This window comes from Vulpes vulpes, chromosome 10 (assembly GCF_048418805.1).
Source record: "Vulpes vulpes isolate BD-2025 chromosome 10, VulVul3, whole genome shotgun sequence".
Lineage (NCBI taxonomy): Eukaryota > Metazoa > Chordata > Mammalia > Carnivora > Canidae > Vulpes > Vulpes vulpes.
The window spans coordinates 79,074,871-79,146,959 of NC_132789.1; positions in this window are offsets into that span (position 1 = coordinate 79,074,871).

The following is a 72,089-nucleotide window of genomic DNA, read 5'->3' on the forward strand; positions in this document are numbered from 1 at the left end:
GTTTACAGCAGATGTCATTGGCAGAGGACCCAAGTGATTTTTGGATCTGTCTTCCCACAGGGAGTCTCAGTCAGACAATTAAACTACTATGAAGAAGTCCTGTAGTTTCATAAAGAAAATTCAGTTAGAGGGAATATTAGAAAGCTACATGACTAAGTAATCTACTTGCTCCAAATAGTTTTATCAATCATAAAGCTGGCCTTGTGACCTCCACCTCTCTGACTGCTCATCTATCTCACATGATTCAAAACTTGTGTGAGAAAGAGAATGGTATAATGATATGATTTCTTAAAATGTAAAATTACTTTTAATATAGTATCTCTATTGCCTGCTAGATGGAAAGATTCATGAAAAGCATAGATCCTACATCTATTTGTTTTAACATTGTCTTCCCAATGTCCATCGTGGTGTGTAGCATACAGTAGGCAGTCAATGAATATTTGTAGAATGAATAAATAAATGAATATGTCTTTTGATTATTGCTGTCCCTGTTTGAGTTTGACCAGGCAGCTCTAACAAAGATACTGTAGACTGGGCAGCTTAAATAATAAATGCCTATTTTCTCACAGTACTAGAACCTGAGAAGTCCAAGGTCAAGGCACCGGTGGTTTTGGTGTCTATTGAGAGTGCTCCATCTGGGTTTCAGATAGCCACCTTCTTGCTGGGTCCTCATTTGGCAGAAAAAGGGAGAGCTCTGGTTTCTTTCTCTTCTTATGGGAGCACTAATCCTATCATGGGGGCTCCATCCTCATGACTTTTTCTAAATCTGATTATCTCCCAAAGGCTCCATATCCAAATATCATCACACTAGAGACAGGGGTTTCGACATATGAATTTCGGAGGGGTATAAACACAAAGTTCATAGCAATCAGGTCATAGAACTGGTGCTTAGTAAACAATACTGATTTGAACTGAAGCTTGTACTTAAAGGATGGTGGTCATGGCAGGAAGCACGTTTTGGTTCATTCTTCTTGGTACTTTAACCCAGTCCTCTGTTTCTGAGTAAGTACCAACATCCTCTTAAGCCCGCCTGAGATTTTTCCCTGTTGCTTCCCTTCCCCAGCTCAGCTCTGTTCCTGATGGGAACCACAGGCAGATGGGAACCAGTTGGTTGCCTGTTTGCATGTCTCATCTTAAGTATTATGCAAGAAAAATTATATTTTATTGAAAAAGACAAAATTTGGGGTGAAAGAAGAAATGAAGATATCTAATAATAATAGTAATAAGATTCAGAATCTGCTCCACTTCCTTTGTAGCACAAAGAGCCTTATTTATTAATTGTTCTGTCATTCCCTTGCACAATTGATTCTGTCCAGGCACTGGCCCATCTCCCATGTCCGTGGGCTCTCTTTGGGCCATACCTCCTGCTGGGTGACTCCAGTTAGACTCTGAGTTAGAAGTGGAACATTTTCTTAATTTCCACCACACAGAGGAATGATACTACAGTTGACCATCTGTGAATCTTAAGTGTAGGCTTCATGCAAGTACCCACAGCTCTTTCCCACACATAAATCTCTGTGTGAACATAGGTCAACTGATACATGCCTTCATATGTGACTGTGAGGCCAAGCACATGTTGTCCTTTTGAGCATAAATCCAAGACTCCCTTCCTAATGGGAAAGAGGCCACTGTTTGCGAAGGCTTCAACAGCTCACAGTAATCTTGCTTGTCTGCTTTTTCCTCCTGCTTTTCCAGCTTGGGTGACTAGAAGTTCATTGGGTCAGCTGGAATCTCAGATTCTCAGAGTCAGAAGGCATGGCCTTCTCAACAACCCGGAGCTAATGTTCCTCCTCAATATGTGTGGTCTGACCTATGTTTTCCCTTCTCCCTAGGGAAGGAGATGACAATGCCTTTGAAATCATTCACTACGCTACATCTCCAGACAGCTTCAGTCAAGTTAAGAGGAGGTTGTATGACAATATGTGTAGACAATCAGATAGATAGAATAGATGGATGACAGATATATGATTATAGATAATGGATGATAGATAGATAGATAGATAGATAGATAGATAGATAGATAGATAATAGGTAGAGCAACTAAGGATGAAGGATAATGAGTGCCTCAAGATACTAAAGAGCTCTTCAAAAAACTTGATTCCACTCTAAGGAACTGTGTTTCTATAACCTGTTTTGCTTTACACTATCTAGAAAGACAAGTAGATACAAAGGATTTCTAGAAGGAAAACAATCCTACTATTACTCAAACACAAAAATGCAGATGCAGAGAATTCAGGGAATGGGGAACACCATTGTTTCCTTCCACTCCATTCACTGAGTTATTGATGGTCAATTGGAACTCTTCTTCCTCTGGTCTTTCTCCCACTACTACTCCATGGTTTTTCCATCCTCTTACACATTTCTGTAGCATCCCAACTCCACCCTGGATTAAATAGATCCTTACAATCCTCCACATGAGTAGGCTTGTTTGGGCTTTCAGAGGTTTCTAAGAGGGGCATTGTTGAAGCGAACTCCTCTTAAAGATATTTAGTTCGTAAGTCAATCGGAGAAGGACAAACATTATATGTTCTCATTCATTTGGGGAATATAAATAATAATGAAAGGGAATAGAAGGGAAGGGAGAAGAAATGTGTGGGAAATATCAGAAAGGGAGACAGAACATAAAGACTCCTAACTCTGGGAAACGAACTAGGGGTGGTGGAAGGGGAGGAGGGCGGGGGGTGGGGTGAATGGGTGACAGGCACTGAGGGGGGCACTTGATGGAATGAGCACTGGGTGTTATTCTGTATGTTGGAAATTGAACACCAAAAAAAATAAATGTATTATAAAAAAAGATATTTAGTTCATTGTATATAATTTAAGATGAACTGAAAAAACCCTACCAAGAATAATTGGAGCAGATAAATCAAATAGGTTACATTGAATTTGCCATATAATTAAGCAGATGTAATGATAAAAGCTATTAATCTAGAAGAGAAGATATCCTGTTTTTATGAAGAGCATCAATTACTCAACTGCAGTCATAGTTAGTCTTGAAAGTTGCTTACTTCTATTGCCTTACTCTTTTCCCTCTCCTCTTCATCATCAATCTATACTTTATCTCCTGGGGGAAAAAATCACCACTTTCACCTTTGCTTTACTTCTTAGAGAAAGTTTTATGTATGAATCCTCCACTTGTGCAACCTGGAGACATGGGGTTTCTGATTCAGGTCAGTGTTACTGGAGCCAAAAAGACTATGAAAGACAAGATGTAAGAATGAAGGCAGTGAGAATCAAAGACAGTGAGGTGACACCTTGGCTTGGATCAGAGGATGCCTGTTGGAGGGCGGGGGGTATAAGATGGATAGCTAAGATGGGGCCAGACTGTGGAGGGCCAAGGAATCTTGACTTAGTTCTGTTGCCCACTGGAAAAGCAGCCATACATTTCAACAGCAGACATTCCTCTTCAGCATCCCTGCCGCTATCTTGTCTCAACTTCAGCTCCTGGTTCAACTCCCTCTCTCCTTAGGTGGGGAGCTCAGCTGTTCTGGACAACAGAATGGGAAGTCACTGAGACACCCTGGAGATTTGCTTTTGTGGTTCTGATACAGAGCATTAGACCTAATTTAATTTGAAAGTAATATAGTAAGATGAAAGGAAATCCCACTTGAGCTCCTCATTTTAAAAAGAGTTCAAATAAAAAGATGATGTGAGCCTGAGACCTAAACCTCAAAGAAGGCCCTCTGGTCAATGGAGGCAAAGAGGGCCAGATGTTTTTCCCATCTGTGTCTCGTCCCTTCTGGCATGGGGGCTAGCTGAGGGAAGACACACAGCAGAAGAACATGCCAATTTGCTGATGCTGCCCTCTTATTTATTTAGCTCATGGAAATTTCATAGCATCTAAGGTCTAACTTTCCCTCTGTATTTGAGGGGAAAACTACCTATAGCTTTCTTGAACTTATTTTGTGGAAGGAACTTTGTTACTGTGCAGAATTTCACCCAAGATTAATTGAACTTGACATCCTGAATGTCTTTTGCATGATGTACTAAGGTAGTGTTTTTGAAAAATGTCAGTATCTGATCCTTGGTGTGTGGTTTTTAGATGTCCAAAGTATACCCACTTCTCAAATTCCCTTTAAGAAGCTGGAATGTGATGCATTTCTGGGTTTTCTTTATTTCAGATGAATCTCCACCTTGTTATAGTAGAGCTAAATTTACTCCAAATCAACAATTCATCACAGTAAAAAGAAAATACTAAATGATATCCAGAGTGGCTGACCTCGGTTCAACACAAACTATTCTCTGTGGGAAATTGGGATCACAGGCCAGCTTTACATTAAATGGAAAGTGTACGCTACCATCTTGTGGACAAAATGTTAATAACGCTGAAACTTTCTTCCTTTGAAATATAGTTAATACCTAGCTGGCCCTGGCCTACATGCCACATGCCATCATGATGGCCATCCTATGCAATTTGGAATTTTGGACCTAAATGATCTTTGTCAACATATCAGGGGTAGTACATGATGAAATGAGAGTACTGAGAAAATTGTGGAAAACACAATTACCAGAGAGAACTAGGTCTTCCATATAATTGTTGCCTTTCACTCTTTATCTTATTTTCATTTTCCTAACTATGAAATGATTCTGTTCATCTTGTATAGGGCATTGGATTTGGGTGGTGTTGACAGGGTTAGCTTAACACAGTGTCCTATGGAGTTGAATGTGTTAACAGCAACAGAAATTAGTTTTTCAATCAGTTATTTTCTAATGAAGGTAAAAATTAGCTATTCTTCTCTTGAATTATTCACACACTCACACACACACATATACACAAATCTCCCCCTCATCATGATACTGAAGGAATGACATTCTAGAATGTGAAAGGGTGATTGCTGTCATCACAGCTGAAGGAAAGAAGAAATCATAGAATCACAGCATCTTAAGATGGACTAAGGACCTTCACGTTTATCAAACCCAATAACTCTTGTAATGCTTGAATCACTTGTACAGTATCCAGCCACTCTTTGAGCATTTCCTCCCAGAATATAAGAAAGTACTGGCTTTTGGATCCACGTGAAAGACAGGGAAACAGGATATTTCTAGTACAAATTTCCATTGGTGCATTTTGTTGTTGTTAGTACAGAAAGAGAAATTAGCAACATTAGGCTAGTTTTTGGAGAATCTCTATGGAAGATTCTGTGAACGCCAGTCTTCCTCCCTTGAGGTAAAGGTCCTGGCCTGATTACAATATGCTGAATGCCTCCCATGCCCACTGTATCTCAGAAAATCTTCTAAAGTTAGAACCTTCTGGTAGTAAAAGAGAAGCGAGATACCTACCACAAGGTGAGGATCTGTTTTAGTCCATCGATTCTCCCTTTAAGCCATCATGTGTAAGTTAGGGACATAGTGTAAGAATGTTTGTGTGTGTGTGTGTGTGTGTCTATGTGTGTGCTCCATGGATTCATCCTCATAGGGAAATCATGACTCCTCTCATCCCCAGGTGGATCCCAGAGGCCAGGTACCACTGAAGTAGACTGTATCATCTTCATTTCTGTTCTGAGTAAAAAATATATAAGTCGTCTTTCATAGTTTTCTTAGCTATACAAAAAGGAGAATTTTACATCTTGTCTGTCTCCCATTGAGACACCTCAAAGACTATTACATGGCCATCCCTCATTATTTCACTAAGCTCAGTATTTATATTTCTGACATTGCCTACACAGTATAAAGCAGAACCAATTTTGAAAGAAATATGTCCACCCTCACTTCATGCATACTGTTGAAGCCCTGAGTTTCCAAAATAGAATTGCTGTCAAACCACAACACGGTAGTTTAGACAGTGATGACTGTAACAGCGACAAAGACAGACCAATGCTTGGACAGGAGTTTGTTCTCAGCTGGGCTACAGGGAGGGCAGGTGAGAAATAGAAATGTTACTTACCACACTTGAGCAACTGTTGGCCTTCCAGACCAATTCCACTTGTCTCTGTGTTTTGATTTGCTTGGCCTCCCTCCTTTAGAGATCTTTAGGTTGTTGTTGCTGTAGTTGGTTTTCATTATACCTTGTGGCCAAAGGTATAAAGGCAGCTTCTGAGGAAAGACCCTTAAGTGAGAAGGTCTGAGGAAGCTTTGAAAGAAAAGCTGGTTATCAACCGTGCCTTGATAAATTGTGCTTTTAGACGACTAGTGCTAAAGCATCTTAAAAATCAATAAGAAAATTACCCACATTTGATAAGAAGAAGAAACTTTCCCCACTGCGCTGTTTTTCACAATTGGACATGGTATTTTCAGTTGTTCTCTCTCTGTGTGGGTGTGTATTCTTTAATTGAAATATAATGGACAAAGGAAGAAAGACTATCCACTGGAAGAAAGACAGTCTCTTCAATAAATGGTGCTGGGAAAATTGGTCATCCACATGCAGAAGAATGAAACTAGACCACTCTCTTGCACCATACACAAAGATAAACTCAAAATGGATGAAAGATCTAAATGTGAGACAAGATTCCATCAAAATCCTAGAGGAGAACACAGGCAACACCCATTTTGAACTCAGCCACAGTAACTTCTTGCAAGATACATCCATGAAGGCAAAAGAAACAAAAGCAAAAATGAACTATTGGGACTTCATCAAGATAAGAAGCTTTTGCACAGCAAAGGATACAGTCAACAAAACTAAAAGACAACCTACAGAATGGGAGAAGATATTTGCAAATGACGTATCAGATAAAGGGCAGGTTTCCAAGATCTATAAAAAACGTATTAAACTCAACACCAAAGAAACAAACAATCCAATCATGAAACGGGCAAAAGACATGAAGATAAATCTCACAGAGGAAGACATAGACATGGCCAACACGCACATGAGAAAATGCTCTGCATCACTTGCTATCAGGGAAATACAAATCAAAAGCACAATGAGATACCACCTCACACCAATGAGAATGGGGAACATTAACAAGGCAGGAAACCACAAATGTTGGAGAGGATGCGGAGAAAAGGGAACGCTCCTGCACTGTTGGTGGGAATGTAAACTGGTGCAGCCACTCTGAAAAACTGTGTGGAGGTTCCTCAAAGAGTTAAAAATAGACCTGCCCTACTACCCAGCAATTGCACTGCTGAGGATTTACCCCAAAGATACTGATGCAATGAAACGCCGGGACACCTGCACCCTGATGTTTATAGCAGCAATGTCCACAATAGCCAAACTGTGGACATTGTTTCGATGGACACTGTGGCTCAGTGTCCATCGAAAGATGAATGGATAAAGAAGATGTGGTTTATGCATACAATGGAATATTCCTCAGCCATTAGAAACGACAATTACCCACCATTTGCTTCAACGTGGATGGAACTGGAGGGTATTATGCTGAGTGAAGTAAGTCAATCGGAGAAGGACAAACATTATATGTTCTCATTCATTTGGGGAATATAAATAATAGTGAAAGGGAATAGAAGGGAAGGGAGAAGAAATGGGTAGGAAGTATCAGAAAGGAAGACAGAACATGAAGATTCCTAACTCTGGGAAACGAACTAGGGGTGGTGGAAGGGGAGGAGGGAGGGGGTGGGGGTGAATGGGTGGCGGGCACTGAGGGGGGCACTTGACGGGATGAGCACTGGGTGTTATTCTGTATGTTGGCAAATGGAATACCAATAAAAAATAAATTTATTATTAAAAAAATAAATAGTACATTATGTTTAAAAAACAAACAAAAAAGAAATATAATGGACATATAACATTATAGTAGCTTTTAGTGTACAGTGTAATGATTCAATATTTGTATATATTGCAAAATAAGAACGTGATAAATCTAGTTTAAAAATCTTTTTTCTTGTGGTGATAACTTCTACTCTCTTAGCAACTTTCAAATATGCAATGCAGTATTATTAACTATGGTCACCATACTGCACATGACATCCCCAGGACTTATTTATTTTATAAGTAGCCATCTGTTTTTATGTGAATGATTAATTTTTTGGATGAAAATACTAACATTTTATCATAACATTTTCAAGGTTCTCCTGTAATTAAGAAGATTTTGCTGCATCTTAAATATAGATCTAGGGTAATTTAAATTTATTCTCATCACCAGACAATCTTATCTCCAAATTAGTAGAGGAACTCAATAGGAAAACAAGGCTCAATGTCCAGACTGCTTCTGCATGGTCAAGTTTTTATATACTTCTTAGTTCCATATTTGACAACTTTGTATAATAGACATGATACTGTGAGAGTTACAAAAATTCCAAAAAGCTCAAGAATAGAGTGAATGATATTATTTCTTGAATGCCTATGAAATTACAGTTAATCTGCCAAGACTTCTTGATATACAGTAGCCTGATCATCACCATCCCAAGCTTGGTGTGCATAAGTGGTTCATCCAAGTCACAAAGTCAGAAGTACTAGATTAGGACTCAAAGCCTATACCCCATTATGCCACATGTGTGATTATCATATAGAGATTGAAGTGTGGCCTGCATGAGTCCTGATAGAATAAGAGTAAATTTGATAAAGCAAAACATTCAACTAGAAAGTATCCAGTTAATATTTTGGCTCTATAGGGCTGAAATCTGGGAGAGAAGTCAAAGCTGTCGGTATAGATAGATATTATGGTCACCCACATAGATGGCAGATCTAAAGCTATGAGAAGAGGTGAGATCATCAAGGGGTGGCATAGGAAGAACAAAGCACAAACCCTGAACCCTGAAGAATGTCCACAGGTAAGTGGGTAGATAAAGAGAGGAGCCTCTGATCCACAACCAGTTCAAAAGTCAAAAGGCAGGTATCATTACCTCTCCCCCTTTACAAATCAAGAACCTGTAATACAGAGAGAAAAGTGACCTGCTCAAAGTTACACACCATGTAAGTGTCCTACCTAGGCCAGAAACGAGGGTCCCTGTCCCCCAGACCATTGCTTTTTGCCCCACAACTTTAATGTGGATGCCTTCTGTCTTTCTTAGGCCAATAATTTTCTCCCCAGCAGGTGAGAACAAATAAATAAATCCCTAGGAGAGCACTCCAACGAAGTCAGGGCTTCTGTCTCTATTGATCTGACAGCTTTCTGGTCTTTAAATGAAAAGATCTCAATTTAAGGTTTGGTGTACATGGAGGGCACGAGGGCAGACAGTGGGGGAGAAGCAGGAGTCAGTATTTCTCATTTAATTAACTGTATTCAACAGAGCTAATGCCATAGAAAATTACTAAAGGCCATAACACATCCTTCAAGGAATACTTGGGGCCCATTTTTTTAGCCCATTAATGATCAGAAGAACAGCCTCAAAATCCCTGGTCTGTGAGCCAAAAAGAAAAATGTGTATAATTGGAAAAAGGTTGAAAACAATCCTGGATAATAAATTACACTCACTCAGTTCCTTTGTCCTTCCAACTCTACAGCTAGCCTCACATTTCATAACGGAACCATGGAGAAGAGGCAAATGCTGAGGGGAAGCCTGTACTCATTAGGCACTAGGGGGAGGCCTCCAAGATTAGTGAAATCAGTTGTTTACTTAGATTCCACTAACTTGCAGGGTGCATCATGCCAAAAGGAGGCTATGGCTGCCTGATTCCCTCATGGTCTAGAGCAGGGCCCCACAGCTTAGTCATTATCTATAGGAGAGTTGGCAGGAATTGCTTAACAAAATCTCTTCTAATTAGGTGTTCTGATAATCTTCTAAATTCCCTCCTGCAAACGCCAGCTACCTACCTCATTTCCTTGGACTGCCTGGAGTTACAATCTTCTCCGTCGTTTAATGGATTTCTCTCCCTGGGAGAAAGCTCTTCAGCAAAAGGGAGATGACATGGAGCTCTCCTGCTTACTGAGTGCATTTCTTCAACATGTAGATGCATAAACATGTGTGCACACACATGTGCACACACATTAGTGTCTCATGTGAATTGAAACCAGCTGGAATAGGAGTGCCTGGGTGGCTCAGTCAGTTAAGCAACTGCCTTCGGGCAGGTCATGATATCAGGGTCCTGGGATGGAGCCCTGTATGGGGGGGGAGTCCCTGCTCAGTGGGGAGTCTGCTTCTCTCTCTCTTCCCTGCTTGTGCTCTCTCTCACTATCTCTCTCTCTCAAATAAATAAATAAAATCTTAAAAAAAAAAAAAGAAAAGAAATCATCTGGAATATATTCATCAGGGAGTTCCAAGCCTCAGTCAGTCTGTAGAACTTGAAATGGATTCTCCTACTTGTTTGCTATGAAGAGTCTTCTGATTGTTTCTTATGCCACTATCAGGGATACATAAATATGATCATCCAATTCTCACACTTAAAGATGTCATGAGAGTCATATTTTTTTTTTGAGAGTCATATTTTTAAGCCCAAAACTCCTGGGAGTGGGGAACTCCTGGGGGAGGCAGAGAAACCTAAATAGCTTGACCTCCTTGCTCAGAAGTTCCCACCACTGTCACCTACCTGTGCCATCACTGACCCACCCCATCTGGCACATAAGATAGTTTTGCCTGACATTTCCCGTATGGAAACATATCCAACAGAGCTGCCAAGCCCATATATGTGTGTTGTAAAGAAAGGGCTGAGAAAAGAACTTTCTCCCAAGAAATATTCCCTAGTAATGGCCCTTTTCAACATTGTTAAGATGCCATATTCACCTCATATTTATTATGGCCCATTATGAAAGTAAAGTCTGTCTGCTGACCTCTCTACTGGAGTATTCAGAAGTCAGACGACGAGGCAGTGTGAGAATGATGTATTCAAAGAGTCCCAGAGTCTCTCTCCACCTGAAATCATTAAAGCCCTGCTAGGAAAGTAAGCTCTGCAAAAGCAAGAACCTTGCCTGTTGTTTATTATTATTGTATTTGTATGTTGCATGGCCTAGGAGATGCTTATTGAGCAAACAGATGAAGGAAACCAGACATGCTGCCATTTTGAGATTTATTTCTTTGGGTCTTCAGAGCATTGAGGCAATTATCTCTGAGAAATGGGTAATGTTTTCAGCCTTCCCAACTCATGACCCTGTGACTTTACAAACTGATTTCATTCTTCTGACCCACAGAAGCGTTTAACAGTGCATCAATTTTTTTTTAAGAATAAAGGCAATTTATGTTTACATGGGAATGTAGTATGTACTTCATAGACATTATCTTTATTCTTCACGATAAGACTGAGAAAAATAACATCCTGACTTGACAGGTAAGAGACCAGGAGCTCAGAGAAATTAAACAACTTGTCTAAGGTAGCCTAATCAGTGAGTGGTAGATTTGAATCCAGATTTATGTGAGGTGAAGCTTATAAGACACCAGGAGAAGGTCTCAGAGGAGAGTAGAATAAACTGTTTACTTGGACTTACCCAATTTAAATGTTATATAAGAGTGAGGATCCCTGTTTCCATTTTCAAAATAGATTTTATTTCCTCTACAAAAGGTGGCCGTGAGCCAGCAAAATTCTCATGAGAGAGTGTATGGAGAATGCAGAGTCCTGGACTTCATAATCCTACTGAATCAGAGTCTGCTTTTTAACAAGACCCCCAGGTGATGTGTCTAAATGCCAAAAGTTTAAAAATGCTAGTCGGCTCTCAACACACACTGCAGCAAGTTTTGAGAGAAGAATGGAGTGGAGAGAAAAATTTGGGATGCAGTCAGCACTCAGAAACGAAAGGCCTGCTCCTCCAGCCATCATATCACTGGGAACAGCAGGGAGCAGGTTGAGGGTGCGGTGAGGTGTACTGGATCTCTGGTTGGAGAGAACAGCACTCCCCACTTAGCACCACAAGCCCTTGCTTCAATCAGAAGAGGCATCTCACTGCAAGCATAGTTTTTGTGATTAAGTATCTATTAGTTTGGCCAGTTTGTTCTGGCTTACTGGGGACTTTCCTGCAAGTCCTACATCCTGGGAAACTCTTCCCTTGCAAGAAAACTGTAACAGTTGGTCACTTTAGTCTCTTCCTAAAGGAGCAAATGGTAAAGTTGCTTGAGGCTTAGACCCTGAAGATGCACATTACCACTTACCATACCACTGTTGTTGTCTTGCAATCTACTCCTTACTTGCAGAATGGAGATTGTACCAACCTTCTATGGCAGTTGCAGGACTAAATTAGAAGCTACAGGTATTACAATCATCAAGACAGGGACATTTGCAGTCCATTCTATGAGCCTTGAATGAGTGTTTGTGAACACACAATTTGAACGAAGATATAATCATGTATCCAAAGTATTGCTGGTATTATGAGTATGTGTTATTTCCCAAGTACCACTCCGTCCAGTTCTACCCAATCTGAACAACTCTGGATAAATCATAGTCTCTTCTTTGAATTCCCTCAACTTACCCAGCCATAGTGGGTCCTCTCACTTTTGAAGAATCTTGAGTCACTTGAAGAAAATCATTCAGTGTCATCAATGATAAGAGTATGTGCTCCTGAGTCAGAGGGGCAAGTCTTGGCTCTACCAATTAATATTCAGGTGACTTTGTAGAAATTACTTAACCTCCTGGAACTTATCTGTTTCATTTATAAAATGGGTATAGTTTGAATAGTACCTATCTCCATCATAGTTGGGTGTAAGGAAACAGACAATCTTATATCTATGCCTGGCACAAACCAAGTGCCTAGATATGTTAGTTGATCTGTTCTGAAATGCATATAGTGCTTACCTTCTTAGAATCCTAATTATTATAGGACCTCCAGGTCGGAGAAGCATCCTTTTGTAAGAACAATTTTTCATCTTTAAACTTCGTATGTGTTTGCCTTGCCACCTTCTCCTAGATTATAAACTCCTTAAAGTTAATAATAATAATTTTATCTAGACCACCTCCTCTAAGACCAGCAGTAAGAGCAGCATTTCAAGCCCTCATGATTGTGCCAGGCACTGTGAAAAGCAAATTGCCATTACTGAGTGAGCACTTACTATGAAGCAGTTACTTTATTTAGGTTGGTTCATTAATCCTCGTAATATCTCCATGTGGTAGGGATCATTATCCCCATCTTACCTATCTCCCACCTCCCCAAGCAAATAGACATGCTCATAATTCTGGCTTCTGGCCCAACCTTTCAAAGTCTCCTTTCTTCAACTCCAAAGGCATGGAGTTTGTTTTCTCCTAATTACCCTGGTCATTAGTTTTGGATTTATCTTCAAATCAGGATCCTGGATGGCCTTTGAAAAATCTGAGGAGAAGGTCATCAACAAGGGATGACATTTTTGAAAACCTCAAGTTAAAATTCCCCCAGAGTCTTGTTTTCTCCTACTTGAAGATAGTGTGATGTGAGCTTGAGCAAGAAGTTGGAAGAGTTCTGAAATGATGCAAGTGCAAGTGTTAATCTCCAAACAATCCAGAGCAAATAACTTAGTTTAATAAGTTAGTAGATATCTAATGAGGTATTGATATGCAAACAGATGTAGTGAAAGAAAATGAATTACAATAATGGGCCAGTTGCTCATATGTCATTTACCCTACTTTCAGATCTGCTCCTGCATGTTGGTTTTAGAAGTAGGACCCATCAGCTGACAGTCTGTAGGCCTAATATGGCCCACAGCTAACTTTGCACAGTATTTATTTATTTATTTATTGTGAATTATTTTTTTGATAATAAATTTATTTTTTTATTGGTGTTCAATTTGCCAACATACAGAATAACACCCAGTGCTCATCCTGTCAAGTTCCCCCCCTCAGTGCCCGTCACCCATTCACCCCCACCCCCCACCCTCCTCCCCTTCCACCACCCCTAGTTTATTTCCCAGAGTTAGGAGTCTTTATGTTCTGTCTCCCTTTCTGATATTTCCCACACATTTCTTCTCCCTTCCCTTATTTATTTATTTATTTATTTATTTATTTATTTATTGCACAGTGTTTTAAAACTCAGGGACTTCAGGGTACCTGGGTGGCTCAGGGGGTGAGCATCTGCTTTTGGCTCAGGGCATGATCCTGGGGTCCTGGGATTGAGTCCCACATCGGGCCCTGTGCGGGGAGCCCGCCCCTCCTTCTGCCTATGTCTCTCATGAATAAATAAATAAAATCTTTAAAAAATAATTAAAACTCAGAGATTTCATACTAAAATCTATACTTACATCTTCTCTTAAAAACAGAAAGATCTGGCAGGATTTCTGTATGTTAACAATGGCTAGAACCATCATTTCCCATCATTTTATACCAGACTGTTTTACTCATTTATATTCTTTGTCTGACCCCTGTAGTAGTTTGTGTTTTCTACCCTGTTATGCAAGGCTCTGCCTTCGTAGACAAGTCCAGTGAAAGTGAGTTGTAACTGCCCACAATCTCTGTTAATGGGGTAGGCTTAGGCAGCCATATTTTCTACATTACCTCGCACCAGTTGTCCACATTTCAGCTGTGACTGACTCCATCAGGGAGGGCAAATGATTCAGAAGTGGCCCATCCCGAAGCTTGCCAGGGACTTCTGGCCTGGCAAAGAAAAGTGAGCAAGGGTAATCACATTCTTCACTCAGAATGTTGGAATTAGAAAGCTGAGTAACTATTGCCAGCTAGTGGGGGAGAAACTTGGAGAGATTATGAAATGCACTTAGGAAATACATCACAAGAAGACAAAGCCCTGTGCAAGCTGAGTTGTGGGATCGAAAAAAAAAACAAAAACCCAGTGAGAAAGGAGAATATCGTTTGCATCAAAAGAGGCAGTGATAAGACACCAGGTGGCCCTGAAAGTTTGAGAGATTAAAGATTGATTTCATTCTCAATTCCAGTTCTGGTGAGACCTGATATGCTTTGCTTCTAATCCTTGGGTGTCTTTGACTTAGGGGAAATTTGCCCCCACTTGTCCTATATCTACCCTTCTTCTTAGGGAAATAATACCCTTAAATGTCCTTAAATGAACCATCTCCCCATGAAAGAAAAGCTCATCTGAGAATGAAGCCTACGCATAGGGGAGAAAAGAATGCCACTCACCACCAAATATTTCAGATGTTTCTTATTTTTCCCAAAATGGTTGCATTCTTTAAGTCTTCATTCAGCATATTTGCCTATATTTAAGGCACAACTGAGAAATGCAATAACAATGAAGATATATTTCTTGAGCATTTATTGGGTATAACCTATATATGATCCACTGTACTAGGCACTAAGAGGGAAACAACGATGACAAAGTCCCTATGCTCAAAGAGCTTACAATCGAATGGAAAAGTATGGAATATACATGAATTGCTATAGCATAACCCAGAATGAAGTAAGCACTGTAGTAAGTACCTGCCAGTGGTCAGAGTCCTTAGGGAAGAGAGGGATGGAAGCCATTCTCTCCATTGGAGGTGAGGTAGGTCAGTAATCTGGCCTCCTAGCACATGAGAAGATAGAGAGTGATTTACAAGGAGCACTGACAAAGAGCAGTGTTGATGGGCATGAAGGAAGGAGACAGAAAAAGAAAGCAAGAGAACCCTGAAGCATAGCAGGACGAAAAGAATGACCCCTTCCCAGGGACTCAGGGCATCACTGAATGACAATTCACAGTTGCCATCACACTATGCCAAAATGGAATATCATGTAGGCCAGAGTAGGGAGGACTAGGCTTACTGTGGATTTGAGAGGTCAGGGAATCCCTCCTCAGGAGAACAGCCTTTGATTGGGCCTTGAAGTTTATTGAGGAGTCAGAGAAGGGTGATAGGCACAAGGCTGTTCCAGGTGAAAGGAAGCATGAGTGCAAAGGCATTGGAAGCTGAAGGAGCTATGCTCTGTCCTTTCAGGGGTGGAAAGTGTATGTTTATGGGGTCAGGGGAGTGAGAGACCAACATTGCCGCAGTTGATAGCTCACCGTGGAAAGTGGTAGAAAAACACTATTGATAAGGCTGTCTGGGGCCAGCCTAGGGAAGGCCTTGGACTTCAGGACAAAGGGTCTGGACTTGATCCTGGAGGCAGTGGGAGCCAAAGAAGATTGGGGAAAGAGGTTGACTTGATGAAAGAGTTCCTCATTCACTAAAGAAAAGCACCAGCACAGTTCATTTTTCTCCTTAGAAAAAATATCAGAATTTAGCTTTAAATGCACCCCCAACTCCATGAAAAGCATATACCAGCCCCACAGGGCTCCCAGGGGGAGTTCATGAGTTCAGACTCAAAGCAAAAGATGTGTTTTACTTGGCACTTAAGCATGTCTATGGTGATGTGTGTCCTCAAATGAGGACAGACTGATATGATTAAAAACTTTATATCAATTATTCTGACTCTCTCATCATGCCTTCGCTCTCTACTGTTCATCCCCAACTCCTTCACTTCTGGATTTCCAGAAGGAGATCACTGTAAGCAGATCAGAAACTTAGCGTGCATGGTGTAGAGTCTCAGGATACCGGCTTTGCAGGAACTAACTACTGCTTTCTCAAGATTTCTAAGTCTCACTTGGTCTTTGGTGGATTCTAGGAACACCTAGCATAGTGTCTGGCACTTGGCAGGGACGTAACTAGAACTAATTGGTAACAATGTGATAGTAGAGTTTTATTTTTTAAAGATTTTATTTATTTATTCATGAGAGACAGAGACAGAGAGAGAGAGAGGGAGAGAGACGCAGAGACAGGCAGAGGGAGAAGCAGGCTCCATGCAGGGAACCCGATGTAGGACTCGATCCCAGGACTCCAGGATCAGGCGCGGAGCATAAGGCAGGCACTAAACTGCTGAGCCACCCAGGAATCCCCGATAGTAGAGTTTTTTTTTTTTAAATTTTTGTTTATTTATGATAGTCACACACACACACAGAGAGAGAGAGAGAGAGAGAGGCAGAGACATAGGCAGAGGGAGAAGCAGGCTCCATGCCCCGGGAGCCCGACGTGGGACCCGATCCCGGGTCTCCAGGATCGCGCCCTGGGCCAAAGGCAGGCGCCAAACCACTGCGCCACCCAGGGATCCCCCGATAGTAGAGTTTTAAATGAAAACCCTTGATGTATTTCTTCTCTCCTTTCTCCCTTTCTTCCTGTTCACTATTTCTTCATTTCTCTTTCCTCCTTTTTATTTCTACTTTCTATCTCCTTGTAACTTTCTTTTTCCTTACAGGAACTGGGAAAGACAAGGGTGTGTGGGCGGCCATGGCGTCCCTCCAAGGAAAGTGTGAGGCTTTGGGCAAAATAGATCTCTCATTTCTTCCAAACATAGGTCTAATCTGAACTGTCTCCAGGCTCTAGTCTCCAATCCAACTCCAGTGGTTTCAGTTGGACTCCATGAGAAGGGACCCTAGGAATGCTGTGTTGTTAGTCTTATCTTGGAGAAAACCAGCTTTCTATGCACCTATTTGTCTCCCAGATTCAGGCACCCACATCCCCTTTCCCCAACTCACTAGAGCCCAGGAGAGACTCTTCTGAGTGAAATGCCTTGCTGAAGAGAAGCAGGACTTCATTAAGAGTTTGATTTATCCCCAAATGATCTATTGTTATGCATCAAACATGTTTTCCCTACGAACCAGTTGGCAGGGAGCAGCAGATAAATTACTACAAGATGTAACCAGACAAGCTGTTGAAAAGGGAAATGGCTCTCTGTGTGTGGAACTCAGGAGAGCACATCTATAAACATGTGTTGGGAAATCAACTCAGTATAACTTTGTTGGAAGAAATGAGCTGCTGCCCCCAAACTACCAGCTTGCTCTGATAGCTAACTGCTTTTTTGAGGTTGTCATCCATTGTCTCAGTGGTGAGGATGGAAGAACAAGGGTAGGACCTACTCTGAAGTATCTCTAAAGGGGAGTAGATATCAGATTATCTGTTAGCAACTGTGAATCCTCTCATGGGCGCAAGTCATGTTAGCTAACCTGGCGTTATGGAGAGAATGTGTTAGAGTGATTCTATCTGCCTAAAACAATATTTGCTGATGTAATGATAGATTTCAAAGGAATAATAGTAAAATATTGTATGATATAGTAACACAATACTATAGCATGGTGCTATATGGTTTTATATGTAAGAAAAAACTCTGAGCGTGGCATAGAGGCTGGAAGGTAATAAGTCCTGCCTAATCACATGCCACTTGCTAGTCTGTGGCTCTGGAAGTTTCCTTGGCTTCTCCGAGATTTTCCCCTCTTATAAAGGAGAATATGTATATACTACTTGCCTTACAAGGCTGTTTTGATTTAAAACATACATCATGCTCTATATCTGCATTGTGGCTAATTAAATTTAAATGAATTAAATTAAATACAATGAAAATTTAGTTCCTCATTCACACTAGCCACATTTCAAGTGCTCAGTAGCCACATGGGGTTTGTGACTACTGTTCTGGGGAGGACAGATACTGGACACGTCCATTTTTTGTGGAAAGTACTGGACAGTGTTGTTCTAGAACATGCCAGACACAAAGTAGGTCCTTTATACATAATTGTTATTTCATAGTTTTCAAAGCACTTTCACACATGAGACTTAATTGAAGGACTATCTTTCCAGTGAAATTGGAATGCCCTTTGACAGTCTCTTGAACAAGACTGACTCTCTATATGGTGTTCTAACCTGGCTCAAGACTATAAAGCATGGTGATTGCTGGAAAATTGGAGAAGGTACAAATGAGAGGATTTGTGGACTTTAGTTAAAAGATTCCAAATGCATATGTGAGAGGCTTTTACGCCAACCACATAACCTATCTTAGTAGAGGTAATAAGGACAGTAGAAATGAAGTAGAATCAACAACAACAACAAAACAACCTTATAAGTATAACCATCAAATACTCATGCTTTAATCATGATGTGAATAGTCTAAATGAGCCAGTGCTAACATGCTTATGATCCTCCTAAAGTTTCATTTAACTGCCTTGAAAACACCTCAGGATAGAAGGAGGCTACCCCAAGATGTATAGCTGAAGCTTAAGAAATTTCCTCAAGGCCAAAGCAGAGTTATTACAAATTAGCTTTAATTTGTTTAAGGACAATCTTGACATTCTAGAGTGAGTCCAGCACATCTATACTACAGTTGATGGGATTACAGCTTGCTGAGAACGTCCTCTAAAACTTCAGAGCATATTTCTTGGCAGAAGAAAAGCAAGCACATGGTACAGATGCCTGCCACATGTAGAAGTGAAAAGAGCAAAAGTAATAGCTACATTTGTTGAGTGCTTATTATGTAGACTATTCTATCCATACCATGTAGGTCATATGACTTAATCTCTGCTATATCTTTATCAAGTGAAAACTATTAATATTCCCATTTTGTGGATGAAGAATTGAGACACTGAATGGTTAAGAACTCACTCAAGGTCACAAGCTAGTAAATGGTGAAGCCAGGACTTGACCCTGGGTGGTCTAGCAAAAGTTCATGTTCTTAACCACTGTTCTCTGAGGCCAAATGATTTTTCTGTGGTTTCTCATTTAAGTTTCAAAAAAAAGAAGAAGAAGAAAATTCTTTTACAATATTCAAAATTTTTGTTTTCCTTTTGTAGTTTTCTGGCTACCTGTAGGAAATAGCTTTAAAGACTAAAGAAAATTATAGTATTAAAAATAATGATGAAAACACTGTTTTATAGATAAGGCAAATCATAGATTTATGAAAAACAAGCATTTCTTGAATAGATGAAGGTAACAAATGCAAACGAGACAGTGAGATCATTTTGTCTTTGAAGCTGTGGAACCATTCTGTCTTTAATGCTTGAGTGAAGAAAGTGTCAGGTTATTCAGATCACTTAGATGGGAGGAGGGTTCACAAACTAAGACCTGTGGGCCAGGTGCCTACTTTTGTGAATAAAGTTTTATTGGAACACAGTCACTTATGGATTGGCCATGGATAGAATTGAGCATATGTGTGGTCCACAAAACCTAACATATGCACCATCTGGCTCTTTATGGAAAAAAACTTGCTGACCCCTGACGTAGATGACAGTGAGAAAATAGAATTATGTTCCGAAAGTGGGTTGTACTTATATCCATCATTTTCAGTAGTCTCAAAATGTAACATTTCAGTAGTATTTTATTAATACCATTTGACACTGTTTAGAATTAGCAAAAAAACTGCAAACAAAGGGAGTTCACAGATCAAATGGCAAACATTTATAATAAAGCATTGTTGCAGTTCTTCATTTGAAAGATAAAGGCAATTCTTAAATAGGGTAGAATGAGTAGTTGCTCTGTGATCTTCCAATCCTCTGTCCATTCCTGTCTGGTTTTAATCACAAGTAATCATCATGATTGTTCTTAATGTTGATTCACTTTCCTTGCTTGGGTTTCTTGACAATAAGAAGATTATTTTTGGCAGCCTGGTGCTTAGCACAGTGATTGGCACATAGTAGTAGCTGAATAAAGAGCTCTGTGGCAAAAAGTTGAAGAATCCAAACACAGGAAGGGGGAGCAGCATGGCTGCAATAGCAGGGAGGAAGGTTGGACAGAATCCTGTCTCAAAGACGGAGGGAACTAGTGGTAAATTCACAAGAATTACAGCATCACTACTTACCAAAGTGCAAATGCAACCCAGAGGGTTTGTCGTAGTTTGTTGTATAGCTATTTATTTTACAGCCAACCCCACTAGTAACTGGCCTCTGTCTAATAAAGGACATCATTTGATCAGGAATAGTCATATTATAATCTATTGTCTTTGTATTTTCAGCCCTCCTTAGGAATTTCTAACCTCAGTTATGCTTTCTATGTAATTAAAAATACATTATTTCAAATGTAGAAAAACTAGAAAAGATTTAGACACAAGTTCTTGTTGCTCAAATTTCAGTCTGAGGTCCATAGTAATATCACTAGGGAGCTTGTTAGAAGTGCAGGATTTGGGGCCCCACCCTAGACCTACTGAATCAGAATCTACATTTTTAACAAGAGGATCAGGTGAATTTTACCCAGCTTAAAGTCTGAGAAATGTGGATTGTTCTACTACAGTGTGATTATCATTGGCTCCCTAAAACAAATACTAATTTAGTACCTATAGGAGTAACGAATCAAGTTGATAAAAGCTTGATATGCTAAGGGGAAAGGCCTCATCCTCACTGTGAAGAGAGCTGGTGGCTCACAGCTGGGACTGCACAATAGGATCACCCAAGGAGCTTTAAAAAATCCCAGAACTATTCAAGATGTTCTGTGGTTCCACAAAAATTTTAGGGTTTTTTTTCTATTTCTGTGAAAAATATCTTTGGAATTTTGATAGGGATTGCATTGAATTCATAAATGGTTCCATGTAGTATGAACATTTTAATAATATTAACTCTTCTGATCCATGAGCACATGATGTTTTTCCATTTATTTGTGTCTTCTTAATTTCTTTCTTCATCAATGTCTTGAAGTTTTCAGTGTATAACTTTCTCACCTCTTTGGTTAAATTTATTCCTAAGTATTTTATTGTTTTTGATGATATTACAAATGGTATTGCTTTCTTTATTTCCTTTTTCAGAAAGTTTGGAATCACAACTGATTTTTGCATGTTGATTTTGAATCCTGAAACTTCACTGAATTCGTTTTTTAGTTCTGACAGTTTGTTTGGTGGAGTCTTTAGGATTTTCTGTGTATAAGATCATGTCATTTGCAGAGATAATTTTATGCTTTCTTTTTCGATTTGGATGTCTTTTTTTTTTCTCCTTTACTGATTGCTCTGGCTAGGACTTCTAGTACTACATTGAATAGGAATGATGAGAGTGGGCACCCTGTGTTGCTCCTCATCTTAGAAGGAAAGCTTTCAGTTTTTCACCATTGAATATGATGTTAATTGTGGGTTTGTCATATATGGCCTTTATTCTGTTGGAGTATGCTTCTTCATATCACATATATATATAGCACAGAAATGAAAGTATGAAAATTCTGAATATTTTTCCAGAGGACACACACAAAGGCCAATAGGTACACGAAAAGGTGTTCAACATCACTAATCCTTAAGGAAATGTAAATCAAAATCACAATGAGATACTACCTCATACAAGTTAGAATCACAAGAGAAACAAATGCTGTGAGGATGTGAAGAGGAAATTCTTGTGCACTGTTGATGGGAATGGAAATTGGTGCAGCCACTATAGAAAACAGTATGCAGGTTTTTACAAAAGTTAAAAATAGAACTGCCCTATCATCCATCATTTCCACTTCTAGCTATATAAAGTAATCCTCCAATTTTCAAAAGTTTGTGTTATACCTCTTTGCTTTTATGGAAGACCTATATTATTACCTGTTTTTGCTAATGGAAAGGAATCTGAAAAGGATTTTCACTTTTATGGTAAAAGTGAAAAGCAAAAATAGTGTTCAGTGTTTGTTTTGCAGCAAACTGTTACAGAGGTAGCTATACCCCAAGCAGGAAGAGTGGCCCCGCCAATCCCCTTCTACACTCAGCATCTCAATATCAAGCCACCATAGCTTTGAACTATGTATGTATCTGTGCTTTATCTGCATTTATTTTTTGCATTCCTTTGTAATATGTGTTCTAAAATACATATAAAAAAAGCTAAGAGAGGTTATTTTTGGGGACTGGGAATGCGCAAAAATATTTTCATATGAATTAATAGTAATTGCTTTTTCACTTCATGCCACTTTGGCTCATAAAAGAAATGCTCTACTTTCAGATAGCTGGGGAAATGTGTACCTAAAGGAAAGGAAATCACTACCTCATAAAGATATCCACACCCTCTTATTTATATTATTCCCAGTAGTCAAGACATAGAAACAGCCTAAGTTTTCATTGAAAGATGAATGGATAAAGACAATGTGGTGCATACACATAATGGAATATTACTTAGCGATAAAAAGTAGTAAATCCTGCCAACACGGATGAATCTTGATGGCGTTATGCTAAGGTAAATTAAGTTGGACAGAGAAAAATTGTGTGTGATTCCACTTATATGCGGAATCTAAAACAGCTGCACTCATAGAAATGGAATAAGTTGGTGGTTCCAGGGCCTGGGGGCTGCAGAAAATGAGGAGATGTTGGTTAAACTTCCAGCTGGAAGAGGAATAAGTTCTGGGGATCTAATGTACAGCATGGTGATCAAAATAAAAAAATATTTGTATTATATACTTGGAAGTTGCCAAAAGAGTAGCTCTCAAATGTTCTCACCATAACAACAAGAAAAAATAATAATTATGTGAGGTTAGGGAAATGTTGACTACTCTTACTGTGGTACACATCTTGCAGTATATACACGTATCAAATCACTACATTGTATGCCTTAAATGTACACAATGCTCTATGTCAACAATATCTCAATAAACCCAGGAAAATAATGAAACCCAGAGTCCAGGCTGCTTACAATACCAATTAACTCATAATCCATGGGGATAGGATCTAGGCATCAGTATTTTTAAAAGATCATTGGTGATTCCAACATGTAGGAAAGGCCAATTCCTCTTTAGGAGATGGGATCTTCACCATGGGACAGGAATGAATGTGAATCTTTCTCACGAGATGATTTTTCTATCTGGCCCCCTTGACCTGGGTAACTGTTTGGAAAGATTCTCTCTTTGACCACAGTTTAATTAGACTCCTCTGAACCCTGCTCAACTAAGCCCTACTCCTGCTTCCATCCTCTCCCTGTAGAACCTGCTTTCAGCAAGAATCCTGTCAAGTAAGTTTAGTCAGAAAGCCTCACTTCCACATCTGTTCACCATCCTCATTCCCCATGATTCCCAGGTGATATCTAACTACCCTGGCCTGCCCTCAGCAAGAATCCTATCTGGTTAGTTTAGCAAGAATTATCCTACCCCCTGAGTAGTTTTCCATCCTGCTCCTTGGCTATACCCCCAACTCCTTTGGCTGTTCAGGAGCCCAGCCTCTCCCACTGTAGGACCCACATTACAGTGGTCCCCCTTGAAGTCTTCCTTATCATCTTTAACAAATGGCCAGAATAATGTTTTCTTTAACAGTACCATTTACCCTTAATGTCTCACTGTAAACCTGAAATTCTCTCTCTCCTAGGAGGTCTGAATTAGATACCTCTCCTACAGGTTCACTCTTCCTCTACTCCTCTTAACTGCCATGATAATTTCCTGTGTATTTTTCTCTGTGTCCCATTTGACTCAAAGTGTCATGGTGGGCACACTACATCCACTTCGTTCAGCATGAACAACAGCAGCAGAAATGAACATGTATCACATCCCCCACTGTGTGTCACACCCATGCATGTTATTGTAGCTAATCCACTAAGGCCCTATTACCATCTCCATTTGACAGGTGACAGTCTAAGGATGGGAAGATCAACTCACTTGCCTCAGGTCACATAACTAGAGAGCCCCTTAATGCCAGATTCAGTTCCTAGCACATAGTAGGATGGTCAACCATGATTTGTCATGTGAAAGAATAAATGTATGAGTTACTGTCTTCTGCAGCCTGTCTACCCCTGCTCTAGTGGGACTGAAGCCACACTGAGATTCCTTTCCCCTACTTCCCTCCCTGACCTTATACTTACTAGACCCCAGCCTTGACTTCTTCCAAGTTCTCTGCCACAAAATAGATGGGCTGAAAGTAGATATTCCTATGGACGAACAATAGCAACTGTTGATGAAAGGGCTAGTTTTCCAGCTTGTTTGACAAAAAAATGTACTTAAAAGAAAAATAAAACATGAGAAGAGACTCTATGCAACATTGCCCAAAGTGGGGACCTTCAGCTTCCAGGCTCAAGCTGTTTTCCAACCTGAAGGCTGAGGTCCCAGAGTGGAAGAACTAGGGCATGGAATTGTTACGAAGGACTCTTAAGTCTTCAGACATGCATTTTCTGAAAGTGGAAATAAACATCATTCTCCATTCCTAGATTACTGTTGGGTTGTAATGCTGTCATACCCAATAAAATGTGAGCTCACTTAAAATTATTATCAAATCCACATTAGTTTCCCATCATCTTACTCACTAAGTACAAACAGCAGCACTGATACATTTTGTGAGGTCCAGTGGGGTTTTTGAAGTGAGTAGTAATAAAAATTCTAAATACTTATTGGCTGGGCAGTGTATTGGAGATGCAGATGATCTCACTTAATTCTCCATCAACCTTTTGAGGTAGGTGTTATTCCCACTTCATACAGAGGAGTATAAGGTATACTAGAACATTACTAATAATACTTCCTGCTTTGTGCTGTGATGAAGACTAAGCACTGGGGAATTCTGTCCACTTGATGCCAGGGTGGCACCAAAATAAGTCTCTGGAGGCTCAATCCCTTGAGTTGTGTGCAGAGGATGCTAGTACTTGCACCTGCACATGGAGAAGGGACCTCAGATGAACTGGCGGTGTCTAGAGTTTGGGACACCTAGAAGATGAGCAAATGAAATGAGAAGAGTGCCTGTCTATTTGAGGTAAATGGTGATCATCCTGGGTGCAGTGGGGAGAATAGGTAAGGGAGCTGTGACCTCCAAAGCCTGGGAGGCGTGCTTCATAGTTACATATTCATTGAGTCCCTGCTGCATTCTATGCACAATTCAAGTGGCTGGGATGCAGTTCTGAGTAAGAGATGTGGTTTCTGTCTTACTGGGATTTGCTTAGAGAAATTACTCAGATATCAAAGTAATAGGTCATTTAAAACTGGGACAAGTGTGATGAAGGAAAGGTACAGAGTGCTTGCTATACAAATATACAATAGGGGAATTTGGGGTTGTTTGGGGGGGGGGATCAGAAAGGTTTCTTTGAAGGAGTAACTGGAGAGAGGAAAGAAGAATAAGCACTCCTGGCAGAGGAAACAGCTTGTGCAGAGGTCCTGAGGTGGGAGGAAAAAGATGCATTTGAGAAAATGAAAGAAAGTCAACATATCTAGAGCCCAGCATGCTGAGAAAAAAATACCTCTGTCTTAGAAGAGGAGTGGCTCTTTGGATGGGGGTTTCTACCCTGGAGGACAAGGCAGGGGATGAGCCATTGGAAACTGTGACCAAGCTAAAACCAGAAAGGTCAAGATATTGAACTATGTATCTGAACTTCCTCAACAGGTCCTACAGTAGGGATGCAGATAGTTCCAATGTGGCCTCCCTAGACCACCTGGCAGGTATGCAGGTGTCAAATAACCCTGATGAGGGGCCATAAAAATTGTTTTTCAGACCTAGTTCTACCTCCTTTTCAATCAGGAACCCCTGGGGCTCTAATTGACACTAGGCCTCTGTGGTACTGCATATGGGGTGATCCTTACACAGGCTGAAATTTCTGCAACGCTAGTTTAGAGCCTTGATCTTGAACCTTAGATGCACATTAGAATCACCAGAAGGGGCCTTAAAATCACTGCTGCCTTAGATTCATGCCTATGGCTTCAGATTTCATTGTTCAGAGTAGAGGCCAAGCACCAAAAGTTTTAAAAGCTCCCCGAGTAATTCTCATGCTCAACCTCATTTGAGACTTACAGTTTTAGAGGCTAGTTCCCAAATGTCCATTGGCAGACCAGCTGTATCAGAAGTGCTCGGGGTGGGGGGATCATAAAGAGATTTCTGGCATGGCTGGTACCACTATGGTGCTGGTGAATTTGGGAATGGCTATAATGGGTATGGAGGAGGACCTGGAGGAAATTATGGAGGTGGAAATTACAATGATTTTGGAAATTATAACCAGCAACCCTCTAACTATGGTCCAATGAAGAGTGGGAACTTTGGTGGTAGCAGGAACATGGGGGGACCATATGATGGAGGAAACTATGGTCCTGGAGGCAGTGGAGGAAGTGGGGGTTATGGAGGGAGAAGCCAATATTGAGCTTCTTCCTCCTTGCCATGGGAAGGTGTCTTGCTGCAGGTAACTAATGAAGAAGTGGTCAACCATAGAATATTCAATAAGTAAGAAATACTGTACCATCTGAAAGTAGTTCTTGTTGGTGCCTTCATTTTTAAAAAAGCACTTTAAGATTAAAGGGAAATGTTTTCTGATAAAATACAAACTTCATTTAGTACAGGTTCTTAATATAAAACAATTACAAATTGAGTATTGTTTGTAAAAGAGTAATATCAAATAAGCTAGAGGAAAAATGTATCATGTTTTAAAATAGGTTTCGTTAGTAGACAGATTAAAATTCTATTTTAATTATAAAGTTTATAAAGTAAACACTTTTGTATTAAAAAAAAAAAAAGCTTCTGGTGCTACAGAGCAACCACATCCATGCCGCTGTGTCTGTAGCCCACACAGGACCATCTGTCACCGTCCAGTCACTCTGTGGCCACAGCGCCAGTCAGGGACAGATGTTGGGTTTGGGGATGGTTTTCCTGGTCATGTCTCTATCCTTTCTTGCAAAGCTCAGCACTGGTGAGGTTGAATCTGCTAATCCTGTGACTACATTTATGAGAACAGTGATTTCCCAGGCTTTCTCAACAATGTACCCTACCACCTGGCACCCTTACTTCTGAATTCTCCTTCTCAAAGAAGAACATTTTGGTAGAGAGCTACCCAACAAGGAAAGGAGGTATGGCTATTAAGACAGCAGCATTTAACAAAATCATGGCCAGGGAGGCAATTAAAGTTAACACACAATGTCCAGAGTGAGGCTCTGTGTGCTGGTATTTCAGGAAGGCCGTGCAAAAAGGCATCCCACAGACAACACAAATGTCTACGGCTACATGTGAAAAACGTCCCCCCTGAAAAAGTCCTGAAAACTACCTCAACAGGCTTTTCCACAACAAAGGATAGAAGGGACACATCAAGATGGGTGGAAGAGGCAGAGTAGTTTTGCTAAGACCTCACCTGTGGTGTGGCAACCCCACAGGCAGGAGAGATCTCAGAACTGTGGAACTAATTCCTGCAGAGCAAGGGGTTTGTGCTGTATGCCAGGCACCCCAACCATTGGGACCTTCACCTGAGACATGAGCTTCCAAAAGGCTGAGTGTGAAAATCTGCAGGTGATACATCCAGGAAAGCCATAGGGCAGCAGAACTCACCCTAAAAGAGCAGCAAAAAATGGGGGGGGAGGGGGAATCATAGAAAGTGCGGATATTCTAAAGACCTTATGTGACAGCATCAAATGTAATAACATTCACAGTATAGGGGTGCCTGGAGGAGAGAGAAAAAGAGGTAGAAAACATTTGAAGAACTAGTGGCTGAGAACTTCCATAACCTGGGAAAGAATCCGATCCAAGAAACCCCAAAAATTTTCAAACAAGATGAACCCGAAGAGACCTGCCCTAAGACACATTATGATTAAAATGTCAAGTTAAGGATAAAGAATCTCATAAGCAGCAAAAGAAAAACAGCTTGTTTATGTACAAGGGAACCCCCATAAGATTGCTAGAAGACTGCACAGTAAAAATGTTGCAGGCCAGAAGGGAATTGCACAGTATGTTACAGGGGCCGAAAGAAAGAAACTTCAAGAATTCTCTACCTAGGAAGGTTATCAGTCAAAATGGAAGGAGCGATAAAGAGCTTTCCAAAAAAACAAAAGCTAACACTAAAACAAAAACAAAAACAAAAAACAAAACAAACAAAAAAACCCCACAAACCCTCTAATCTAGTCTTATAATAAATGTTAAAGGACTTCTATTTTTAAGCTGAAAGAAAAGGTACTATTTCGTAACAAGAAAAATACAGAAGTAAAAATCTCACTGGTAAAGGTAAATACACAGTAACAGTAGTGGATTAATCATTTATTAAGCTTGTACAAAGGTTAAAGGACAAGAGTAGGAAAAAATACAGCAACAATAATTGAGGCCTACATAAAATGAAGAGATCAAAACAGAAACTGCAGGAGCAGTTAAATGTAGAGATCTAATTTGCGTTCATACCTAACCTGCTATCAACTTACAGGTTGTTTCTATACAGAGAGGTTATTATTTATGAGCTTTGTGCTAACCACAAAGTAAAAATCCATGTAGATACAGGAAAGACAGTGAGAAAGGAAGGTAAGCATAACACTGTAAGAAGTCATTACACCACACAGGATAGAAACCAAGAGAAGAAGAAAGGAATGGAGAGAGGCTGTAAATCCGGAAAACAATGAACAAAATGGCAGTGTTGCATATCTACCCATAATTATTTGAAATGTAAGTGGACTGAACTCTCTAATCAAAAACATGGATAAACAAAACAAAACAAAACAAAACAAAACATCAAGACCCATCCATATGCTTCCCTACAAAAGATTCACTTCAGAGATAAAGACACATACAGCCCCAAAGGGAAGGGATGAAAAAAGATGGTTTTTTTTTTTTTTTTTTTTTTTTTTTTTGCAATGGAAACCATAAGGAAGCAGTGGTGATATAGCCACTAGGGAATACGGTATAGAGGTATCTCAAAAAAACTAAAATTGAACTACCACACAATCCAGCAATTCTAGTTCTGGGCATTTATTGTAAAGAAAACAAAAACACTGATTCAAAAAGATACATGTACCCCTAGGTTTATTAGGGCATCACTTACAGTGGCCAAGATACGGACACAGCCCATGTGTCCACTAATGGATGAATGGATAAAGATGCAGTGGCTACATTTACTATAAAATTCTAATCAGTTCTAAATAGAGTGAGATCTTGCCGTTGTGACAGCATGGGTGGACCTCAAGGGTATCATTCTAAGGGAAATAAGTCAGACAGAAAAAGACAAACAGCAGATGATTTCTTTTCTATCTGGAATCTCAAATGCAAAACAAAGGAACAAGCAGAACCACACACAACTCATGGGTGCAGAGATCAGATTGGTGATTGGCAGAGGGAGGGGGCTTCGGGGTGAAATGATGAGGGAAGCCGTTCCAGAGGCACATGTTTCCAGTCATAAAATAAAAAGGTCTTGGTTCGTACTACACGGCATGGTGGCTATACTCGATAATACTGCATGGTAAATGTGACAGTTGCTAAGAAAGTCATCTTAAAAGTTTCCATCATCAGAAAAAAACAAATGTTACAGACTTGTATGGTGATAGATGGTAAGCAGACTTACTGTGGTGATTATCCTACCATGTATACCAATGTGGAAGAAATTATCCCTGGCCCTGTACCAGACCTAGTGTGTCAAAATTTCCAAGGATGAGTCCCAAGAATGGGTACTTCAAAAAAAATTCTCCTGGCACTTAAAAACAAAAACGGAAGCACCAGGTGATATCTAGTATTTTATTTTTGATAGGCTTGATTTCCCAAACCTAAGCCCTGATAAAGATTTATAGATCTCTGGATGTTATACTATATGTTGGCAAGTCAAACTTAAATAAAAAACAAAACAAACAAACAAAAAGTAAAGATTAACATCTAAAAAAATAAAAATAAAAAAGAAATGTTTCATATTTAAGCAAATGTAAAAAAATTTAGAAGGGGGAAAAATAAAATCAAACAAACAAACAAATAAATAAATAAAAATATTTATGGATCTCAAAGCAATCTGATTTGGTCTGGAATGGGGCCTGAGAAGCAGGCATTTCTGAAAAGCCCCAAGGTGCTGAGAACTATGCTTTGAGTTAGGTTCAGGAAATACAAATGCAAGAAAGGGGAGCTTTTTTCCAAAACCTGCCAGGGGCTGTACTTGAAGTCAAGGAGCATATGAGGACCATAATTACAAGTCCCTCTCCCCAGACCAAGTCATTTTTCAGGGCAAAGATGAGTATTTGTTACCTACCGGTCTTCCCAGGTCAGCACAGTGCCCAGCACCATAAATGGGCTTTGGACTGAATCAATACCAGGGTGTCCCTAGGGTCCAAGCTGTGGAGCCCACAGAAGGGGAGGCCCCGCAAGCATGCAGGCCCTCTGCCACGTGAGGTCATGAATTCCATGGCATGAGGTCCAAGGCGAAGCTGCGTGTTACCCAAGCCCGCTCCGTAGGCGGCGGGGTCAAGGCAGGCCTCCGGGACATTAATGACTCTGAGCAGTGACCACAGCTATGACATCTGCAGACCCGTTAAGCACGGGGGGGTGGGGGGCAGCCTGAGTTTGCACACACAGCTCTGGACTCCAAGGACTTGCTCGCTCCAGATGGAGCACGTACACTGTCCAAGGCTGCCAAAAGCCAAACGGCTCATTAGCTTTTACTGTAGAAAGACTGAGCCAGGTCTGGTGCTAACATGACCCGAGCAAACACACTGGGCAGCAAAGGTCAAAGGGAAAGCACAGTGGGAGCAGGGCTGCTCCGTGGGCTGCAGCTCATTCCTTTGGAACAAGAGAAAGACACCTCTGTCTCTCCATTTGGAGGCCCAGGCCGGTGGAATTCGACAAGGACTTACTACTTTAGGAACTTTTTTCAGGGATTTGGTTTCTTCCTCTGGATTCTCCTTGCATTGGTGATGGATGGGGTTTGGTTTTCTCCTGAATATTTTTTGATACTGTGACTATTTGTGTGGTTTGTAAGTCACATATTGTGAGACGGTCGGGGGACAGAAAGGAACACAGAGAGAGAGAAAGCACTGGAAAGACACAGGGAGAGAGACAGAGAGACGGAGAAGGTTAGGAGGAAGAAAAAGAAGCCCCATTGCAAGTAGACAGAGGAAGGCCGAGAGCAGTATGGAAAGGTGTTGGGGAGTCAGGTGTGGACAGAGGGAAGGAGGGCCCTGGGCCAGCGCTCCCCCTTCTCTTTGGTTCTTTATGACCAAGGATGGTGGACGCATCCTTCAATAGGTGCTACGCAGGACTTGCCCACAGGAGGCACAAAGCCAGCACGGCAGGTCTTTCCCTCAGCCTGAACCACTGGTTTCTGGTTCTCACTGTGAGCTCTCATCCTGTGTTGTTTTTGCCACTGCCACTCTCACTCTCTGGCTCAGGGGCATTTACATGTGATGGGTTAAAACTCATTTGTGGTTGGAATGATGAAGATGCAGGGTCTCCGTGAGTCTGAGGGTCTATCCCACAATATTGTCATCCCTATTTGCTACGCTGTACATTACAGCTCAGGACTCACTCACTACTCTTGGCAAATGTGTATCCTCAGACGACACTCAACCTATTCCCGCGCCCTGCATGCCCTGATAACCATTTTGCTCCCTGTTTTTACACGTTTGGGGGATAAGAAATGTTCTTTATTGATGTGATAGGACCCCCACTGGATCCGACCCCGCCACACCGAAATCTCTCCTCCCCACAAAGCCTTTGGCAATCTTCTCTGCTCACAGCCTGTGGTGGGATCTCACCCTGCACTTCCCCCACTTGCCCCTCATCCCATCTGGGGTTTAGATGCCACATGTGATGTTATCAGTAGCTCCCTGTTTCCCAAAGTGTGTGCCTGGACCAGCTGCTCCAGAATCACAGGGCTCGGGGTAGAAGAAGAAGAAAGGAGGATTTATTTTCTTTCTTTTTTTTCCCTCCAGATTCCTGGATCTAGTCCTCCCAACCTTACTAACCAGACTGGGGAGAAGGGACTTCAGAAAGCTGCATTTCTAATTTCTGACCTGGAAGATTCCCAAATTCTCCCTTCTTTCAAGATTCAAAGATCAGAGGACGCCAGTCCTCACCCGCCGCTTCCCCTAATAGACAGTGTCCTGTCCAGACCCCGGGCCACACACATACTTACAGAAATCATGGAAGGCCCAGGGCCCAGCACTTTCTCAGGTAAAAGCAGGCATGGTGTGTAAGTCCTGAGGTGGAATGGGGCAGCCTTATGGGAACGAGGGGAAGGCTGAGGCTGCGGGTCCTGTGGGAGCCGCTGGTCCTCCCCTGCAGTCACCTGTGGCTGGGTGGACCCAGAGATGCCAAATATTCTGCATTTTAAGGACATCGGGAAACTAGATTTTGATATGAAGTTTTCTGATTTTTAACTGCTGGCTACATATTTTAAGGGCCAAACAAAAACATATGGGGGCCCATCCACACTCTCAACCTCTAGACCAGAGCCCCGCTGGGGTTGCCTTTCACATGGGGTTCTGGGATATGTGGGCCCTCAACTTGCCCGGCTTAGAGAGCTGTTCCGTTGCTGAGTGCAGTGTCTCTGCTGTCCCCAACCCCCTTCCTGCGAAAAGCCAACATTTCTTTTTTTTTTTTTTGATTGAAAGGGATGTATGTACCCCAATGTTTATTTTTTTTATCAGTATGTCTTTTTTTAAGATAATAAATTTATTTTTTATTCGTGTTCAATTTGCCAACATACAGAATAACACTCAGTGCTCATCCCGTCAAGTGCCCCCCTCAATGCCCGTCACCCATTCACCCCCACCCCCCACCCTCCTCCCCTTCCACCACCCCTAGTTCGTTTCCCAGAGTTAAGAGTATTAATGTCCTGTCTCCCTTTCTGATATTTCCTACCCATTTCTTCTCCCTTCCCTTCTATTCCCTTTCACTATTATTTATATTCCCCAGATGAATGAGACCATATAATGTTTGTCCTTCTCCAATTGACTTATTTCACTCAGCATAATACCCTCCAGTTCCATCCACATTGAAGCAAATGGTGGGTATTTGTCATTTCTAATGGCTGAGGAATATTCCATTGTATACATAAACCACATCTTCTTTATCCATTCATCTTTCGATGGACACTGAGGCTCCTTCCACACCATGGACTTTCTTCAGAGAGTTAGAACAAATTATTTTAAGATTTGTGTGGAATCAGAAAAGACCCCAAATAGCCAGGGGAATTTTAAAAAAGAAAACCATAGCTGGGGGCATCACAATGCCAGATTTCAGGTTGTACTACAAAGCTGTGGTCATCAAGACAGTGTGGTAGTGGCACAAAAACAGACACATAGATCAATGGAACAGAATAGAGAATCCAGAAGTGGACCCTCAACTTTATGGTTAACTAATATTCGATAAAGGAGGAAAGACTATCCTCTGGAAAAAAGCCAACGCTTCTGACTACAACCCCCATCCCCCACCGCCGACCCTGCCAGCCCCCAGTCAATGGGGATCCACTTGCTGGAAGGTGCTAGGCCAGTGGTCCTTAAACATTAGCATGCATCATGTCTCCTGCAGGTCTTGTTAAAACACAGGTTGCCTGACCAACCCCCTCAGGCCTGAGAATCCACACTTCCAACAAGATCCTGTGTGACGCCAGGGTGGGCAGGCTGAGGACCACTGCTGTGAGGCATGCCCCCAGCCGCACGTGTTTTCTCTCCCTTTAGGTCAGCACCCTGTCCTGAGCCTGTCTGGGTCCTGGGTCACCTCAACAGCTCACGTTGAGCCCTTCTGGGGCTGCGCACATGATTAAGCACAGTTTGACAAGCGTCCCTGTCCTTGTTGAGTGTTCGCTATTTGCCAGCTATTGGTCTGAGCTCTTTCCTTTGGTAACCTTCATCACGACTCTCAGGCTCTACAGGAGGAACCGAAGCCCAGGGAAGCTAAGGAACTAGTCCCAAGTCACACGGCGAAAGGCAGGGCGGGAATACAAACCCACAGTGTCTGACTTGGCACCCGTTTGTCCTGGCTTTCACAAGCCAACCTGGGATGCTTCTGAGAACAAAAGGGAGAGCCCACTAATAATTACGTCTAGACAACAGCTGTAACACCGGCAACCTGGGACGGGAGAGTCTATGGATTCTGTCTTTCCAAACATCCTCTTCACGTGCTTGACAACCTGGTGCAAAGGGCACAGATTCTGCAGCTACTTACATTCTAGCTCAACCGAGCAAAAATGTGAAAGGACATAGCTCCCGGCCCGCCACATGGTAGGCACTCAGCAGATTGTGTTTCCTTCAGTCAAGCTGCTACATCCTTCGTGGGGAATACAGGCACGTGGAATATGGACAGAAAAAAGAATGTCAATGAACACCCTTAAGAGATCATACTAATGATCCACAGCTCAGTGTAATCATGCAGAGATGGTGACTCCCTCAGGTCTGAAATTTTTAAGAAGGAGCAGGTTTGTGTTGAGTTTTGAAAACTGAGAAGAAAAAAAAAAAAGAAAACTGAGAAGAAGGTGAGAAGGGTAGAATCAAAGACAAGCTCAAGAAAGAAAGTTCATGCAGAACTAAAGAAAGATGGTCTCTGTGACAGAACTCTATGGGATATTTTAACTCCATTCAACCTTTGTAATACTCCAGACAGGACAAAAAAAAAGGAAATATCTTTATTTTATGTACGTATGTATGTATGTATGTATGTATGTATTTATTTATTTATTTATTTATTTATTTATTTATTTATTTATAGTTTTGTGAGCTGTCACTGTTCTCCTAGAGAACTCAGTGAAGATGTGATCCTCTAGGACGTAGAACTACTGGCAGGAGAAATTTCTGAGGAGAATTGGCCTGTGGTTTCCGAGAACATACGAATTTAGGGACTTTGAACAAAATCCTACCCGTCACGATGATTTTTACAGTAAGAGCAGAAGCTGCTGGGTACTTAGCCCTCCTAATTTATGTGAAAAGGAAGGGCAATTTCATCATACTTTTGCTCAGTCCCAAGAGCAGTTAAGTTCTAAACAGGCTCAACAGTGCCCTCTACTGTGCCATGGGGGCAGATGTGGGGATGACAGGGTGCGGGCCTCAGCCAGTGGGAGACTGAGGAAAGGGGAAGCTTTCTGCTATCTACAGAAGGTCTATGGATTAATAACTATCCAGTGTCTAAAAAAACAGTAAAGTAAAAAGGCCTGTTTTGGTGCTTCCCATAGAGTATAAGTTCTGTGAAGCACCAGTCCCCCATGACAACCCATTCACAGAGCCCCTCTCAGGACCCAAGATTAATGAAGTTAGTTTTCCACAGGCCAAACGCCCGCTATAGGATTGAAGTGTTTCAGACAGTTATGCAAGTGATGAAATATCATTTCCCATACATATGTGACCACTGAACATTTTTCCGTTTTGTTTTCTTATAAAGCCATGTCATCCCTTTGGACGATTGCTCATGGACCATACTTTGGACAATGCTTGAGGAAAAAAAACACAAAGTTCTTACCTCAAGCTCCCTACATGATGAAAGAATTCCTGTCCCATAGGCTTTGAGGGCTCCACTTTGCTTGCAAAGATTGAACTCAATAGTAAATCAGTAGAGCTGACCAAGGTACAAAAGGGCAGAAAAACAGGGTGATGACAGAAACCAAACACCTAGTCCATGGCACCAAGGACTAGATGGTCCCACAGGAGGCTGACAGGCCATCCAGCTCCTCCCTGCCTCCCACCCCATCTGAGGCAAGACACAAAGCTTCTCACAGTTTTCCTAATGCATCATACTCACTCTCTGTCTAAATTTGACTGAGGCTGAGTTCAAGCGTCCCCTTCTTCAAATTTCCTCATGACTCTAGGCATATTGAACACCTGCTGTGTGCACAACATGGTGCTAGGAATACAGATCTGAAAGACAAAGAGGATACTCTCATGGGGCTCATGATTTCTACCATTGGAGGAGGAGGGGAGGAGCAGAAGACACAAGTTCTGTTCTAGGGAAGACCTCTATAGATGAAGGTGGAGGATGTTGTGAATACGTTGTCCTTTAGAATACATCCAACGGGGCTCTCACTGTGATCACATGGAGTTCCCAGAACAAACAAGACTTCTTCTTGGGAAGCATTCTGTAGGTGTCAGCTTGTGTTGTTGTTATTGTTACTACGACTAAATCATATATTACATTTCTTTTTAATTACTTTATTCTCATTTTGCTGTCCAAGAAAATAGAAGGGTAAGATGCTACCCTCATCCACAAGTAGTTTAGTTGGTGAAACCATTCCTTTACCCAGTGACTGGTAAATACCAAAGCCAATGGCACTTGATTTCTTTGCCTGTAAAATAACTCTTTTTGGTTGATTCCATTGATTCTTCAGTCTCTCCCTTGATGTAACCAAGTGCTTATGGAGTTCCCAACGTATACCAGACTTTGTGCTAGGGGTCAGGAATAGAGTAATAAATAAGACAGATATGGTCTCTGCCCTCCTGGAGCTTGCTATATTGCAGGATTTGGGAGAAGATTTAAAATAATCATTGGCATCTTGGCATTTGGTATCATATTCCCATTTTAGAGATGAGAAAAAATGAATTTCAAGGAGATTAGGTAACTTGCCCAGGGCTTCAAAGCTGTAAGCACAGATAGTAGAGGGACCAGTGGTCTAAGAACACACATTTTCCTTCCCTTTAGGGGCAATTTCGTTCTTCCCTCAGATCCCATTTTTATTATTGGGGAACACAGTCTTCTTTTTCAGAGTAAACTAAACAAGAATGGATGAGGTGGTATATTCTACCTAATGTGTTGCAGCTGGAAATGAGTACCCTGGCAATCAGCTGAAATTAATGTCCTAAAGGCAATCATTACCAGCCCTAGTCTAATAGGAACCCAGGGCATCTCTGATAATGCAGTCCTGATTTCCTCCAACATTTTCCCAATGAGGTAAAACAACAGATTCCTTAACACCAAAAGGTCTAGAGTCTCTGGGATGAGCAAGACTTGATGAGACTTGTTGCAGAACCTAGTTACACAATAACAGGGCAAACAGGAAGCCTTAAAGTTACCTAAGCAAAAGTTAACTGCTTGGTGCATCCATCCCTACCACGTGCCCCCTGGCCAGAGCTCTCACACCCCTGGGTTAGAGAGTTGGCTCATTGGAAAGTCTGTTATATGTTGAGCTGAAACCTGCTTCAGATAGCTTCCACTCACAGGCTTTAATTTAAGGGTCACCCAGACAACTGATGTGCTATTAACCTGTTAGTGTTTACGTATTGTTCTCGTGCTACTTGACATACCACACACTATTTTTTCTTTCAGCACATTGTAACACCTATTTTAATCTCAAAAATTAAGCAATAATATGTGTGAAACCATAGGTTTGATGTGTTTTATGTTTTTCTAAATATTAATTATATTATCAACATTTTATTAATTGTATGTATTATGTGAATTACGGTATTAGTAATATATTAATGGTGGTATGACTATCTCATTTTGGGAAACACCATGCATGTCCCTTCTCTATACAGTAGTCCCTTCCTTAGCCATACATTCCAAGACCTTCAGTGGATGCCTGAAACAGCAGATAGTACTTAACCCTATATATACCTAGTTTTTTCCTATACAATAATGTTTAATTTATAAGTCGGGCACAGTAAGATACTAACAATAATAATAAAATAGAACAATGGTAACAATTTGTTGTAATAAAATTATGTGAATGTGGTCTCTGTCTCAAAATATCTCATTGTACTGTGCTCACCCTTCTTGTGATGATGTGCGATGATAAAATGCCTACGTGATGAGGTAAAATGAAGTGAATGCTATAGGTATTGTGACGTATGTTCAGCTACTATTGACCTTCTGAGAATATGTCAGAAGGACCATCCACTTCTGGACTGTGGTAAGTTACCATAGGTACCAAAAACAATGAAAAACAAAACTATGGATAAGTGGAGGACTGCTGTATACAGTATTTGAAAATAACAACCATAGATTTCACTAGAACAAACATCCCCAGTACTTTCAATCATATAAGATTATGTAAAATTAATTTATTACCCTGATTATTTGCCTCCAGTTTGTCTATATTCCTGTTTAGGTTTGGGGAGGCCAGTCTTCTATAAATTTCTCTTGTTATATATGGTTGGTTTTATTAATGCAATCTGTGTTTTCATTAGCTTCCTTAGCAGTCAAACTACTGTATGTATTTCTAAAGAGTTCATGGGTCCTTAACATCTTAATGCTTTATTTTATCCATACCAGTGTTACAGCATCTTTTCCCATCTTGTTCATTTTTTTTCCCAATAGAGAATGTTTCCTCCAGCTTGACTGAGATATAATTGACATATAATGTCATGTAAGTTTATGCTGTACAATATTTTGATTTTATATACTTATTGCAAAATGATTACCACTATAGCATTAGGTAACATCTTCATCACCTCACATAATTATCATTTCTTTTGTGGTTGAAGATATTCTCTTCTTAACACTCTCAAGTATACAATTCAATATTGTTAACTACAATACCCAGGATGTATATTAGATCCCCAGAACTTATTTCTCTTATAACTGGAAATTTGTGTCCTTTGATCAACATCTCCCCATTTTCCCCATCCTCCTAGCCCCTGACAAATCACCATTTCATTCTCTGTGTCTATGATTTCAGCTTTTTTTAGATTCTGCATATAAGTGATAATCATATCATCAAGTCTTTCTCTGATTTATTTCACTTAGTATAATGCCAAATTTAAGAAGACACAAACAAAATAATAAAGAAGGTATTTCATGTTCAAGGATTGGAGGAATAAATACTATTAAAATGTCTATATTGCCCAAAGCCATCGATAGATTCAATGCAATTTCTATAAAAATTCTAGTGGCATTTTTCACAGAAATAGGGAAACAATTCTAAAACTTATGTGGAACCATGGAAGATCCTGAGTAGCCAATGCTATCCTGAGAAGGAAGATTAAAGCTCCAGGAATCACATTTCCTGATTCAACCCATACTACAAAGCTATAGTAATCAAAACAGTATGGTATTGTTGTAAAAATAAACATGTAGACCAATGGAACAGAATAAAGAGTCTAGAAGAAAACCCTCCCATACATGGTCAACTAATATTTGGCAAAGCAACCAAGAATACTCAGTGGGAAAGTCTCTTCAACACTCAGTGGGAAAGTCTCATCAATAAATGGTGCTAGGGAAACTAGATGTTTACATGCAGAAGAAAGAAACTGTTCCCTATGTTACACCAATCACAAAAATTAACTTAAAATGAATTAAAGACTTAAACATAAGACTTGAAACCATAGAACTTTTAAAAGAAAACATAGGGAAAATGCTCTTTGATATGACATCAAAAGCCCAAGCCACAAAAACAAAACAAACAACTGAGACTACATCAAACTGAAAAGCTTCTATACAGCCAAAGAAATAATCAACAAAATGAAATCACAACCTATGGAATGGGAGAATGATACATCTGATAAGGAGTTAATATCCAACCTATAGAAGGAGATTGTATAACACAATAGCAACCCCTCGCCCCAACTAATCTGGGCTAAAGATCTAAACAGACATTTCTTCAAATACATACAAATGGCCAATAAACGCATGAATAGATTCTCAGCATCACCAATCATCAAGGAAATAATAATCAAAACCACAACAAGATATCATCTCACACCTCTTAGATTGGCTATCATCAAAAAGACAGGACATAACAAGTGTTGGTGAGGATGTGGAGAAAGGAATTCTTATGCACTATGAGTATACGGCTACTATAGAAGATAGAAGGGAAATTCCTGCAAAAAATAAAAATAGAACTACTATATGATACAGCAATCCCCTCAGTATATCTATCGAAAGGAAATAAAATTAGAATCTTGAAGAGATACCTATACTCCATGTTCTTTGCAGCGTTTTTGACAATAGCCAAGCCATGGAAATAACCTAAGTGTTCATGAATGGATGAATGGTTAAAGAAGATGTGGTGCATATATAAACAATGGATGATTATTCAGCCAGAAGAAATAAGGAAATCCTGCTACTTGCAAGAACATAGATGAACCTTGTTCATTCTTTTGGAAGTAAGGACAAGAGATTGCCTTGGTCCTTACTATATTTTATCTTGGCCTATCAGTTTAACCTGTAAAGGTATGGGTTGATTCTGATTCTGTTACCTAAAATGTTCGTTCTCTTTCCTAACCTCTAGCCATCTATAGATTTGATAAACATGCACTCTGTGTCTTTATCCAAATCATTGACAGACATGTGGACCTGGGAACTTGATTCCAGGTTAATATTAATCCGTCAATCATCTTAGTTTGAGTACTGATTTCCATAATTGAATCCACGTTTTTTTCATTATTAATCCTTTAGGCTTTTATTATTTAATATGACTTATGGAATACTCTGGTAATTACTTTGACATACTTAAATACTGCTCCATATGTACTTTGATTTTTTTAAAGATTATTAAAGAATCCTTTAGAGACCATTCATTTCTGGAGGTTATAAATAAGGTTTATTGAGTACCTGGTTATTCACTCACTGAACCAAGCTCTTAAGAGATACTGAGCATTTTAAATACAATCAACTCATAATGGTAGTCACTACTGTCCTTAAGATACAAGGAAGGAGTGAGTTCCTGAAAGATTATAAAACCATTAAAGTAACCTATATAGTAGCTGGAGAAGCTAAGATTCAAATGCAAGTCTGACATCAAAGCATAATCCACTTCTTTTCAAAGATGGTAGGCTCAGGATGGAAATAGGGTTTGGACGGATTGGGCATGTCTGCTATCAGGTTTTCTTGGTAAAATTTCTGCATTTGCCAAGCTAATAAGTAACAGCTATCTCGAAAAATATCAAATCCTCTGCTAAGCGGTCTGATTTGGAAACATTGAAACCTTAGCCACAATATCTTCACAGAAGACAGGCTTGTATGGAATGAAGATGAGGCATACTTTGACCTTGTGAGACATCTCAGCATGGAAGCTGGGGTCAGAGGGCAACATCAGAAAGGGTGCAAGCTTGTTTTGTACATTAGAGTGATACTGCTAAAGGCTTGTGTGCTAAGCCAGGAAGCAGAATTTAAAATAAGTTTATCTGAAGAAGAAATAAATGTTTTCTGGATTGATCCCCTCAATCTGGCAACTGCTGCTACTGTAGCTCCCACTATCTTGCTCCTCCTGGATGAGTAACACAGTAATGCCATCTCTAACCACTGGACTTCTCCAACCATGTTCAAGGATGGCTAAGCAATCCAGTCCCTTCCCCTTAAGAGTTGCTGTCCCAGAAACAGGACTACATTCTTCAGCCCATCCTGCAGAGGCTGCAGAGGGCCAATCAATATGGGAACGATTTCAAAGTGATGTAGGAGATGAATGGCTCCCAAAGGAAAGACAGGCTACTGGCTGTGCCATATGGACTTCAATTCCTGGACATTCATTCACCCCTTTGGGAGAGAGTGGAGATGGCAGCTTTTCAATGGGTACAGCCTCTCTGCAATCTTGGCCCTATTTCCTAGCTCTTAGAGGGGGTAGCAAGCAAACTTTTCCAGTAGAAGGCCATGTTTCTGGGTGCCAAAAATGCACTTGGACATGGAACTGTTGCAGAAGGCCTCTGGGGAGCCTGTGTGTTTTTGAATGGTTGTGGGTTGCTAGGTCTGGGATAACCTGGGCAGGCTGCATTGCTCACCAAATCCTTAAATGAAGTGCTTCAGCAAGGGAACACAGGATAAACTCGCCTGGCCCTTCTGTCATGGTTGGCAAAGCCAACTATATAGCTGCCATGTCAAAGACCTCATGCAAGGTATGTCCAGCTGAAAGCATGGAATGATTTTGTCAGACCAGATGGCTGGTCAGTGTGGGAGAGAGCCAGTCATTTACCAGTGCTTGTTTAAGGTAATCTGAAACATTTTTTAATAATAATTTTATTAAAACAACTTTCCACCTGCTTCTAAATAGTTGAGGAGCCAAGTCTACATCACTAGGGAGAATTTCATTACAGTGGAAACTGTCTTGCACACATTGTTTTCTCCTATGGTCCAGTAACTATGCTCTGCAGAGAGATCAAGCGGAGACTTCCCAGGATTCACCACATCAATGATGCCGGTGCCAACCTGGATTCCCGGAGAACCTGAAGTCTGATTTGATTTATAATGTGATCTGCTTGGCTGCTGGAACAAACAGAATGCCCTCCTGTAGCCCTAATGAAAAGCTGAGGTCAGCATCCCTCTGGGCATGGCCTCTCCATCCTGTAAAGTGAATCTTGCCTGCTTTGGATGGATGCCTCTGAAGCTACCAATATGTCTTGACAGTGACTAGCTGACTCAGAGAACTTTCTTTAACTTGTGGGAATTGGTATTTGGGGTTCCATATCTGTTCCCATCCCAACAGCCAGAGAAGTCTGTCTCCATAGCTGTCCAGTGTCCATGATGCACATGAAAATTAAGGTGTACTTAGATGTTCACACAATAGAGGCAGCTGGGCGGTTCAGTGGTTAAGAATCCACCTTTGGCTCAGGTCACAATCCAGGGGTCCTGTGATCGAGTCCTGCATCAGGCTCCCCACAAGGAGCCTGTTTCTCCCTCTGCCTGTATCTCTACTTTTCTTTCTGTGTCTCTCATGAATAAATAAACTCTTTTTTTTTAAATTAATTTTTATTTATTTATTATAGTCACACAGAGAGAGGGAGAGGCAGAGACACAGGCAGAGGGAGAAGCAGGCTCCATGCACCGGGAGCCCGACGTGGGATTCGATCCTGGGTCTCCAGGATCGCGCCCTGGGCCAAAGGCAGACGCTAAACCTTTGCGCCACCCAGGCATCCCAATAAACTCTTTTAAAAAAAAAAAAAAAAAAGATGTTCACACAATACAGTGGGAGAAATTATGCTATTTTGCAGAGTGGCTGTTTTGATGCCCTTCTCCTTCTCCGGCAGAAATTATTGCCACAATTTCCTAATGATCTCCCTTCTTCCCCCCTCATCCCCTGTTCTTAATACAGCAGCCAAAATCATGGTGTGCAGATCCAGGTCAGATCATGTCACTGCTCTGTTCAGACCCTTGCAAAAGCTTCACACATCACTCAGAGTAAATTAAAAGCCAAAGTCCTCGCAATAACCTGTAAGGTCTTATTCATTCTAACTTCATCTCCTTCTGCTCTTCTCTATCATCTTCTCTGCTCAGCTACACTGGCTTCCTTGGTCTTTCTGGGTACATTCCTGCCTCAAGGTCCTCATTCTCACTTTTTTGTTGCCTAACCACATGAGTCACTCTAGATTTACTTCAACACAATCTTCTCAGCAAGCCTTTCTCTGACACCTCCTAACCTACTATCACCACCACCCCCACCCCGCTTCCTTGTCCAATTTTTAACCCTGATATTTATCAACGTCTAACATACTATAAATTTCACTCATCTATTTCAATTATCATTTGTCTTTTCTGCACAATCTCATGGGAGCAAAGATTTTTGTCTAATTTGTTCTCTGTTGAATCCCCACGATCTAAAATCTGTCTGATATAAGCACTCAGCAAATGTGTTCGATAAATGAATTATATTGCTTAATCCTCTCAAAAAAAAACTTGTGAAGCAGATTCTGCTATGACTATTTTACAGATGAAGAGAATAAGACTTGGAGAGGTTAAGTGACTTGCCCAAGGTCACACTGATGGTCATCAATGTTTCTTTGCCTTGACCACTTCACTGCAGGGCACCATTATACTGCTTCTCCTGCCCGAATGCATAATATGCAATACTCCTAAATTAAGTAGCTTTAATGTATAGTCCTACCACCTCTAATAATACCTGGTCCCTTCCACACCAATTCCTAGAGACTAAAGTTATCAGCATTTGACTATAATTTCTCATAGGCCTTCCAAATTAAAGAGCCATACTTTTCCATGTTGTAGCTTATTCTCTGTCCACAATGGACTGATGAGATAAGGAACTCTCTTTTAGACCAGTCCAGTCAGATACCAAAAAAGAAATCCTACAAATGAGAGCATTCTAAGCACACTTCCTATAGCCTATTGTGTATAAAATGTACTTTATAAAGATTTCTTATTGTATTTTCTTCCTGACCATCCCAGGTTAAGAATGTTGACCTAGACTCAGAAAGTCGCACTTCAGATTTCAGTCCTGCTATATGCTAGCTGAGTGACCAAGGGTGAGCGACTTAGATATCTGCTTGACAAGACTTCCTAACCACAGAGGATGATTGTAAGGAGTGAATGAGATTGTGTTCCTGGAGCATTGGTGAATGTGATGAGAATGCATGGAACATTTAGATATCATAAGGACAGGGTAGCATAATTATCCAGAGTGAGGATCGAAGGAGGACCCCCGAGCTAGAGGCTTGTCACCATTCCGTAGTAACAGCCACATTTTGATTCCAGAAAACTTATCTAATGAATACACTGTTGATACATTAGCCCAAGTTAGAGTGCATGACTTAATTCATCACCATGGCTAAAAAGAATAGGAAATAATCAAATCATCAATCAGTTAAAAAAATGTTAACAAACTTTCACTATGCTGTCTTCATTATCAGGTCCTGAGTTTAAAAAAAAGTCCTATAAATCTTACAGTATAGTAGTATATTTGCAGATATAAATGTTTATAAGGGAAAGATAAACTAAGAGTACCCTACAGTAAGTGAGTAGGGCTGAAAACACAGCAATAGCCATCAGCATCAAAGAAGTACAGATCTTTCCCAGAAAGGAGGATTCAGAGTGGTGGCGATACTTTGGGAACTAGATCTGAACAGGCCACAGAAAAGCTGATGTATCACTGGAAGAATAGGTGAGGCTGAAAAGGAAGGATAGAGTCAGAAGCTAGGAGTCTTTAAATAGCAGTGGAACAGCTTTGGCCTTGATCTTACAAGCAAAGGGAGAGCAGGTCACTGTTTAAGAGGAAGAATGGCCTGGGATCAAAGAAACCTGGAATGCTGGAGCTGGAAGTTACCTCATCCAATTCAGCCTCCACCTAGCAATAAGGAGGAAACTGAGGTCCAGAGAAATGAAGGGACTTGACCAATAGACCATGTCAGTCAATCCATGACAAAACCACGACTTCAACTCAGGTCTCTGCTTCCTAGTCTGGTACCCTTTCTACCGTGTCATCTTTATAAAAGAGCAGAACATCCATGACGAGTTTATAGTTGATAAAACCAAAAAAGTCTTTTATCTCTCATCCTATTTCCTTACACGTGAAACAACCATGAAGATGCAATGTAAACTTCCTGTTGCTAAATTTTAAAATAAGAATTAAATGATCTAAGATAATTAGGCCCAGTATTCTAGGTGAGATAAAGAGAGGAGCGAGAGTTAACACAGGCATCTATGCTTGTCATTTGAATAGCCTGAAATCAAATGACACCTGCTTTCCTTTTTTGCTCCTCTTCCTCTTGAAATTCCACTTGTTCCCCTCACCCATTATTCAATCACAAGGTCAAAAAAAGAAAAGAAAAAGAAGGTCTTAATCCCAGATCCTGTCCCATGTCTGAGCCTTGGAACTAGGTCCTGTCTTGTGAAGAGCCTAGTTAGTTAGTTAGTTAGTTCTAAAGAAACTAGAATTGATTAGGCCTTAGTTGGAATAAAATTTGTTTTTACAATTTACATATTGAAATAAAATTTAAACTTCTGTTTGATGTATTGAGAGGAGCCAAATAATAAATTGACAGTGAAATTGTTGTCTCTCCATATGGTCCAGGAACCGTCTGGGAATGTGATTTGCCTGGACCAAGAAGTGATGATGGACTTGGCAGTGTGATAGGCTGAATGCTGGATGGGGATCAGGTTAGGATATAAAATATGTTTCTCCAGAAATTATTTCCTGGAAGCAAAATTACCTCACTATATTGAACTCTTATATATGCTTTTGTTTGTGTAGGTATAACATAAGGGAGGGCGGGTAAGTGGATGAACTGGATGACAGGAAGATCTTTGAGATACACTGAAGCCCTATAATAACTTCATTCAGTTTTAACCAAAATGTTTCAAAATCAGCTTTTCAGAATTTTGGTCATTAGGAGAAAAAAAAGTCTATGCATTATTGTATTATCTTTGCTCTTATGCCTCATACTCTAGTCCATACTCAGAGATCACAAAGTATTAGATTATTAAAGGCCCCAAAAAGTTCTACAGTAAGTAAACTTTGCTCAAATAGTTGTTGCTCAAACTTATTTGATAATTGAATCCTTTCTTTTCCCTTAAGAAATACCAGCCTGAGCTTCCCGTGTATCAGTTAGATAACAATGAATGAAAAACAAAAGAATAATTACCTGGAAGAACTGGACAAATTCCTTATCTGCTAACAAGGGAACTTGATCAAGTAATTCATAGCATTCTCTAGAGAAGAAAAACACAAGGCAGTAAATAAGATCTGTAGTCACATAGGAAAGGCTATATGAAGGGATAGTTATGGAAAAAGATAAACATGACATATGTTGTGACATTCAGAAAATGATTCCAAAGCAGCTCACCTGCTAGCTTGTTAAAATATGTTATCTTAGAAAATCCAGGTATTATGAAGGTAAATTCCTATTTAAACAATAATCACTACATTTGTATGAATAGATTCAAATACCATGAAGCATTCATATTAGAAACACCAAAGTCATATAAATTCCCTGTAATATCAACAACCCCCACTGGCATAACCATGCTGTCAATAAAGTTTTTTACTTACTGTATTATTTGTATATAGTCTTCTCCCCCAGTGCTTGATCTCCAGAAAAATGTAATCCCTATGCAAGAAGGAACTTTATGAGTATCTTCAGTGCTTTGATTACTGACTCTCAAAATGTGATCCATAAACCCCTGACTGATCAAATCAGTTTCATAATAAGACATTAATTGTCTTATTTTTTTTTTTTTTTTTTTTGCTGTGTAAACATTTTGCAGTGATTGTGGGAAAGCAATAGTAGGTAAAACCACTTAGCACAAATCATGCAGTAGTCATGAGGCTGTACAAACAGTCATTCCTCACTGGAATGTTCTTACAGCAAAATAAATAAATTAATTAATTAATTGATTTAAAAAAATTTTAAAACCAGTTTCATTTAAGAATGCCTTTGACAAAGCAATAAAAATTCTTTAAAAATTGTGATTCTGGAGTACACACCCCTTTAATATTCCATATGATGGAAGGAAAGCACCTATAAAGAAAACATCCTCTCTCAATGATGAAGCATAACAATTACCTTGAAGAAAATCATTTCTATGAATTATTTGATTATAAGCTGTACTGGCTCCATTTTTCACAAAACCGCATTGCTACTTGAAAGAACAACCAACAATCAAATTACGGTTATTTACATTTGGTAGACATTTTCTTAAAAATTAATGAAAATGACACTTTAAAGAAAACAGCTAACAGTATAGTTGCTGATGATAAAATTCAAGTTTTCAAGTGAAAATGGGAATTTCAGAAGATAGCATCTTACCAATATCATTTTGACAGCTTCCCGATACTTCAAGACTTTTCTGGTCCAACTGATAGTGATATTAACAAATGTGTAATTTAAAAATATAGTACATATAGTCTTTTGCAATGTGTCAACTTTCAGTCTATCTGAATAACTCAGTGAACTATCATTTTCCAAGTGAATGATGAACAAAGCTACAAAATTACACATAGTTAAAGGGTCGATTCTGAGTGCTAAGACAGACCAATGGATTTTAATATAAGAATGTCAAAAGTTAATTGATGTGGCTTCAAATTTCTCATTGGAACTAGGTTTTAAGATCTTACTATAGATTGAGTTTTATTTTAGCATCATAGACTATCTACAATTATCTAAAAAGGCTATTAAAATACTTTTCCTTTTCCAACTGCATAACTATATGAGAAGCAGATTTTCCTTGTATATTTTAACCAAAACATATATCACAACAGATTGAATATGGCTATCAGATGAAGTCAGAAACTAAAGAAATTTGAAAAAAAAATGTAAAACAATGTCATTTTTCTTACGGTTTTGAAAAACAAGCTACATTATGACAATTATAAATGTTATTTGTGTTAATATGTAATTGATTTATTATTGTTAAAGTCAATGAACAATTTTTTAAAACTTTTTTGGTTTTAACTTCTACATTGGTAAGTATTGACAGATATAACCCACAGAAACAAGAGCTCTTTGGGGCCCTCCATAATTTTTAAGTGTGTAAGAGGATCCTAAGACCAAAAAGTTTGAGAAACCTTGGCTTGGAATCAGTGCTGGCATAGAGAGTCGACTTCAAAAACTATTTATTGAACGATTCCAATATTTATAAAAGGAAATAGGTAATAAAAATACACTCCCAGTTGTATTATAGATCAAGTCTCTACACATTACAAAAATAGAATATTGTATGCATCTAAGTGAATGCATGTACTATCCCTGTGGCTCAAATCAGGTAGCTGTCAAGAAAGAGAGTATCCATCCTGAGTTTGATGGTCTTGAAAGGAAATCTCCATTTCCTACAGACAGCCAAAATCTCAGGTTATTTTGAGAATGCAGGAAGTCTGTCGGCTTAAAATTAGTTCTCATAGGCCTTGCGTTGCCCAGTAGTGTTCTTTACCTGTGGCCAAGGAACATTTATGAAAGGGAAGAATTCAACACAATCCCAGATAGGTAATAAGTTCATATCTCTTCTCTACCCATCATATTGCCTAAAGACAAGGCAGGAAGTGCTGTTTGAACAGGATGTATGCTTTGTAAACCCAGACATTGAAGTGTCTTTTTAATGGAGTTTTAAAAATCACATTTGTTTTGTAAATCAAATTTATAGTCAGAACCACTAAGCTACCCTTCTTCCTCAAGCTACCCTCTCAAGCCAGGGTATGATAAGCAGAGGGAAGCAAAAAAAAAAAAAAAAAAAAAAAACCCTGAGATTATCATCTGAATAGGGGACCCTTTGGCAGTGCCAATGTTATGAAAGCTAAAATTAATGAGCACTGAATGAGTTCTGATTATGGAGACTCAAAGATGACAATGGAGCTTTCTGCCCAGCATTTTCTGGGCTGGCCTGGGGACTTTCAGCAGTTTTAAAGCAAGCTTATTCTATGGCTGGTAGATTTTTAATGGCTGGCAGACTGGTTTTCATAAGAAGAATTTGGGAGGCTTGCCTCAAATTTTGGAACAAGAAGATTGCTTTTTCTGAATTATAGCAACATCTTAACTAGAACCAAAGCAAAAAGATCTTTCAATTAGACACTTCTCATCCTACATTAAAAAAAAACGAAGTGATAAAAAATCAAGTGGCATTAATAGTCTCACAAGGGGGAAAGGACTGCTTGCAGAAAGTATTCGTGGTCAACTTGGTCTTCTGTACTTTCAGTGTTCAGTGCAATTAAACTAGCAATTATGGCTCAAAATGATGACTCAGAGATATCAGGCACTCACCAACTCTATGCATCTTAGAAAGTTAAGAGATGCAATTTATTATTGAAAACTTTGCACCATGTCCTGAGATCACTGGGAAGCCTATGAAGTTTTATAAAAAGGCTAGATTACAAATTGCCTAGTTATATTTCCCAGGCATGATTCATTTACCCTGATTGATACTATCTGTTAAGAAACAGTTTGTTATTAAGAACAGCTAAGATACTAAAGTGCATACAAGATCATCTTTTTTTTAAAGATTTTATTTATTTATTTATACATGGGACTAAGAGACACAGGCAGAGGGAGAAGCAGGCTCCATGCAGGGAGCCCAATGTGGGACTCAATCCCAGGACTCCAGAATCACACCAAAGGCAGGAGCCAAACCATTGAGCTACCCAGGGGTCCCCTAAGATCATCTTTATCATACCAAAACAGAGATAATTTTTTTTAATTTAATGTGCTTTACTCTCCTTTCCTTCTATGGACTTGACCTTCACTCTGCCTGACCTGGTCATTCATTTGGTGGGGAAGAGGGGATGTCACAAAAGAGGTCACAGTTAATGTTCATTAAAAATAAGATTTCAAAGCAAGCAAGGTGTGGTATTGGAGTTTTTGTTCAGAAAGGTTTCCAACCCTTTGGTCTCCTTTTTAGCATGGGCCATTCTCAGAAGGAGAATGGCTCTAAGACTTTTCCCGTAGGGTGGTGAATAGACCCCTCATATATGTTACTGAAGCTTGAAATTCACAGCAATAGAGTATGATATCAAAATGTACAAAATAAAAGTCATAATCCTTCTCCTAATGTACTCAGGCACTAATCTCAGGAAAAAAGGAAAATAAAGATAGAAAACAAAATGGATAATGTGCCTTGATGTTATGTTCTCTTTTGGCTTTGAAAAGGGAGGTTATGTTAGGAAAGTGGAGAAAACTCTAAAGAAAAAAGGAGATCTTGGGTCTTTCTCTCCCCTTCGGAGGCCCTCGGAAGGTGCCAAATCACAGGATTCCCCAGGGCGTCCCGAGGCATAGTCAAAGTAGGCTTGACAGAGCAGTGTGGTAGGCTGGAGGTAGCCTTGAGTGAGATTTTTATTAAAGCTGCTTTTTGTTCCCATTTGGAGTAAATATGGCACTGAGAGCCAAAAGGACTGTGGTAGGGTCTTTTCTATGGCCAGTGAGTGAAATGATCCTTCAACAGGTGTTAGGTGGGAACAAGACGAAGCCAAGTTAGCAAAGATGGGAATGGACAGTCCTCCCCAAGAGCACTGCCCAGTCAAAGTCAAAGAATGCTTAGCATTAGAAGCCACCTCCTCCTCTTCTTCACAAGGTCACATGAGCCTCCCTCACCCTGTACACCAGATTGCTCTTGCAGAAGAACCAGGGATGTGATCAGAAAACCAAAACTCTGAGACACTGAGCACTATCTAAAGGGACTATTTCAGTGAACAGGTGTTATGGAAGTTTTTAAGTAGCTAGGACATATTCCCCACACTCTGCCATCAGAAATAAGTTGGAATTAGTTATAAAGTAATAAAATTGCATTTTCCTTACACATTTGAGTTGTTGGATGAGTGAACTTGTGATCAGCTGCATTGGGATGGGGGGAGGAGGGGCTGAGATAAACTGGAATCTCAGGGTCTATGGAAATCCTGTCTATATCTTATGAGGAATAACAAATGCACGAACTAAACTTAGGGAGGCATGTCATGCCAAGGTCAGAAACAGATGTAGAATAATCAGCAGATGGGAGGAACTAGATGAGTTATCATGAAGCTCTTTCTTGAATTCTGAAAATCCTAGAAGACTAATTGTTATTCCATATAAAAACTCCCATTCCAGCTTGAAGTTAGACCACTAATTCACTGACCTGGGGCTTCTTCTGAGACACTGTAAAGAAAAAGATGGGACTCCATAACAAGGTCAGCAAGAATACAGGTAATAATGTGGACACCAAGGCTGCTTTAAAAATCCCTGGGAAACAGAGAGGGAGCCAGACAGATCTTGCAAGGCCTAGCTCATCTAGTACCTCTCTGTCTCTTAAGCCAGGCAAGCAGGAGCCTGGGTAATAATTCAAAGAGCTTGGGAGGGGAACATGAAGGATGACTGGGTTGAATGTAGTCCATATTTTCTACGATAACCAAGCGACTCACTCCTGACACTGTAGGACCCACTGTAGTTTAGTTCTGCTGAGTACAGTCCATCTACTCCAGGGATGAGCAACTTGGGGGAGTCATGGAATCAATGTCAGGGGGGAGAGCCCAAACTCTTTAGGAGTTGAATACTGATCCCTAGTGGTAGGAGGTACGATATCATCAACACCAGACAGAATTGGAAGTTCTGGAGGATGGAGAGAAAAATAGATATTTCAGTACAGACCTGAACTCAACTGACTTGAAAGAGGTGGCTCTTACATATAAGTAAAGATTATTTATGAGTATGCCAAAGTTTAACAAGGAAGATGTGAAATGGGGTAATATTGTGAAAATAATTAAGTGCTTTTTACTTTTGCTTTTCCCAGTGCATGGCTTAGCAAATCCATCTGCAGAGGGGAGAAATTAGGAATGCTGCAATTAGAATGCAAAGAAAAAAACACATTACTGATTTTCAAAATTGGCCCCTTTTATAATAGCCTCCCTCTCGCTCATTTGCATAGCAATGTGCTTTCTGGAGTGTGGAAGGGGTGGAGCCTGGGTCTTAGCCGTGAATTATACATATATTATACATACTCCACAATGGAGCTCATCTATTTCAGTGTTTGATCTTGGCACATCTCAGGGCATCTGTCAAAAACACAAGTGACACCCACCACCTGTGCTTTGGCAGGAAGCGGATTCAGAATGACTGTTTGAGACAATGAACCTGTGGTTTGGATAATAAGTAGCTTAGAGGAATATTATGGCTGGTGTGGGGGGCATTGGGGGAGACTCAGCACTGGGCATGTGATCTTGGGCAGGTAGCTTCGCCTCTCTGAGCTTAAGCTCTCATGTCCCATACACTGCCCCATGTGATAGCAGGCCTTCAGCCTTCTGTCCTCTGCCTGAAACATACCCCCCTGCTGCCCCTTGCCAAGTCCTGGGTCTCCTCAGGCCCTCTTCCTGGTGAACTTCATCCAACCTCTGAGACCTAGCCCAAATGCCAACTCATGTGGTTGTGAGGCCCTGGCCCCAGGCTGAGTTTTGAATGTGCTCCTCCTCTGGGCTCTGGGGGCACAGGGACCTGCCAAATGCCCCTACTCCCTGGCTTCCACCAGATCTCTGCCTGTCTGGCTCCTAATACAGTCTCACTCCAAATGTCACCTCCTTAGAGAGACCATGCTTGAACAGCCTGAACTTCAAGCCCCATCCTCTAGGTCCTCTTTAACTCTAATTTCTGCACTGCACCTGCTGCTCTCTACAGTCATTATATTCACATAGGTGTTTCATGTTTGTCATTTGTCACTCTGTGAGCAAGGAAGCTGCCAGTGTGGAAGCACCTGGTTTTACTCACTGCAGTTTTCCTGGCGCCTGGCTGCATGGTTACCCAGCTAGTGGCATACCTTCCATTAGAATCCAGGTTGCAGGTCTGATTTAGGTACCCTTCCTCCTGTTTACCCAGAGTGGAGACATTAGGAACCTGGGTACTATAACCAGCCAGCCCTGGGCCCGCATTCTGGTCCAGCTGCATGGGAGCCCAGTGTCACTGAGAAAGTGATCCTCAGTTTCCTTGTCTATAAAATGGGAGCTGCTATATCTGCTTCGCATAATACTTGGAAAGCAACCTACCGTGTTGTAAAGACTTAGTAAACGCTACTCATTGCTAATATGACTGCTATTATCATCTTCCTGTTTCAAATCCAGAATATTTTGTTTGGTTTACCCCAAACTTGTATACTGAATGCTGAATTTATATGGTAAGAGCTCAGACCCGAATCTTTGCTTCTCAAACTCCTATGTCCTATTTCTACTCCAGGCATATGTAAGCTCTGCCACCAAACTTCCAAAAGAATGCCTGACCTGACCAGGGTTACCGATGGTTGCCTAAAGATAGTAGACCTTTAATACAGTGCTTGGGAAAAGAACTGCTCCTCTCAACAGTTTTCTGGTGAATTACGGGGTTCACCAGAGAAATCCTCTGTCTAGAGACTTATGGATCATCCTATTAGGAGTCTGGGGGTACCTACCTGCTTCAATGACACATAGGATGGGGAGTGCAGTTGGGCTGTACAGTGCTAAAGGGGTTACTATGAACCTGAATCATTACCACTTGAGTCCACCATCACTAATCTGGGCGGTAGACAAAATTCTAGAAACAATGACACCAGCAGGTTAACTGTAAACATCCCATTTATTAAGCCCTGACACCTGCTGGCAACTCACTCTTACTTCTTTAGCCTAAAAGTAAAGAAAAAAGAACAAAGATGTCTAGTTACTTAAGGTTACTATGACTTATTAAGCTTTAGTTCACAAAGGTTTACTATTATTCACACCAGGCAAGCCACCTCTTTGCCTCCTTTGTCTGAATCAACCGTAAAGAAAGGAAAAGTGTCTATTTTCTTCACTCAATTTTTAGTGTGTTGACCTGACTTCCGATGGTCTGTGGACCCCACCCTCTGTGTCTGTACCCACAGCACTGGGTGGGAGATTCTAGAGTCCACCTAAAACATTAGCATTTTTGGATATCAGCTAACGAGAAGGTGAATGTTTCTATTATTCAGTTATGCAATTTTCCGTATCGCTGAAACGGGCAAGTCCTGCTTGCCAGAGAGGATCCATGTGGACAATAGTTGATGAAGGAATCTAGAAGAAAGAGAAAGAGATAAGGCAAGGTGGCATAAGGGTCAGCAGGAAGGGAAGGAGGGCAAGAGAATGATAGGAGGGCTGACCAAAGCACTTGGCTACGGAGAACTTGCAGTGTGAGCACAGGGTTTCACTGTTGGCCTAAGAAAACCTTTGCAGGGGCCTAAATAAAACTTTTTTAACTTAAAAAACTTTAGCAGTAATGAGTTCCAGCTGTGTGGCAGAGCAAATTCCCAAATCCGAATAGTTTCCCTAGAAAGAAACAATTGTGTCTGTTCCTGTCTTCTTAACTCGTTCATCCCTGCAAGAGACACTTTCAGGTCTGTTCTTTGGTCCATGGAGGTGGCCTGGGATGAGTGGCTCTGATGGCCTTTGCAAGGTGGGCCTGGAGCAGGTTCATGTAGCCTCCCCGTGAGGCTGAAACTTTGTCCCCACTATTTACCCCCTAACCCTATAACAGTTATCATCTCACTCAGAGGGCTGCTGGCCAAATCCTGCAGGTTGCCAGTTGCCTATTTTTGTTGTACATCCATAGGGTGTACGATGCTGTCATTAATGTACTATCATCTACGGCTGCGTTCCTGCTGCACTGACATTGAGTAGTTGCGACAGACAGAAGATGGTCCATGAAGTCTAATATATATTCACCACTTTGTTCTTTACAGAAAAAGATTGTGGAGTCCTATTAAACAAAATGTGGGGCTACTTGAGGATTGCCTGTCTATATCGGTATCAAAGCTTTGGTCTTGTTTCACCATAGAATGAGCAAACAAGTGTCTTCAGAGATCATAGAGTTCAATCAATCCATTTTTTTAATGGAAACCAAGGTTCCCAAAGTAAAGAGGCTCATCCAGGGTTAGGCGATGGTTGACTTAGGACTGGTATAGAGTTCCTTCCCCCAGCCTCCTGACTCCAGGGCTAGTACAACTTCTGCTAAAAATAAGGTGGCTGCCCCAACATGGAAGCTCACCCACACACAAATGAACCAAAGTGACAGACAGCTTTGCTTTCCATTATCAACAGCAAAATAATCACACCAAACTGGTTTTCAGAAGGGACATGTGACTAAGATCTTTCTACTACGTTTCACGTGGAAATATTCCAGTGTTTGCTAAAACATATTTTGTAACTTGTGTGTGTAATGATCTGGTATTTTAATAGTTGGGTATTTGTATCATTGAATCCAACATAGAGGAAAAAAAGCACTCTCTGCTCATGTGATTAGATACTACGAACAATGGCAAGAACTTGCATGGTGATTTTAATGTGCTATTGCATATATATCAAATACAGAATAAGGTTTTTTTATTTAAATTTTAATTTTTTTCTAATGAGCTTTCAAAGATAAATTTTGACTGTGCCCAAAGAGACCAAAAGTTCTTAAGAGAGCAAGCAATAGATATTTTGAAATGTATGCATTCCTTTTAGCTGTAATGGAACTTAAATAATGCACTAACACAATAAACTCCCAATTAAACTGGAATCACCCTTGCAAAACTGAAATTCAGTTGTTGGGTCCCCTTTCCCATCATTCAACATGTAGGGAAAAAAGCCTCATAGCAACCAAATAAGCAGATGGAAATTTAGTTTAAGAATTGACAAAGCAACTTCTGGAAAATGTCTCTGGAGTCAGTACAGACATGGAATGGGGAAGATGAGTCATTTCTTGGGGTCCCCACAGTTTGTTAGGTATATGCCCCCTGGGGGGCTAGGGCAGTGGATTCCGGGAAGCAGCCAGAAGAAAAGGTAGAGTCATCAGCTGGAAGTAACCAAGAGACAAGACTTGTGTTCTTACAATGAGCCCTGAATCTGATCATCCCAGGCAGGAAAGCTCCTTAAAACTTGCACTCATGGGCTTCTCCAGCCTTGTATCTCGCTATCTCCAACCCCAGGTCTGAGTATCTACCCACTTGGCTTCTCCTCAAAAGAGAGACAGAAGGGCATAGTGTGAACTCAGCAACTGACTCTGGGTTCAAATGGTAGGTTTATTCTTTACCAGCTGTGTATCAGTGAGGAAGTTATTTAATCTCTCTGTGCCTCTTTCCCTCATCTGTTAAATGGGCACAATAATAGTGCTTATCTGATAGAGTGGTTCTGAGGTTTAAATGAAAAAAAAATATATGTTAAGTGCAGTGGACACAGCCTATTACCTCCATGTCCAGGGTTATGGACATGCTGTTCTTTCAGCTTGGAATACCCTCAGGCTACCTGGAGAGGAAAGTGACTTTTGCTGACTCTCCCACCTCGTCTGTTCCATAAGGCTGGGTCACCTTTCCTGACTCTTGGTTCACGTGAAACCCATCACTACCATAAGGTATTTTATCCACTTGTCTGATTCTCCATGTAGACTGAGTACCCTGACAGCAGTAATTTGGTCTTAAGCATCCCAGTTTCAGGCACAATGTCTAGCATAAACTCTACCCCAAAGTATACTTTTGAAGTGAATGCATAATGTATGCATGAATGAATGCATAAACAGATCAATAACTAAATAAATGAAAGCTGTATTCCTCCTTCATTGATCTGGACCCTAGATTATGTCCATGATACTCACTCACCTATATCTGGCTTTCAGTGAGTTGGGAAACAAGAACTTTACTCCTCAAAAAGATTCATTTCCATCTCTCAAAAAATTGTTACACTACATTGATTTTGATAGAACAAAACATTTTACTGTCATCTTCCAGAAAGTTTTAATAGGAGATATATAAATATATAGTGCCTATCATGTTGGTGATGCTCCCTGGGGTTTTGCAGTGTCCAACCAATACACTATGCATGCATGGTGTGCCTGGTTGTGCTTCTTAAGACAAGAAGCCAAACTGATATATTTGCTCTTTTACTACCTCTAAAACTTAGAAATCAGACCATCCCTTAAACCTACTGCTTGGTTTGTATGGGTATTTTCCTGTGAAGAACTAAGAATCTGTCTAATGCCACACTGGGACACTAACACAGCATCCATCTCCACTTGGTTAATCCATCCTTCTCAATCATCCTTACTCTGGGACTTCTGCAGGCACTTCCTGCCAACCATGAGATATGCAGTAAAAAGAGCATGAACTGGAAGCCAAGAGACTTACTTTTATTTCCAGCTCTATCACCAATCATTTTGGGGATCCTGGGAAAATCTCTTAACTAATCTGAATCTCAGTTCCATCCTTAGAAAACTAAAAATAAAGCAATTTAAAGAGCACAAAACTCTGGAAAGATAACATATTATCATTATCATCATAATCATCAATTTTATTTGGTAATGATAATAATTATATTTAAAATATTTAAGTGTTATTTAGCAACAATGGCATTAGTGATGCTACTGATAAATGCATCATGAATGCCACATTTTAAATTGATCCAAATACTCAATAAATTAGGTGAGACAGCACATATTAGTTGTGAGATATTTTCTGACTAATGCCATCCTCATCTCAGAACAGAAAGCAAGAGCCTAGGAAGGAGTGATACTTGACAAATGTTGATTAGTAAAAAAGAGATGAGGGACACATAATGCCTCCATACCAGAAGAATTTGAATCAGGGGAGCAACAGGAGGGCATGGGAAGCCTAAAAGGAGGTAGAAGTCTTGTCCTCCCAAAAGCCTTGTCTCAGGCTTTGGCCACAGGGACTTTTCTGGACATGGGATTCACAGCCTGTTTTTTTTTGGGGGGGGGGGGGGAATGCCTATAATTATGTTGTACGCTATAACTTACACACTTGTTTGTGAACCAAACACTATAGTGACCCTATCGGCCTCAAAGGGTGAGTCCTAATTCTAGCTAAGGGAGGAAGTATAAGGAGGGAGTAGAACTCTGAGTAGAACTCTCCCCCTTAAAATAGAAAGTTCCAGATCCTAATGAAACCTTGCCATACTCTGGGGTTCAGGACAATGTCACAACCTCACAATTAGGATGCTTTGATGTAAAGATACTAGAGCATCAAGACTGAGAACATGGATGATGTAGCCCAACAGCATTTCCCCTAGAGACGAGGAATCTTAGGGAACTTGCCCAAAGACATACATCAATCAGTGTTAAGAGCCATGATCCCCATCAAGTTACCCCAAATGGGGTGGTGGATGTTAACCAGCTACTTTTCCTCCAAACACCTATACACCAATGAAGCATAAACAGGACTCTTGAGGAACATCCACAGGCTCTGTTGATGGGGGCCTTCTGAATGCTGACATCTAGCTGCTCCCTGTGTAGTCACACAAACCCTGAGGACACCCAGTTTTCCACTGAGATGTGTCACTACCCATTCACGGTGCAGTATTATAGACTGACAGGTGGGGAAGGCAGCAAAGCAAAGACAGTGAACATGAGGGACTCAGAAGTGACATTAGAAATAGTTCTCATGTGGAGGCTCTAGAGCTGCCACCAGGGGCAGGACCAGGCACAGAATTCAGGCTAGTGTTCTCTCCTGTCCTTCTTTCCCACTTGTTCTTTGGAAGGAGTATGTACCACTAAGTGGAGGTCCCTTTTAAAATCCCAGTTCACTCCTATACCTACAGCCTGGGGCTCACCATAGTTCTAGATATTCACTGTTCCCGTTTTATGTTTTCTCCGAAATCTCAGGAGCTGGAAGCCAGAGAAGCATATTTCCCACAGACTCCCAGTGTTATCAAAATATGAACGATTTCCAGCTTGCTAGTGAGATCCACTGCTCTAAGATGTGGAAGGTAGAAAAGAGGTTGTAGCCTCCATTCCCTTCTGGAAGGAGCAGGATGAGATGCCATGTAGATAGAAGGTTTCATAGTGGGCTCCTGAAATGTATGGGCCTAAGGCCTGGGCAGGAGCTGGTTTCCAAGCTCTGGACAGCATCCAAAGTTCTGTACTCTTGCAACCACAACTTAAAAGTTAGCAGCAGTCCTCCTGACTCCTGACATTTTAGCCTTAAATGGTTTTGTAAGAGCTTATTTCCCCGAGTTCCATATTTTTTTTACTCGACAAATCGAGAGTGACTTTCTTTTCTTTTCTGAATCCTGCCTGATAAAACCAGCCTGCCACCTCATCATTGTGTGACTTTCCCATTCTGAGTCTCAGCTTCAGCTCTGTAAAATAAAGCGTCTGGAGGAGATAACCCTCAAAGATTCCTTCTAATTTCAACATCAGTGAGACTCCTTGAAACTATAAATTCTCTCTCATCAGTCTGTGAGCATGGGGGAGAAGGGAAGGGAAGTTTGCCTTTCAAGAATCTAAACATGTCCTGCAGGTGAGGGATATGGTTCTCTGAAGAGCCAAGAGTTTTTCCAGTAGCTGAAAGGCATTCAGGTGCTGCTTACAGGCTTGGGTTTGATACAGACTATTCAGTTTGTGGTAGATTCTTCTCCTAGATAGAAAACTAGTTGCATTATCCCTCTTTTATGAAAGTAGAGCTCATCTCACCCAGAATCGCAAGAAAAGCTCGTGCATCTGCCTTATCTAAGCAAAACTCATTTGCTCCTTCCTACCACCAAGTTGAGAGGATCTCAACTTCCTCTCTTATCTTCCAACCTAAATATGAGATACATTCATTTGATTTAAGGCATTATTCCTTCCCAGCACTTCTTCAGAAAGTCAGATCTCTAAGGTATTTGTGGCTCATGGTGTCAGCCATCTCATCCTGTAAGAGTTAGGGTGGCCAATGTGGTCAGTGCCCTACACACAATCCTTCAACTTTGCCTCTTCGATGTGCCTAAGTCACTTCCAAATGTTGGAATCAGCATTGCTTTACCTGAGTGCTTTCTCTAAAACAGAGGAAAGCCAATCTGCCCATGTGCAAGGAAGCCTAGAAGCACTACAGAATTAATACCCCTCAACCAGTGACTGGCAAGATGATGTATAAATATCCCAGCTCACTTGCCCCCGGGTGGGATAACTTGGAGTAAGGTGGCATATGTCCCACATAATTTTTCAGAATTTCCACACGGGACTAAGATCCAGTTGCCCATACTGGTAAATTACTTGATAATAGACCCTTTACTAGTTGTCTTCCCTTCCAGCTTCTCTTCCCAAATAAACCACATGGATTTGAATCCTTGCCTCAGGTTCTGCTTCTGAGGAAACTCAATTAAAGCATTTAGTTTAGTTTAGTTTATCAAATTATTTTCTTCATGACAGTTATATCAGGGGACTGTGATACTGGGAATTTTTCAATAGGTAAAGAGGGCAAGTAAATTGTGGCGTTAGGTTTGGAGAACAACCTGAGTCAGGGGCCATAGCAAGTAGCATGGAGACCCTGAGGGACTGAAGGTAAGCCAGGAAGAGCAGGAAGCAGGTTGAAGAACATGAGGCATTTTTGGGGGGTCATCACATATAAAGCTCTGACATGTTGGGGTGTCTGGGGAGCTCAGGTCATGATCCTGGAGTTCCAGGATTGACCTCCAATGGGCTCCCTGCTCAGCGAGGAGTCTCCATCTCCCTCCCCCTGCTCCTCCTCTCTAGCTCATTCTTTCTCTCTCTCTCAAATAAATAAGATCTTTAAAAAAATAAATAAAGCTCTGCCACGTAACAAGGGCTCACATGTATTCGTCGTCTTACTGCATATCCCCCTTTCTTTAGTACCAGCCCCGGAGATCAGATTATTCATTTATTTTTACATTCATTGAGTCAGTCACATACTCATTCAACAATCAAGATCATTTCTCAAATGCTTTTGCGGTGCTAGGAGCTGTGCTTAAGGCTAGGATGAGAAGATGAGCAGGATACAGTACCAGCTTCTGAGGCATTTCCAATCAAAAGGCCATGAATGGAAGTCCCTATGAGAACCAAGGATACCTTCCCATTCAAGCTTGTTGGCTGGAACCTTTGCGAAGAGGTCTTTGCTTGGCTCTGGAAGAGGTGGCCTTGCACACTGTATTTTGCTCATTCAGAGCAAATAAGCAATAATGTAATGGCACAAAGCCTCATAAAATGGTTATTTCTATTCCCGGACTGCTCTGGGGTTCCATCTAATTTATAAACATTGTTTTATGAAAAATTGAGATCATTCTTGGAAGTACCGAGAGAGAGTGACCTTTGCTTGTTTTGGTGCAGTGTTTGTGTGTGAATGTGTACACAGCTATTGTTGCTAAGGAGGCAATAGCCAGCCTGGAGTATTGGCTGTCTTTCCATTCTGCACATTTCCTTAGTCAAGGCGGGTGTGACTGACATCCTCTCCACACCCAGTTCTCCCAGAAAGAAAGAAATGGAGTCAGCAGCCTGAGTGTCCAGAGAGGCTGGCCTCCTGTGGCACAACAAGGGCAAATTCCAGTAATGCCTCTGGGTGCTTTCAGACCCACGACTCTTTGGGCACATGAGACAGAGCTTCTATCAGCTCTGAATTCTGAAACTTGATGCATACTCCTAGAGATGGAGATTGATGGAAGCTTAGAATGGTGGGAGAGTACGCTTTATGTGGGCAAACAGAGAATTAGATCCAAGAGAAGTTTAGGAATGATTTTCCCCGGGAAATTTCAGCATAAGAATGAAGAGCACTTAGGTAGAGTCGCCTTCCAGCTGTGCCTCGCCACTTGCTGTGTGGCCTGGGTATACTGCTTAACCTCTCTGAACCTCAGTTTCTCAAATGCCCCTAAAAACACTTGTCTTGTATCTTATGAATGAATTCAACACATATTTATAAAGTGTGTAAAATACATAGCAGCCAGCCAGATGTTTGATAGGGCTCTTTCCTTTGTGTAGAATGTTCTTTCCTCAGATACTTGCCTAGATTACCCTATCCCTTCTAAGTTTAGGCTTAAATGTCACTTCAGTTAAGAAATATCCCCTGACCCCCAGGTTGGTGAGCAGTCTTGCTTTTCTTTATTCTCTACCTCTCTTCCCTGCTTTCCTTTCCTTTACAGCACTTATCAGCACCTGAAATTATGTCACATATATATCTTTAATTAATTTGTTTATTTTCTGTCTTCTTTAAGTAGAATGTACATAGCATGAGGGGAAAGATACTCTGTTCATGCTTCTACTCCAGCGTCCTCAAAGATTCCAAACACATCGTAGTTGCTCAATAGAAGTTAAATCAACAACAATTATGTATGACCATTTAACTCCCTATATGTAACTCAGAATGTATATTCTGGGGTAACTTAATAATAGGGAGCCCAGATTAAACCTAAATGTTCATAAAAATGCCCCCATTAGAATTTGGCGGACTTGGTTAGGCTTGCAATTGGAAAAAAAAAAAAACTGCATATTTTCCCTTATCCGCAAATGTCACTGTCTTCCCATGGGTATCATTCTATCTCCTTCTTCCCACCAGTCTGCCACCACAGTTTGTTTTAGCCCTGGGGCTGTTTTGGAAGTGAATCTTTTGACTCTGGCTTTATTTTTTTATTTTTATGGACCAGTAAAACTACAGAGGAAAAGCATCCTGCCTCCACTCCTCTGAAAGCCCTTGGAGGAGGTTGCAGTGGGCTGCACAGCTCCCTGGGGGCTTTGCTGGACCATCACATCCATGAGGTAATGGATGTGACCCTCTCACATAGCCAGAGCACATAAGAGCTAATTTGGAGAGCAAATTTCGAGAAAGGGTTGAGATAATTGGCCCCAAGGGTCCCTGGGTGGGGCCATGTGGAGAAGACAGGCTTTTCACTGGGCTGGCATGGCCTAACATGGAATTAAACAATAACTGACTGTCAGGAAGACAGAGGCACAAGTGAGATACCAGTGTACATGGTAGCCCACCACTCTTCAAGGCTATTGGTGCTCCTATAAGGGTGATGCTGAACTAGAGGTTAAAATAAGACAGTGGAAAAGTGGCTTATCCAAGGTCACACAGCCTGTTAGTGGCAGAGCTAGAATTCAATTTTGTCTGCTGTATTCTCATTAGCCTATAAGCAAATTTAAGACAAGGACTGTGTCTGACTTACTCATCATGGATTCCTCAGCACCTAGGACAGTACTTGGCACTTAATTTGGAACATTCCATATATCCATCCACCCACCATTTGAACCAATGTATTTGGGAAAAAAGAAGTCAAAAAGGCAGACAAACCATAAAGCTGCAGTGGTTTGATTATCCCCTAGCATTTATTACAGAGTTAGCATTTCCATCTCTATCCTCTGTTCCATTCCATCACGTTGTCTCCTAGCATCTTGAGCAGGAGTTCCAAGGTTCTTCCAAGACATCTTTGCTGAAATCTAAGCGTTATAGTTTCTTTATTCTCGGGTCATAAAAAAAAAAAAAATCAGGGACGCCTGGGTGGCTCAGCAGTTGAGCATCTGCCTTTGGCTCAGGTTGTGATTCTAGGGTCCTGGGATTGAGTGCTGCATCAGGCTCCCCTTAGGGAGCCTGCTTCTCCCTCTGCCTCTGTCTGTGTCTCTGCCTCTCTTTGTGTCTCTCATGAATAAATAAAGATAAAATCTTTTTTAAAAAAAAGAAATCATTTTTTGGACTTATGTCCACATTACCAACAGGTCAACTGAATATATTTCATCAACTCACTGGTAAGAAATGGATTCAGTGGCCTGACCAGAGATGACTAGCTAAACAGCTAAATGGAAAGGGGATATACAGTTGGCTCTATTGGATCATTTAAGAATATCCATTTGTGATAGAAAGCAAATGTTAGGCTAGATCCAATCTTAACTTCTCTACTCACTTGCTTAAAATTACCAAGGGGATTGATATATAGACAGCAATGAAATTCTCCATACCTGAATGGCAAGGCCATCAATGAAGTTATACCAATAATATGTTCACTATGATTTTAGAAATTCTCTTCATGAATTGTGCAGCAATTTTGTAAATTTTGTACTGCTACTAAGTGGCGATAAAGAAAATAGTTTTCAAGCCACCTGAAAAGAGACAAGTATATAATTCTACCAAATTGAGTTGACATTGGTTCAATGTATCTGGAGTTCAGGCAGAAAACAGGTTATTTAGGTAAATTTTTGGTTTGCCACTATGTGACTCATACATGACTTCCATATGACTATCACTGTTCATGCTTTGGCCTATATCACGCTGTGCCAATTCCAGCTCAATAGCTATTTGTTACACATACAGATATAGAACTTATCCATCATCATAGAATGTTCTATTGGATAGTATTGCTATGAAGATAGTCTCTTGTTCTTGTCAAATAATCTGTTTGAGATTCTCTACTTCTCTGTCTGTCCCTGCCTGCTGCTCTCCTTCTAGGAATAAATAAACCTTCAAAAAGTTTCAAAATCAATTACAAATCAACTGTAAAGCTAATGTTAACACAAACTTCAGTATAGATTGTTACAAATAAAATATCCCAAATAATAAAGATTCGTTTTGGTTTGACAATTTATATCAAGTATATTTGCTGTTTTTGTTGTAGTTATTAGAACCAAGAAAAAGATCATCTGTTTATGAAAGTAGATTATCTTTTTGTTCAATCTCTATATTAAAACACAATCAAAAGAACAACTGATAATTTCAGAACACATGATGAAAAGAATTTGAAATTGTGATGTCAAAGTGGCCATAGATTTCATCACTCACCTTTAGTTTTATTCTTCAAATTTATTTTTACCTTTACGTTAATCTCAATTCTACCATTTTCTCTTTGCACAACAATGGCAGATTTTTTTTTAGCCTTTAGAAAAGTATTTCCAAAGACTGGTGCACATATCACTTCAGATGGATTGCAGACAATTACTTATTTTTTAATTTATATACATTAGAAAAAAATATGATTATTATTTTTAAAACCATGAGTTCTCAGATATTAGGCTCTTTAAAAAATAAATCTATACCAACACATAAGACAGTTTATAGAAAATACTAGATAAATAATAGTAGCAGTATCCTAATAGAAAAAAAAAATCATGAAGTTAATATGTAAGTGACTAAGTCTTGGAAAATTCTGTGTAAAATAATCACCAGGCTTATCTAGCATCCAACCTCCCAGTAGATTATCCTTCAACTCTTTTAACATTATTCCAAAAAGGCCTTATGGGGATTCCTGGGTGGCTCAGCGGTTAAGTGCCTGCCTTCAGCCCAGGGCATGATCTTGGAGACCCAGGATCAAATCCCACGTCAGGCTCACTGCATGGAGCCTGCTTCTCCCTCTGCCTATGTCTCTGCCTCTCTCTCTCTCTCTCTCTCTCTCTCTCTCATGAATAAATAAATAAAATCTTTAAAACAAAAACAAAAAGGCCTTATGGTGGTCAGAGATATCACTCTTGTTTCAACCCTAATTCTCCAACGTTATTTAGAATTTGTCTTATTTTTACTCTCATGAAAAGGTGAGCATTTCCCCACTTTCCCAGAACACTTCACACTGTGTTTGGCTTCCCTGCTAAACAAAGCCTGTTGCTGATGAATGATGCCTCTTTGTCCCTTGCCTTCTCTTCCTGAGAGGAACCAGTTCTGACTGTTGTTTGATAGTAAATACTGTCCATACTCTGTGTTCACTGACATGAGCCTTGAGAGCGGAGATGAACATAGCAGGAGCCTCCCCATCAAATCCCATTTCAAATGCTGGATGTTGACCATCCAGTTACATAATGGAGCTGCGGATTTAGATTTCCAGTTACATTTTAAAATGAGGGATAACATTACAATCACATGACAGAAGTATTCCTCACAGCATGTTCTATTAAACATTATGCCTCTATGTTGATTGAAGGGAAGAAAAGAGTTTCGAAGTCAAACTAATTCAGCAAACACTAACTGTTAAACCACACCCCCTTGGAGTCTGACATGGTGAAGCATTAGAGTATTGTGGTCAAATATGTAAATTTTGTAGCTAAACGGCTTGAGTTTGAAACCAGCTACCATTTGGGGTCTCTGTACCTCTGTTTTCTTCATTTGTAAAAGGACAAGGGGTATTAATGCCCCTTCATGGGGTTTTTATGAGGATTAAATAGGTCAGTTATAGGTAAAGCACTTAACGCAGTGCCAGACACAGTATGAGCATGCCCCAGTATTGTTTTTGTTTGTTTGTTTGTTTGGTTGGTTGGTTGTTTTTTTGTTTTTGTTTTGTTTTGTTTTGTTTGCTTGCTTGTTTGTTTTTTGGTTTTTTTTTTACCACAAAAGCATATGAAGGTTCTGAGAAGTCCTGCAGGAAGAACAAGTTTGAACTTTGTTTAAGCCAGAGTTACACAGAATTAATTTGACTATAGAACCATTTATTCAAGTGTGATTCTTCGGAATTAATATTTGTGGGATCAACCATCTGGGAAACACTACTCCAAAAGCTTGTGTTTGAAAGCCAAGAATTCAGAAAGCCTGTTGTTTCCTCCAAGGTGCTTTTCTACATAAGGATATGCTGCCCCCAGGTGGACCAAAGGGTGTTGGCCAGAAACCTAGAGTCTAAAGAGCCAAGTTCTCCACAGGTGCAGTTAAGAAAAGTGAAACAAACAAATGATTTTTCTGGTAAGAAGTGTTTTAAAACGGTTTGAAGAAGAACTATTTTATTTAAATACCAAATATAAAACTAGATATTTCAAAGCAGAAGGAACACAAAGAGCTAAGGCTTTAAGTTGCCCCCTGTGAAAAGACATAGTGTTGGCATTTTTAATATTCTCTCAACTGGAATACTATCCAGGCCAGCACAACATAGGTGGTCAACATATGTTTGCAGAATTAGTGAGTGAATGATTGATTGATTACTCTACAAAGAGGGACAGAAAAGTCAAGTGAATGTTGTCTTTCCAGTCAGCTCTTTAGGGAAATGCAGGTGAATATAAAATTCCAGGTAATATGGCTCAGAACTTTCTCTCTGGGATGATTCAGTACTCACCAAAGAAGGAAAGTAAGCTAATACTATCTTAACAAAGATGTCAATCAGAATTAAAATTCAAAGGCGCTCAATAGTCAAACAGCAAATTTAATTAACCAAAATATCAAATCCATAAAAATCACAACCCTATATTTCAGTCTTCCTTTGAAGCTGCAACATGAGAAACTGGAAGGTGGGACCCATGATTCTCAATAGAATTGTGTCAAAGACGTCCCTACTTGCCAAGTTTTTAAAATCATTCTTCCTCCTGTCCTCTTCCTCCTCCTCCTTTCCCATTTCCTCCCTCTTTCCCTTCTCTTTATTCTTAAATAGGAGCTCTTGTTGAATACAATCAGGGATTATAGGTGTAAATGCAGTGATCTATCAGGGGAAGACAGAATGACGAGAAAACCTGGGCTTTGTTTAGTTAGGGACCTTAGGGTTGCAAACAACTCTAGTGACTTACGCTGGGTTAAACAGGAGTAAGGACCTTATCAGAGCATCCAATAGGCTGAGTCCCCGACATATAGAAGGAACGGAAGCAGATCAGTCAAGATTCCTCAGTAGCAGATTCATGGACATTCTGCCATGAACCATAAATAGTCTCTCATGACCATTTCTGCAGCTCTCTGTTTCCAGTATGGAGAGAGGAGCTTATTGGCCAAACCGAGATCAAATGTGTGCTGAATATTTTCTACTTTAGCCTCCAGATCCGCTCTCCACCCCATTACCCCGTTCTGTGCCCCAGGGAAGTCAACATGTATGGACTAAAATACCTTCTATGCCTTTTGGATGCCCTTACCCCTCGCCCTCTTCTTGTATCTAGTCCCAGTGTTAAATTATCCCAATTTACTCAATTTGAGTGTTTCTTCTGTTTCCTCTGAGGCCTGATAGATACCAAAGATCTACCACAAAATCCATCAGGCAGTTGTTTCACTTCTCTGGACTACAGTCTCCTCAGGTGAAAGGTCAGATTAATAGCCCACAGGGTAACAGTGAGGCTTAGATGGATTAATACATGTAAAGCTTGGTCCATTAAAAAAAAAAAACCCTCAATAAAATTAGACTCTTATCATCATTTTGTCTTTGCAATGAAGATATTAAAATATATGTGTAAATGTGATTTAAAATGCTGTCTTTGTAAGTGTTTTCACATAAACACTTTTCAAAATCAGGAAAATTAAGTGTGGCCAAGTGACCTCATTTAGGGGAAAGAAAATGGGGTCACAATGGCTCTGGTGCCCCTCCCAGGGGCAGGTAAGCAGCAAGTTCTGGATGTTATGGATTGACTCATGGTAACATCTTAAAGATGGGCTATAAATAGCTCTTTTATCTACTAGTCACCCTCCACTGCTGAATACAATGAGATTAGGTCTTCAGAAAATCACCAAAGGCATATGCTCCTTCTTCTCCTTGGAAGAACACTACCTGCTGGCTCATTCTGCCAAACAAAACATATTTCCATGAGGAAAATCATTCTTTTTTCCAAGGAAAGCTCTGGACCCACAAACTCTACCTAAGGGGCTTACATATTGTTTGTAGCCCAAAGCCAGTTCCACAATGTCTTCTTCTAACTTCAGTGCTCCAGATCTATGTTACCTAGAAAGGAAGAGACTGGCTGAGAAGTTCTATCCTAGGAATATAGCCCCATTTGTTCATTAAGGAGTTTTTTTTTCCTTTCCTGAAGAGAAGTTATAGGAGTGTCATAAAAGACAGGCAGCACGGCTCAGTTGACAAAGTTTGAGCTCTAAAGCCAGAGAGACCTGGGTATGAATCCTAACTTGGTCAATTATTGGCTTGGATGATCTTGGGAAAGGTTTTCATCCATTCTGAGCCAACAGATCCTCCAGTAAAGTGAAGGATACTTCCTATTTTTGTAGAATTCCTGTGGGGATTAAGTGAGAGACTGTATACAGCATCTAACATAAAGAATATATAAAGTACCTGGCATACTTGTTTTTTACTTGTTCTTTGTTAATGCCCTAGCCTTTCATGTAGAGTGACTTCAAAACATCTTGTAGACCCACAGACTTCCAGTCAAAAGGGGACAAAAGATCCAACTACTTCAATATCCTCCCATCCCTACCCCCCAGCCACAGAAAACTCTACAAAGCCAGTTGAGCAGAAGGTAGGGATCCTTCTGAGACTTCCAGCTAGCTTAAATCTAAACACACAATGAATGGTTTGCATTTACTAAGAGTTCACTCTATGTCAGACACTGCATTAAAACATTTATAAACATTTTCTAAATTAATCCTTAGAATAATCTGCTGTAATGTAAAAATCTACTGTTGCCTCCATTTTAGAGATTATGAAACTGTGGTTCAAAAGGGTTAAGTGACTTTCCCGAAGTCACACAGGCTCAGAATTTGATCTGGGTAGCCTGATCACGGAGCCCCCATCCCTAACTCATCTACTGTACTACCTCAATATCTGGCTGGAAGGCACAGCAAAATAGAGCCACAGGTTCCCTATGTGGGTATGGCTATGTGAACTAACTGGTGAGCTCATGCCCCAACTGCTTGATTTGGGGGCATGCTACATCCATCAGTAAGTACCTTGTAGACAAGAAATTCTCAACCATGGTGGAATATTAGAATCACTTAGGGAGGTTTTCAAAAAATACCAATATCTGGACCTCACTGAAAATTTCTTATTTACTTACTCTGGGGTGGAGTCTGGGCATGGAAATTTTTTTAAAGCTCCCCAAGTAGTTCTAATGTGAAGCCAATGTTGAGAACCACTGGTGTAGACTCTCCTCACCTTTCATGGGCACTTCATGGTGCCACTTAGTCATAGAGCTTGGAGTCCCTTAGAGATTGGGTTTGTTTATCTTGACATTTAGTTCAGAACTAATTAGCTGATCCTCATATGCTAGGCAATAATAAATTGTGTAAATTCTGACTTGGGACACCACTTTGCATAGAAATATGAGACTTTCCAAGGAGAACATTTTTTTTTTCTCTATTGCTAAGAGTAGTCAAGTTTCCTTTGGAAAATGGCAACATCCAAATCTTTCCCTACTAATCATGTATTACCAAAAAATCATCTTAAAATATTGCAAGAGAGCCAACACCATTCAGTAAATTACACCATGTAACTGGCTTAGGCCTCATTAGGCTTGCCCTCTTTGGCTTTGTTAAGGGAACAACCACTTCCTTTGCAATTCCCCCTTCTGGGAATGGATTTCTTCACTTTTCCCTGAAAGGTCAGGACATCCCTCTTTCCCTGAATCCCTCATCAAGTAGTGGCAGTTCGGCCTCTTGCTATCTTCTTGTGTAGCTCCCTTGAGGATGAATTTTACTTAAAAATAAGAGATGTCTGAAATTTTAAGATAGTTTACATTTGAAAGGGAGACAGGCTAATTTTATTTTGAATGGGGATACTTAACAATGAATCCTGTTAAATATCTATTCATCTTTCCCCTTCCCCTTTCCTACCAAGACACAGTTTTTTAAGATACCACTTCCCTCTTTTGTACACCCAGGTATGCTCAATATTCACAGATGTTCACTATCCCACTTGCTCCTCCAAATGCATCTTTGTCTTTCTCCACTCTTACCTAGGCCTGGGGATGCGTGCACATTTTGGCATTAATGGCTCCCTTGCACTAGGTCTTTCACCAAGTGGTACAACAGTAATATCGGGGTATTTGTTCTGCTGATATCTTCCAGCAGGTTAAGTAGTTGCAGGTTGACAGTATTTCTCTAGGAATGAACAAAGATCCTGTTGGGTTACCCTCTCCATCCAATTCTCTGCATGGATGTCCTAGTAACACAGCTCCCTATGCCTTGGCCTGAGGAATAGTAATGACTCCCTATTGTTGCTAGATCTTGGGTACCCCACCATTACTGAGTTCATAACTTTGCCTACAACTTTGAAAATACTCACTTTATTAAATTCTCCTATTTAACTACTTTTAATACATCATCTGCTTCTTGCTGGAATCCAAACACATCATGTGACTCACATGCCCAATTTCAAGGGCTGGCTCCTGACTAGTCTAGTCTAGTTGCAGTAGCCCATTTGCCAGCAGTAATCAGCTTAGACCCCCAGCATTAAGGCAACCAGTGCATGGTATTCCATTAAGAGATGTTTTAAATCCAGAGATGGGCACTTGACCTAAGTTGGCCAATTATGGAAGATACCTTACCCTGTTCAGGCTACAATAACAAAATACCATGGACTGGGTTGTGTATAAATAACATAATTTATTTTTCACAGTTCTGGAGGCTGGGAAGTTTAGAAGCAAGTCATAAGCATGGTTGAAATCTAACAAAGTCCCTCCTAGTTTGTAGCTGACATTTTCTCACTGTCTTCACATGGTGGAAGAGGAGAAGGATCTCTGTGAGATCTCTTTTATAAAGGCACTGATCCCATTCCTGAGGGCTCCAGTCTTATGACCCAAGAAACTCCCAAAGGCCCAATGTCCTAATGTTATTGTCTTTGGGGTGTGGGTTTCAACAAATGAATTTGGGGGCGGGGGGATACAAACATTCAGACCATAGCAGAAAGGAAGCACCTAACCTCAGCTTCTGCCAGTAGCCATCCTGTGATCATAAGGGAAATTGTTATGAAGACAATGCACACCTATAGCGTAGAGCCCTGAGTAATGGCACTGGAGCCCCACTTATCACATATATGGACTTAATGTTATAGGAAATAGTAAATTTTCTTGACAGTTAAGTCAGTTTTAATTGCATTTTTAATTTTTGTCCTTCTGCAATTTGCTGCTGAAAGTACCATAGCCAATATAGTTTTATCCACATTTATTTGTATAGCAGTCATAGATTTTAAATCATTTCCCATGTATTGTTCCATTTGATTTTTTAAATAGCCATGTGAATGATTATAATAGTGATAGCTAAGGTAATAAGTAAAAGTAATAGCTATGCGCCACACACTATTCAAAGCACTTCGTCTATAAATATTCATTTGGTTAAGCATCACAACAACTCTGTTCAGTAGATAATATTATTATACTTATTATTGTTATTATTAGATGGCAAACAGGGGAGAGAGAAATTTAAAATATTTACATCATTACCCAGGGATTAAATAGCAAAGTTGGACTTGGGCTCATGCGGTCAAATTCCAAAGTATGTGGTCTTTATCACTATATTCTATCACACTGTGGATTGGGAAGGGTAGGTTGGCTGATTCCCCTTTTCGAGTAGAGAAACCACTGTTCAGAGAGCCCAGGAGATAGAAGATGACTCAGGACTCACATTAGATCTCTTATCTACCCACTCAGGACTCACTTAGATCTATCATCTACCCACTAGTTCTGTTCCCACTCTGCCACATTTCCTACAGTGA